The 60,948-nt window shown below is 35.7% G+C and overlaps 4 protein-coding genes across 5 annotated transcripts in view; 2 read left to right on the top strand and 2 right to left on the bottom strand.

Annotated features, from left to right (window-relative positions):
* Window positions 1-738: 738 nt before the first annotated feature.
* MS3_00010948 (uncharacterized protein) lies at window positions 739-11,274 on the top strand. 2 transcript variants are annotated; one of them, XM_051219364.1, is made up of 8 exons: window positions 739-780; window positions 1,817-2,012; window positions 2,057-2,231; window positions 4,034-4,419; window positions 5,776-5,861; window positions 8,526-8,783; window positions 9,851-10,147; window positions 10,803-11,274. In XM_051219364.1, exons 3-7 carry the CDS (start codon window positions 2,216-2,218, stop codon window positions 10,026-10,028), a joined length of 924 nt encoding a protein of 307 aa, XP_051066801.1. In that variant the 5' UTR covers window positions 739-780; window positions 1,817-2,012; window positions 2,057-2,215; the 3' UTR covers window positions 10,029-10,147; window positions 10,803-11,274. The 2 variants fall into 2 exon arrangements, with proteins under 2 accessions (XP_051066801.1, XP_051066802.1); XM_051219363.1 differs by having other exon boundaries at window positions 1,817-2,017.
* A 2,621-nt stretch (window positions 11,275-13,895) lies between these two features.
* On the bottom strand, window positions 13,896-32,147 carry ATG9A (Autophagy- protein 9A). The gene is made up of 2 exons (XM_012937763.3): window positions 31,922-32,147; window positions 13,896-17,958 (listed from the first exon to the last, which is right to left on the bottom strand). Exons 1-2 carry the CDS (start codon window positions 32,102-32,104, stop codon window positions 14,854-14,856), a joined length of 3,288 nt encoding a protein of 1,095 aa, XP_012793217.3. The 5' UTR covers window positions 32,105-32,147; the 3' UTR covers window positions 13,896-14,853.
* A 4,154-nt stretch (window positions 32,148-36,301) lies between these two features.
* Window positions 36,302-51,611, bottom strand: MS3_00007890 (uncharacterized protein). Its single transcript, XM_012936310.3, has 6 exons — window positions 51,343-51,611; window positions 43,323-43,431; window positions 41,939-41,991; window positions 39,145-39,286; window positions 38,211-38,368; window positions 36,302-36,682 (listed from the first exon to the last, which is right to left on the bottom strand). The coding sequence occupies exons 2-6, from the start codon at window positions 43,408-43,410 to the stop codon at window positions 36,398-36,400; spliced, it is 726 nt and encodes a 241-aa protein (XP_012791764.2). The 5' UTR covers window positions 43,411-43,431; window positions 51,343-51,611; the 3' UTR covers window positions 36,302-36,397.
* An 8,604-nt stretch (window positions 51,612-60,215) lies between these two features.
* The window catches only part of GYC88E_3 (Soluble guanylate cyclase 88E), a gene marked incomplete at both ends in the record, with an annotated part of 1,703 nt that continues 970 nt past the window's right edge, over window positions 60,216-60,948 (top strand). Inside the window, one exon of the mRNA XM_012936306.1 lies at window positions 60,216-60,704. Within this exon, the coding sequence (XP_012791760.1) occupies window positions 60,216-60,704 (489 nt within the window). The remainder of the gene's footprint in view (window positions 60,705-60,948) is intronic.

Below are 60,948 nucleotides of genomic sequence, written 5' to 3'. Positions count from 1 at the left end.
ACGTTTTGGTGATGCAAATATGGTCGATTTGGTTTTGCGTGGTGTGATCCGGTGAAGTCCATGTGGTTTTGTGAATGCGTTTATATGGGAATATAGTGCCGCCTATGACCAGTTTATTGAAGGCACATAGGTTTGCAAATCTCACACCATTTTTGTTCCTTTCTCCCAGTCCGTGTCGTCCACCGTTACTTGATTTGCTTACTTCATATCTAATTGATCGACTTTTTAAAGTCATGGTAAATTTCACTTGGGCTAAAAATGTACTAATGGGATCCGTCAGGGTTTAAAACTAGGACCTCTTCTTTTCTTGATTTATATAAATGGCCTTCCACAGGAAGTTTCGTCAGATTTATCACTTTTCACTGAAGATGAGTAATACCATCCTTGACACTCCTGGATATATCCCGCCACCAAACTTAGGGGTAGCACACAGGAATTGGAAGCACAACATATGGGAACACTTTTCACCCTTTACAAGTAGCCAAATGCTGGAATTCGCTTCTGGTTGGGCTCTTTGAAGCGGCTTTTCAGAATCTCTATAAGAGGAAACTTGATATATTTTTATGGACTAGGGATAGCGTCTCACTATGCTTTAATAGTGTTTTCCTCCCACTTTATCGTTAACTATACCTAGGTTCTTACTAGGAGGCATCAAAGATCCACTGCTACGAGATATGGAAGCACGTTGAGCGAGAGCTTCTTCTATTCCGTCGAGAATCATTTGAAGGTCGTTGGGACAGAAGAGAGGTGACTTCAATCTCAAGGTGGAACGCTGGTAGGGTGAGTAGTTGTTTTCTTCGTTTCGGTGGTGCGGGGGTTAATTTCTTAGAACCATTGGCATTATGATAGTAATTTATGTGAGCTATAATTTATGAACGACCCTTAAGCGACTCTAGAGTGACATTGAAAGTGTCTGCATCATCCTTAACACTTCTGGACATCTTATTCACCTACCTCACCTTAGTCTCAACACAAACCTTAGAGGTAACACCCAAAAATGGAGGCACATAACAGCAGAGCGGACCGTAGACACTCTTCTAGCTCTCTTAAAAGTAGTTCAGTGTTGGGGTTCGCTGCCGGCTGAGCTAGTCCAAGCAACTTCCCAGGAGTCTTTTAAGAGGAAACTTGACATATTCTTCAGGACTAAAGACATTATCCCTATGTTTTACCAATTTCTGATCGTTAACATGCCTAGGTTCTTACCTGGAGGCATCCGTGATCTACTGCTACTAGATATGGAGGTCCGTTAAGCGATAGCTGAGGTTAAATTTGAGATAATAACTAAGGTTAAGGTTGAGTTAGCGTTAAAATGTTTCAAAACTGCTAGCGAGCGCCAATTCCTTTCTTCAAACTATAACATTTGGGAACATATAGCCAATATAGACAATTTAATTAATCACGCAAAAATAACGTATTCATGGATTTTATTCCATTTGGTACTGTAATTCATTTTTCTACTCTTTTCTATTCAGTCGAAATTTCTCTGGATTCTCTCATGCTGAGGACTATGATCAAAATCAGCCAATAAGTTTAATTTGGTCTAAACATAGTTTTGTCTCGCTGCCGTTAATGTTTATGCCCATACTCTATTTTTTAGTGAATCAAGTTTTCACTTATCACTAATATTAGGTTTTATTTGAGTATAAAACCAGGTTAGGATAGTTACTAATGTTTGGTAGCATCTCATTTAATGGATCTCTATAGAAGCGGTGATGTGAATGGGGTGAAAATTATTCATCTCTTTCCTTACTTTGCATAAATGTGTAAGGCTTGTGTTTTTCATTAACTAAGACTTACTGTATGTCTTTTTTTGCAGGACGATCCATTATCTTTAAATATGTACCGATCTGGCCTACTCATTTTGTCACCGCATGTGCACTCTCAGAAGTTATTCTCTTTGTTAAAATTTGTTAGCAATGTGGTGAATGAAAAGCTGTTTTTAGCAATTCCACGAAGTCCTTCAGATTTTATGTTTTGGAAAAAGACGGCTACGTTGTGTTATACAACCGCATGTAAGGTTGGTTTTATGTCTAATATGACTTCATTTAACCTACAGGTTTGCCCATCACTAAACGTCTGTCTTCTTCTTCCTACCACCAAGTATACCAAGCCTTCAGTAAAGTTTGATATTGTAATTTCACAGGAATCTGAATTTAGTCCCGTTTGGATTTTAAATGAAGCCCACAATATCAATCCACTTTACGGTGATCGTGTTATGTATGCTACCATAGGCAAGACATTTTAATCTTTTTATTAAATTGAAAGGTGTTTTACAAGTAAACTTTTGGTGGTTTTAGTTATTTTATAGTAGAGAGAGTGTATGATGCTGTATCAAGTACTGTAATTAGTTGAGTTTTGTTACCTTACCAATAAAATACCAAGTAATATGCCATCTCAAATGATGGGCGCCATTTGACTATTGATCAAGTAATCAAATATAATTTGCCAAAGTAGACTTAAATGCAATCTGGTTCAAAGTAAAGTGTCCAGAAAACCGTGTCACAGATCTTTAAAAGTTGCGAATTCTACCACATTTAATGTAATACAAGCTTGGTGATATCTATTTGGAACAACACATATAAGCGAACAATTGTTTTCAATTAGATCGTCATCAGGTTTTACTCTAATATACATGAATATTTATACGAAAATGTTAAACCAATCAAGGCAATATGAGTCAATAATCACAATGAAATAGAATAGGTCACCACACATAATAAGTAAAATTACAAGTTGATAGTAGGAAGAAAGGTGTACTGATAGTAGTAGTAATAATAAAATACGATAACAAAAGTCTTATCAATAGTTAAACGTTGGAAATAGAAAGTCAAACGTGGGTAAATAGACTTGGAATATTCAACACAAAACATTGAAATCATTACGTAATAAGAAGTGTGTAAATAATTAGATAGTGAAGAGTACAAAAGGCAAAAGGCGGAAATTTACAAATAAATACTTGATGTGAAAATAAGGCTAATTATAACAAAAACAGGATAAAATAAATAAAAATGATTTTAAGAGAAATATCGTTAGTTAAGTTATAACTGGCCATGTTTTGTGTTGACTATTCCAAGTCTATTTACCCACGTTTGACTTTCTATTTCCAACGTTTAACTATTGATAAGACTTTTGTTATCGTATTTTATTATTACTACTACTATCAGTACACCTTTCTTCCTACTATCAACTTGTAATTTTACTTATTATGTGTGGTGACCTATTCTATTTCATTGTGATTATTGACCCATATTGCCTTGATTGGTTTAACATTTTCGTATAAATATTCATGTATATTAGAGTAAAACCTGATGACGATCTAATTGAAAACAATTGTTCGCTTATATGTGTTGTTCTAATTTTCACAATGGGAGTCTTTAGTATATATATTTGTCACAGATTTCAATAACAGTTTACATATTACGAGTAAAATGCCGTGTAGTGATTCAAAAATAAACTGTCATTTTGTATTCTGTCATTGATTCTTAGTTCTCATTCTATAAACATGCTTATGTTGTAAGCTTACTGTGAGTTGGCTAGTACGTTTCACTTCTTTGATTCACTTGGAAATTGTGAGAGTCATTGAATTGCGGTTCCACCATCTCAATATAGCTTTCACTCATTTACTTGTCGGTTTTACGACTAGTGTACCATACCAACCAAATCGTCGCATCTAGTGAATACTGCTTCATTTAATAAAACTGATGTCCATAGTAGGCCTTAAGTATTAAAACCCTTCAATATATCTCAGACATATGGTTTTCTCTGAAGTTGTCTTTCAGGATCTAGTTGGTGATTTTCTCAAATTGAGTTGTCTAAATGTGTATGGCAAACTGAAATTCCTGTCACTGTCTTGATACACCAATCTTTAAAGTAAGATCTTTTATAATATACTTGTTAGTAATCAGGTCATGAGTATATACTACCTTGTGTTTCCAGGATATAAGACCCTGTCATACTTCCCTTGTGGTGTTTATGCATGCTTCTTTATTTTTTTATGTATATTTGTGAATAAAACATTTTTCCATCTGTGTAGATAATTCTGAATCAGACCTACCAATTACTGATGATCAGATAACTGTTGCGTCATCAGATGAATCACATGAGGATATCTCCCGTGTATGTCTTGGTGGTACTTTTGATCGGTTACATTATGGACATAAAATTCTACTTACCGTTGGTGCTCTGTTGGCTAAAGAACATTTGCTTGTTGGTGTAACATGCTCTGATTTACTTTCAAGTAAATGTCTTAGCCCATTGATATTTTCATGGGAGAAGCGCAGTAAAATTGTTCAAACTTTTCTCAGTGATATAGGCGTACAGTCCAAAATTATGAAAATTGTTAAATTATCTGATAAATTTGGTCCACCTGGATATTCTTCAGAATTTGACTGTATTGTAGCCAGCTCCGATTCTTTAGATGTGAGTTGTTTTTGATAAAAAAAATTATATAATTACTCTAAAATACCTTTGTAATGTTTGTCGGTTGTTACCATGATTTAATTTTAAAATCATATTTAGCATTTAATGGAATTAATTTTGCAAACCATCCAGCTCAGAGAACAAAACTCCACCAAAATTAATTTTACATTGTTCACGTATATGCTTTTTATCTTTAACAGGCACCACTTAAAACGTATTTGTTAAAATTTGTTACTCCATCCAATAAGTACTTTACAAAATTTAAGGTGCATAAATATAATCCCCTTCAGAATACTCCATCTTTTGTGCTGATAAAGTATTCTAATCTATTTTCTCCTTGTTTAAACCATCTTTGGAAACCCTCAAAAATCAGACTCAGTTACCTCATCGTTCCGCTTTTCTCCAGAGCCATTTACATATATTTTCTCTAATTATGTACATCAGCAATCTTTCAGACAATCAATAGGCGATCAGAAAGCACAGGAGACCTCAAATGTTATATTTTTGTATCAGTGTAGGATGTTAACGTTTGCCTTGGCTTTTCATCATTCGTGCAGTCTTCACAGCTCTTACTAAAACTCCTAGTCTACATGATACAATGTTTTTTCAATGTGTTATCTTTACATATAGCCATCAAATATTTCATGAATTTTCGACTGTTTAACGAGTTTTACTATAAACATCAGAAACTCAGTTCGTATATTTATTAAATGGATCTTATATTTGCTTAAAAATAGCTTGATATTTTCATTACTATGTCAGTGTTTTTTCGTTGACGTTCAGCAAGACAGCTCATTGTATAACGATATATGCTTGCTAGCGAAAACATTAAAACACACTCGATTATATTTTGTTTGACAAGTAACATTAATAGTAATAATAGATGGAATCTATTGTTTTTATTGAATAACGTAATTCGGTGCATATTAAATTACAATTGATCCTTCCAGAACAATTAAACTGTTCCGTTATGGGGAGTAAAATGTTGGAAATTTTTTTGAAAAATAATTTTCTTCAGCAATTAACATTAGATCACTGACCTAACGATAATCTACTCTCCACCTGACTTGAATGTCTTGAGTTTGGTCTTGTTAAGAGAGGGCTGTGGTTGTTCATTGTTAAGGAGTCTCAAATTATATTATGAAAAAACCACTCAGCTCTTAATGTCCAATAACTTTCCAGTTGGTGTGAGACGTCGCAGAAAGAAACCTTAAACTAAACGTTTACAAATCATCTAACTAGACAAAGTTTTGACCTGGTAGTCAAAAATTTACACATATGTAATTAATTATTTATAACAGGATTCTCACTGATATTATGCTGAGGATTTTTCAATCTTCATATCATTACTAATAGAATTGTGAAAAATTGAATGAATTACGACGTGCGAATGGATTTAAGCCGTTAAAAATCGAAGTGATCAATTTTATATGTTCAGCTAAGTAAGTTAAACATAAATTTTAAATGCTTTTTTCCCTCTACAAATTTTTTAACTTACTTATTAAATTCAATGTATTTTTGTTTTTAGCTGTTTAATATACTTGGTTTAGATTTCTGTTTTAACTGTCTTTTTTTCAATGCTTATGAAATTACAGAAAAGCGTCTTATTCGAATATGTACAACTGTAAATCTCAATAATACATTTAAATTGAATTGATTTGACTTGGACTTGTACACGATCAAATCTTTTCTGATTGGCCTGAAGATTAGGCGTTTACGCACGAGATTGAAGGTTTTAGGTCCGATTTCCTGTCGTAAATGAATACTGTTGAGAAGTCCTATCCAGTACTTACAGGTTTTTAGTCGTTGTCTAGCTGAGATCTGTTCGTGGTCTCGATAAGATTTAAACTAGATGAAGACTTTTTTCAATGCTTTTTTGACCCTACACATTAAAATGCTGGGAACAAAAATGGATTTAATATTGTTAGAAAAAAGATCTGTCGGAAATCAATAAAAGTAAATAATAATAATAATAATAATAATAATAATCCAAAAATGAATGGTGTAAAACATTTTTATGGAAAGGCTGTCTCTGATTCAAGTCATTTATGAAATGTGACACATGGTTATAAATTTATATAAGGACATAAATCGTAAAATGACAGAAGCCTGCTCTTATAAAATCTCAGCGTAGATTCAGATATAGTTTTTATTGCTTTCTTATGTAACAAATTCTCATCTGTCGTGTTTATCTCCCATCTTGACTTGTGCAAATCACAGTTTCCCGTTGCGAGTACTGGTTTCTCAGATTCTATCAATCAAAATAGAAAGGGTGGGTTTTGAAATGTAAGTATATTTCACTGAACATTCTCTAGAAACACGGTACTTAGGTCTATGATTTTCTATTGATGGGTTGCAAAAGTTCAGCTGTAACTTAATTTCAATCAGACTAACTTCTTTGTTGGTTCTTTTGTAGTATCAAGGGAGACTATAGGAAAAAGGGTGAAGCCAAATTGTGCTGACAAACCTGGGGAAATTATTATTAGCTAATAAAAAAACTGTAGCTACAAAACAAAAATTAACTAGATTACGGTGGACAAGTATTTTTGATGTAAATTGTAAACCCCATGTTGAGTTATTATAGTAAGCAAAAATGGGTTAGGGTTAGAGCTGTGATTATGATTTGGGTGGGTGTTTAGAGTTGGGAAATATTTTTAATGATTGAATTCATAATTCGATTTAGGCTAGACCACCATGGAAAACCTGGATGGCCGTTTCGTCCTAGTATGGGACTCCTCAGCAGTATGCATCCATGATCCCGCACGCAGGACTCAGACCTAAGGCCTTAGGTCTCGCACGCGAACTCTTAACCTCCAGACCACTGGGCCGGAATCCAACAGTGTTAATGTCTGATGTTAACCAGTCCAGGTTTCCCATGGTGGTCTGACTTGAATCGATACATCAATTCAACCATTAGATTACTGTTATCTCCATAAACCTCTATTCTGAGAAATATTTTTTATCCATAAAAACATCATTGACTCCGCCCTGAATCACAAGTTTGCTCATATACAGCCTACATCAGAAACATGTTTTTATTGTAAGTTTGCTCACTTGTCATGCCGCATTCAACGATGTGGTCACATAAAAGATATTTTTTTTAAAACGTAAACAATTTTTGGACTAGATTTAGACAATTCTTATTTAGTTTCTAATAAAATAAGTACTACCTCCAGGTGTATCGTGAACTTCGCACAAAAACCTAAGAAGTGCTATCGTAAATCTGATCAGTGTACTTAAGGTTGTCAATATGATTTGATTTTACTCAAATAATTATTGATCTGATGCGGAATTTTAATTTAATTTTATTGAAAATATTTCTATGTAGTTAGTGCTCTTAAGAAGTCTTATTTTGCATTATTAAAAACACTTTACATCCGTGCTACATTGTTGTATTGGATGAAGGATTAGGTGAGGGGAGGGAGAGCAATGTCAATGTCAGTTAGTACGTTCTTTCTGGATGCTGTCAGAATATTTTACTCTGGAAATCTAAATCGAGAGTAGTGTTATGGCGTAAAATTCTATAGTTTGATAGATTAAATTCCGATTATTAAAATAAAACAAAATAATTCTGATCAATAGATAATCTACAATGATACGAATTGACCGAATGATGGTTACAGTGACAAAACTGAATTATTAACGTAAGCTACCAATTGAACTGATATCCAAAGACAAGACAGCTATCCAGTTGAATCAATCATTTTTATGTAATACAAGAAAACGACTAGATATCATAGATTTCTGGACAAAGTTCATTTTGTAAGTTTCTCATTAATCAATGATTAAGGGCCTAACTGTTAGACTTCTACATAGCATCAAATCGTTGCAGTGCAAATTTCCCATTTTGTAATGTATCTATCATTCTGGTGAAATTACTCAGCAAATTTGGGATTCAGTAGTCTAAAGATTAAGCTGTAATAAATCAAATAATATTTTTGAGCTTCCTTTGCTTACTCTTGGATTCTAACAGTCAGTTCTTGTGATTTGTGAATCTATAGCTTATGTTATATAGACATATCTTGATTATCAATAAATATGTCTGTGTTACACTGTTGTTATTAAACTGGTATATCTTTATACTATTACTTCCTACTTTTCAACAGGATCTCCAACGAATATAAAGCCTATCCTTTTGACTTGTCGGATTTAAAGTTATGTTCTTCAAAACTTCGTTTCAATGAACTAGGCAGTCTGTTAAAACCTGTTAATAATATAACTGTAAACAATTCATGTAGTCCATATTTGATTGGTTTAACAGGACCGTCTGGTTCTGGTAAATCATCATTGGCTAGACGACTCGAACATTTAAGTGACCAAGTTCATGTAATCGATTGTGATCGTCTCGGTCATGAAGCATATATGTAAGTGCTTGTAAATGACATTAATTTTGAATGATTTAAAGAATTTCTTGTACAATACTGAAAAACTACTCTCTCTATATTTTTTAATTAGGTTGGTTGATAGTGTTTCATAACAGGTAATATTCTCTAGTTTCAGTGTACTAATTTTTCGTGAATTGAAACTGGTGATAGTCAGACTTAAAAGGTTCCTAAATTAAAACATTTTAATGTTTAGGTTTGTGATTTTTAGATCAGTTTTTCCCTTACCGTTAATTTTATCTTAACAGAGTATCTCAACAGAAACTAGGTATAGAGTGTATAATACACTTAAATTTAGTAGTGTACCGTCAGAATAAGTTGAGTTCTTGCATCTAGGTAGCTGTTTTATTGCTCAGGCTAATTTGATGGACAAGATCAAGTCGAATGTAGTGAAAGCAAAACTTTTTCCATTTCGTGTCACCTTTTGTACCGTCACGACGTTTTTCTATCTGAGAAAGATCAGGTATGCAACACGTGCAGCTTCACCTTGTTTGTGAAACATACCCCCTCTGGGCGCTGATGACTTAGTTTTTTATCGTAGTTGATTTGACGGAATTGCTCAGATGGCGAGATTCAACGTTGTAGTTGGTTAATGTTAAGATTGTGATTAAATGTATTCGTCTTAAAACAACAGGTTCGCTGACTGGGTCGTATTTTACGCATGTCATCTAGCAGACTTCCGCTCTGAGCATCATTTGCCGATGTTGTGTATGTAGTCCTGCAGATGATGTTATTCAGTCGTTTGTGAAACATTCACAAAATGGCTGACAGTAGATATCTCTTATTCAGTGAACAGCTATCCATTCTGAATGGTAACCATACCTCGTTTAAAATCAAAATAAGAATGTCAGTCTACCTGGAAGTTCCCAACAGTATTATTTTGTATAGGTTTATTAATCCCCTGAAGAAGTTGACTTTTCTATATGAAGTATCAATGTTTCATTTAGTAGTGACTTTTTTGTTATCGGTACTGTTTATATTATTTCCAAATATTTTGTTTTAAAAAATACCTCAAATAGATATTGCTTTTTTGTCGCTTGAATCTACAGTCCTGGTACTCCTTGCCACCAAGCTCTTTTGTCTCATTTTGGACGAGAAAAAATTGCATCTCCAGTGCCACCCTATGCAATAGACAGAGGCCTACTAGGAAGGCTAGTTTTTTCTGATCCTGCTCAACTGAAAGATCTGAATTCCATAGTTTGGCCTGAAATATTAAAAAAATTCTGACAGTTGTAAAAGAAATAGAATGTAAAGCATTAGAACAAGATCGGGATCCTAAACGTCCGGTTATTATTATAGATGCAGCGGTGCTTTTACAGGCTAGGTGGGATGAAATGTGCCACGAGGTACGTTCTATTCATTATATTGGTTACTTTTTTATTAACATTGCACCTTAAACAACCACTAAAGACTAAGGAGGACTGGACAGCTCTTTCATTCTAGTATGGGACTGACTCCTCAACGGTGCGCAGCAAAGACCCCGTCGGGGATCGAAACCGAAGCCTTGAGTTGTTTAATTGTAGATATATTTTCGTGTCTTGAATAAATTGTATGTTATTATCGTCTTAACAGTGGCAATAAAGTATTCGTATACGGAACCATGAAATATGGTAGTAATCAGATAATAGGGACCCTAAGATCTCTTTTCCGAGGATTTATCATGTGAATCATAGTTTTTTGCAAGAGGCTAACCAAAATGCATGACAGTAGAATTAACCAGTCCTTCTACCCTAGATTTACAGTTTAATTAAACACACATGGGTGTTATATTAGTGGTCTAAATGTGAGTGCTGCTACAGGTACTCAGCACTAAATGTAGTGCAAATGTCAACTTACTCAGTAGTTGATGCTGGAAAACATACGACAGAATCCAAGACACGGTCAGGTCTGCTAGGGGGTCGCCACGTTTATTGACTAATAGACAGATGAACGGCCCATAGTTGACCAAAGACGTTCAGAATGTGTTGAACTATTTCAACCTCCAATTTTTTCAATCTTCAGGTATGGTTAACAGTTTTATCCCAAACAGAAGCTCAGCGCCGGCTGTGTGAGAGGAACAATTTAAGTCCGGAAGCAGCATCAGAACGTCTTGCACGACAAGCTTCTGCTGTTGCTGAAGTGACTGGTGGGTACACTTGGTTTGAAGCAGGTCAGTATTGTTCTCAGAAAAGTCCTATCGACTATGCTCATGTAATTCTAAGTACAGAATGGGACCCAGAATGTTCGCAGTATCAAGTTGAAAAGTCCTGGAAAGCGCTACAACAAAGGTTAGAGTTAACTACAACAACCCAATGAGTGTTTGCTATCACGAATTTGCAATTTCTTATCTGCTAATTTGACGCTATGTATTCAATTGGTTGAGTTTTTATAATGAATTTCACTTATGGAACAAACATGATTTCTTAGCTAGTTGGACTTTTTCTATCAGTCGATATTTCTATGACCGTGCATAATAAACCATTATTATTTTCGATTAGTTTTGATTTAATTGCAAAAGACACTCTACAATCAGGAGGATGTTTTTCACACAATGAGCATTGTTCTAAAAAAGATCGTATTTGTTGAAGGATAATATTGTTTTAGTCGGTTATCGTGAATCTGTTTGAAAAATCAGATACAGTTTTGGTTTCTAGACTAAAATTCCATTCAGCTAAATTTCATTACATGTGGTTATAATTGTCTAACCGAAACTTTATCTTGTCGGTGGGAATAACCGTATTTGTCTCTGTAAATCAGTGAAGTTATATACTGATTATAGGACACTAGTTTAAGGTCTTACTAGACATCTAAGTTCGCTTAAAGAATAGGGAACTTACAGGCAACTGTCGTAGGGTTGAGTTATCACGCTTTGATGGGGTTCAAGAATGAGGTCATACTATGGATTGGATATGAGTATAGTGCTTTCTCCCGGTAAATGGTAGTCCTAATGGTATTTTCTGATTCTGGAAAAGAGGCGACAAAGACCATCTCGTGATGTTCGCTTAGATAATCATTTCTTCTCAGACAGCGTCAACTTTAAGCACAAAGAAATAGTAGCAACCGAAACCAAGTAATGTCTTAACTCATTTAAATCACATTACTATTAGTGATCATCAGCAGAAAGAGCTACCACTTGGTTTCGAAATAAGGTTAAGTAAGCTAGGTTGGTAGTTATGAGAGTATTGAGTTACTTTGGTCCTGTTGGAGGGTTTAGCGCCATTTCTGTGTTAGTTACTGGGCCTTAGCCTCTGCCTGTAGGTTTCGAAATGCTTAGGATTCACACTCGTCATATATATAGTAGGAGTTTATATAAGTCTGAGGAAACTATGCAAATTTCAGATGTTATCAGTCAGATTATTGTGAGCACAGCTTCGTGCCCTCTACATGGACCATATTTTTCCACATCAAGATGGCATTCCACTTTTTCAGCTGGGAGATTACGTATAAGTGTCTGACTCGAGTGTCGATGAAACATGTGATTCCTAAGTATTCACTCGAACATATGATATAAGGGATGGTTTACAATATTCTTTTTTCGTACGTATATTACGACAATACGTTAATAAGACTAATCACGTTATATCAGAACCAGGATTCGCGACCTAAACAGAGAACCAGATTAACACCAGAGAATACTTTATCCCATACAATTACAATCAGTCACATACAGTGAGTCCAGAATAAAAACCAACGATCAGAAGAAAAATCACATTTAATAGTCCGTAGGTTATAGCTGTTTGTCCACGTTCAATGACCAATAATATGTTAACTTCACCATCACACATCAATATAATGCTAAAATCTGAGCTAACGACAATGAGTAGTAGCAATAAATAAGTTCATTGTTATAATTCGTTTAGATAATCCTGTCAGAGGCGGGTATGTTTGCTTTCAGTTTCGAGGATTTAGATCTTTTAGTTAGAATAATTATCTGTTATACAAAAAAGTTAAGACAACATAGGGGTTGGCGCGTCGTGAGAAATAATCCGACATACATCCTATACTTGCGAGACGTGGTTTTATCATTCTAACTTACTGACTGAACATTTATTTTTAGATGACATGAACCAGTTTTTTCGTAATTATTCATTTTTAACATTAAAATCGGATTGTGTTTAAAACATGCTTGTTGAGGATGGATGAAAAACACAAACACTTGAGCACACATGTATTTAAAATGCCTTCGCGTGTAGTGAACCTGTGGTGTGAGCTACTTATATTGATATGAGTAGTATATAACGTTAGTTAAAAGAACGTGATGTCTGGCAGCAGAAAATGGGGAAGATCAAGAAAGGAAGAGCGAGAACACAATGGAATGGGAGACAATGGATTAGTGTTTGCAACGGAAACAGTCCAGTTTGATATGATGCATTGATATTTTGCAAATTGACGATTGACTTTATGGTATTCAGATTTTATTGAGATAGTCTGTAATTTTTGTGCTAAACACATTCGATTGTCCCCACCTGTGTTTTTGTTCACTACAGACCTACTCATTTCGAGACGACATACAGTTCTTGTACAATAAGAGTAGATCGCTTGATGTTCAGAGCTTTCTATAACTCAAGTGGTCGTGAAGTGTGTTACGGTTGCTGAGTCATTGCTTTTTTAATGTTGCGAAGTGTACTAACACATGCATAATAGCTCGAAGTGCTAAGCCTGTATATTGTCTTATTCACTGTACCCTGATGGTTTACGGGAAGAATATTTAAATTTCTTTGAATAGCTTGGCTACATAACTGAACAATAATTCAGAGTGCAGGTATATCTCCTAAAATATAGAGAAATATGGTGATTTTACATCGAAAAACTAAGGCCAGTAGTACTTGTAAAACAGTTTCTCAATAATGAGGCAATCCTTTAGAATATATTTTTAGAAACTTAATGGATATTACTTCTGGTAGCGAATAAAACATGAACAAGCACATGCTAAGAAGAAAATTGTCGACTGAGTTTACCATTTATGTTATTAACATGTTAATTTTAGCTGAGTAAGATGGCTACGTGAAAATAAATGAAAATAACATGCATTTTTCGTATTAATGCAGAGATTCATTGCGACGGAAAAACTAGTTATACTTATAATAAACGAGGCTTTCCAATTGATATATCTGAGTCAAGATAATTCGGTGAAAAGTAGTTTTTATGTAATTTAGTAGGTCATTAAATGAAATGAGATATTTAAAATATGTTACACATAAGCATACCTCTTGCGTAGAAGCCTAGTGCTTGTTTCAACAGTTGTAAACTATGAGAAAATCCAAAAGTTTGACTTAGCCGTTATACAACTCATAACGTGGTTGCATATTTTCTTTAACATTATAAACTGAAATAAGTACTCATAGAGATTCGTACGACAATAGAAGCGGATGATTTGAGACTGACATCATTATAGGGATTCACTATTTATCTAGCTCTAAATCATAAAATTAACAGATCGGTTTCTCATAATTAATTTTGCAGTTTTTTTTCAAAATATGTCGAAATGAACCAATACACTTGTTGTGCTGGGTTGTATTTTATTAATTTAGATTAGGAAAAATGACTGGGACCATTAAATAATCAAAAATATACGAAAACAAAACACTATGGGAGTTTCCGTTTTTGGTAAAATATAAACCTATTTACAAGAGTTTAACAAATTGCATAGGGATTACAAATAAAAACAATTAACAACATTTAAACTATTATTGCGTTACCGAAAGTCACCTCATATATATAGCTGCATCAAAAAAGGAAGTGAAGTGATGTTAACATAATTAATAAAGCAAGTTTAAGGAATTTAGCAAAAATATGTTCAATCTAATGTGGATGTAATTTTAATTTGGTAGTTTGGATAGGTTGAAATACACCTTAGCTAGGGTAATCAAGCAAATAGAAAGTAAAGAAATATGAATGGATGCATGTGCTACTGAGTGCTTAAAAACTTATTTGAAATAAATTAATGGTGATTCACTTCATTGTTATTCTTACTATTAGTGATTGGGTAGGTGAGATAAAGTTAAAACTATATCCATTTACCACTTTACACAGTTGAACACCCAAACACCGACTTGTGTGTATAATAATAAGATTAACAATTAGTTGGAGGCAAATCAGGCCATACTGGATCACTATCAATATTAGGAACTGAACCCAAACTTGGATCACTTGTTTGTTGTATATTTTGGTATGACAGACCATGCTGAGGTCGTACCGATGGACTACCTGACAGAGTAATGATACCACCCCCTGTAGTTATTTGACCACTTGGATAACGAATTATATGTGACTCATTTCCTGTTATATAGGCAGAAACGTTTGTATCTCTACACGATCTAGGCGTCCCAACATTTTCATCATCTTCTTCTGTGACATCTGTAAAATGTGCTGAAGGTATTCTGCGTCCATCTGAAGGCGTTCTAATTATGCCAGGCTCACAAGATGGTGAGGTGGGATAAAGAGAACCACGTTCAACTGTATTTCTTGATTCTGGTAGAGTGGCTGAGTTACTAGTAAATGTAGTCGGAGCAAATGAAACATGTGGCAACTGATAACTAGGTAAGTATCCAGATGTAGAGTAAACACCTACACCTAGTGGGTTTGATGACTGTGTAGAGGGAAAAGTTTTATTGTTTCCGGGATCGGCACCAGGAGTACTACCTGTCATACCACGCTGTGAACTATAGCCCCGACTCGAATCGTGGTTCTGTCGTTGTTGTCGTCTTCTATGGAAAAGCTCGTGAATATAAAGAGCACTTACTGACATGTCTGCTGTTAGTACGTCAGTTACTGTGCAGCGGCGGCCTCCTACACTTCCAATGAGGCTGTTATTAAAACCGGTATGCTGGCTTAAACCATCCTCGATCTGCGAATTATAAGGTTGGTAAAAAGGAAGACCCATGTTATCAGCAGAATGCAGTGCTGATGCTGCCATCAAGCTCATGGTTATAGGTGTAGGTCCATCAAGCATAGAATAATTAAATACGGCTGGACCAAGCTGAGATCTAATCATTTCTGAATTAGGTTTCTGTGGCACAATATTAGTTTCTGGAGAAATCTTTGCAACGTTGTAATTGGTACATGATGGTAATGTATTAGTACCACTATCACTATGAGAAACCCTTCTTACATTAGGTTCTGGTACTTGAGGTTCACGGAGATTGGAACCGGAACGATACATTGACTGAGATCCTGAACTTCTCATAGATTCAGCCATAGCTCCTACAATACCATAGGTATTTTCAGATAGTAGTCCAGAACCTGGTAAATGAGAAACATTTTTCAGGACACCTGAACTTTCAGTACATGGTGCATTGGGAAGGTGAGGGTGTGTACTTCGATATATACTAGTCATTGCACTTTCTTGTGTTCCATACAGAGTTGAGAACATTCCCGAGGTTGGTTGTGAAGTAATTTTCGAAGTTTGAGTATTATTTTTGCAACTATCTTGGAATTGCTCTAAATGCTGCTGTTGTTGTTGTAGGTCCAATAATGCTTGATTTCTGATTGATTTCAGATAAGCCAAACCATCAGGTGGAAGTCGCCAAGATGGGTTAGTAAGATGGAAATGCATAAGACTAAGTTCAATTTTACCACCAGCAGCACTGTGTTGAATTGAATCACCATGATTAGTTTGTGCAGTATTTTCATTCTGTTCATTAGAGTTATATGCTGGAGTTATCTCTTCTGCCCGTTTACTAGACCTGATAGTTTTCCTCGAACAAGAGTGAATTGCATTTGTATGATCATCATTATCTGTTTCACTTTGATCGTCACCGCTACTTTCTGTATTTGGTTGCCACATAGGATCACCATGACGACGTATATCCAGCTGTGCAAAGCTGCATACATCTCCAACACCAGGAACTTCAACAGTATAATTTCGAAGAAAATCAACAACTTCGAGAGTATGATTAGGAAGAATAAAAATAAGAATTAAAGGTGTAATAATTGGTGAAAATAACTCTTCCAATAGGCCTACCATACGATACTGAAACAATTGTGAAAATTCCGACCTCACTTGATGTGTGCCAGCTTGTTCTTTCCAATGATCTGGCATGTAATGGATACGCATCAGGGTTGAAACTAATAAATTACGCGGACAATAAACCATATTCTCATCTGGAATTAACGAAAGACATGATCTAGCCAATAAACCACCACCAACTAGTATAGCTAAATATCCAGGCAAATGGATCATTTGTTCACGTATAAGACCAGCAATAAAAAAGGCTACTGAAGCACCACCGAAAATAAAAGCTCCTGACTCAGCTAAAACTGTAAGTGGTCGTGATACAAAACTGTCAAGATATCGAGAAGCTGGAATATATGCTTGTTTCAAACGTGTTTCAAATTCATGTTGAAGTTCATTGAAATGTCGTAAATACAAGCGGGCATAATTAGACCAACGCCGTCCAAAAAATGTAGATGGTTGATATCGAAAACGTTCTGCATGAGCGCATATAAACGTTACTAATTGAGCAATGAAGATTACAGGAGCCATAAGAAGATTGATCAATCCAAGAATACGTATACGAGTAGCTAGTTCAACAGCTAATTCATGACGTTTAGTAACCCATTTATAATCAGCTCTCAACTGCCAATAATTATGAAAAGGTGACCATGGTGTCCAAAACAAGATAAGTTTCAAATTGAGTAGATAACCATCAGGTAAATAAACCATTTGAGGATTTAAACTAGAAGGTATACGAAATCTGATAGGAATAATATCTTGATTAATCATTGCAATTAAATAATTTTTATGCCGAAGTATACGATTATATATATCTAATTCATCTAAATTAACTTTGTACGCACAAAATTGAAAATCACACTGTGATTGAAGTAAACGTTGTTGTACTTCGGACCATGTTAAATCAGCTAATCCAACATCACTAGATGGCATATTTAATATATAGGTACAAAATCGTCGAATTTCCCAAAATCTACTTAATCGAATACTAACAAATATGATTTGAACTATAATTGTTATCACAGAACCAACAACTAGAAGTGACGCAAAAAATGGTAGTGAGGCCCAACATTGATTCGGTGGTTGAAAGACATCAGTCCAGCTTTGAACCAATATACTGCTATTTGTTAAATAACTCCATCTTGTGCATACAGATAATTCAATTGTGATAAAAATGACAAATATGAATTTAACGAGCCATAATATTTGAGCCAAAAGAATCACCTGAACAAAATAAAGTGATTAATACATATATAATTGACAAATTGCATAGTGTTTTAAGAACGTATCGACTATTTACATTATCATATGACTTTAAAAAGACTCTAAAGCTTAGTAAAATTAATGGTAAACAATAGGACAAGAAAAAAAAGCATTTAGGAATTATTTTCTACTAAACTTCCACTAAATGAATAAAACACATAACAATACATATATACATAGAATTCATTATTGACAAATTGGATTTTAACAATGATAAAGTTTTTACTTAGGCTTATATCAACTAGGTGAATATTTTTGAGGTTATTTATCATACACAGATATTAGCTGGGGGACCAGTGAAAACTAGGAAGTACTAGATTACAATTTTTATCTCAGTTTATAAGTATCGTACTACAGTGCGCACCTAAGATGCTATTAGGGAAAAAATCTTAAGTATGCCTGCTTTTCACCATTTAACGAAAAGTAAATATGTACTCGAAGCAATTATGTTTCTAACTGAAATCATTCTGGTTTTTTCAAAACTCAATAAATCTCATTTCTAAACAACCATCCATTTCTATTTATCACTATCGCCTATAACAGGTGAACTAGATCTCTTTATGAGTATATTCAGGCCGAAAATATGGCAAATTACAAATAAGAAACTTTTACAGATTGAAATCATGAGTCAGTTGAAGCTAGACCACCATTGAAAACCTGGAAGCACTGGACGGCCGTTTCGTCCTAGTATGGGACTCCTCAGCAGTGCGCATCCACGATCCCGCACCCCGCGGGATTCGAACCCAGGACCTACTTTTAGTATCTTAGGGATCACATACCTTTGGAATGGATCAACATCTTTTTCTTATAACGGTGACTTGTTTGAGGCAACACAAGTAGAATAAGAGAATGCTCGACGGATGCCCACCCCGATGGGGGGTAGGCTAGAAGAAAACTAGGGGATGGGGGTCAAATAAAAAATGACACCAGTTCATGAAGTGTACATCACCTGGTTGGGATCTGTGTGGTTCTCGTAACCAGTAGTTAGAGAATTTCAAAGACATGGTTCGAGATCATTTGCAATAGCATAGGTGCATCCGTTCTTTATCTTCCCAGGATTCTGAGTTTCTGAATTTCGCATGATTTTTTTATTTCAATAATTTCTATTTTATTGAATCGTATCTTTGATACCTAATCTTTTCTATCACCACTGATACTATTATCACCTCAACTACTGAGATTTGCCTTAACAATTTGACCTCGCTGTACTAATGGACTATGGCAACTTGAACCGATGTACATACGTGCAAGGTTCTACATTGAGTTTTACTGACTGAGAACTAGGGTATGAGAAAACGTTCGTAAATTTCATGTCAAGTCCCCCCCCAAAAGTATTCATATAAACAGAATAGCGGATAAAACCTACACATAAAAATTAAGCTCAATATACACTATTAAATGGCGGATCTTTCGATTAATGAACATGACACAGGTACATAAATCGTTAAACAACAAAAATAATCGACGTTAATATAAACATTTTAGTTTGAAAATTGAAATGAGAGAAGTTTATTAGAAGTTATCTGTATGAGTATTGAGTCAGTTTGATATTATTCTAATTCGGAATGGGGAATTCAGTTAGTTAGGGTACAACAAAGGTATAATAAGTACAATGATAAAGCAAAGTTACGTAATATGACGATAACTACAAATTATCGCTATAAGTATCACTGCAGTTTATGGTTTACACAAAGCCTTTATACCAAAATATCCCATTCATAATTAGTCTATCAGAATATACAGGTCATATCACTTTAAATGAAACAAATGAATATAAATAACAGGTGCTATTGGAGGTAGCCAGAAAACATTGGAATTAGCAAATATCAGAAAATTTAAAGCACTTATCATAGGGTAAAGAAAATGCCAAACTCAGTGCGATGTTTAACTAAGGGTGCAGTAAGATGGTTTTGTGTGTGGAGGTCAAAGTCGAGTATTCTTAAATTTATACTACAAGCTCTACACCGGGGATTTAAAACAGTGCATAATGCTTGGCAATAAAAGGTTTTGTATTGATTATAATAATGTTAGGGAAAATGAATTACATAAAGGTGACGTAAACTAAATGATGGACGGTGTGATGAGCTCCAAGCCAGTGAAATTATTAACATAATATTTTTAGAGATTCCTATAATTTGACGACCTAGATAATCTCATGGACTTGGCGGCTGGTATTTGTGGGTTTCCTGGAATATCTAACAACTACGTTTCAGGTGGAAGTGATCAATACAGATTTAGAAAAAAAACACGATAAAGAAGAACAGTGAGATCGCCATTAAATTTAATTCTAAGTTATGTCTGATAACATCTAAAATCACTGAGTGGGATGATCTTTAGGACCGCACTTAGGAAGTCATGATATGCCAACAAATGAGAATCCAATACAACTATCGTTTAACCCTCGATGCTACTGTTACCCAACCATTGTTTAGCTTTTCTCACTGTCCTATTATCAGGAAATAATGAACAGTAATGAAGTTGATGAAGCTCTGTGTTCAAAATGTATTCAGGACAGTGCGACTAATTTTAATATTACGTTAATCACTGAATAAGCTGCCACTCAGTCAGTCAGCAACAACGTAGAACTTCGTACTTACATCAGGTCGAGTTGCCATACTACATTAGCACAGAGATGGAGTTGTCGATTCAAATCGCATACTAGTAGAGGTAGTAAAAGTATAAGCAGTAATCGAAAACATAAGGGTTTGAAGATGTTACTCAAGAAGTATAATTCAGTGAAATAAAGTGGGAAAGAGAAAAAAAGCGACATGAAGAATTCAGAAAATTAGAATTTGGGAGAACGTGGAGAAGATTTGGAGCTCAGGTGGATGATTTTGGTGGAGTCTTGTTCTCTGAGCTGGATGGTTTGGTCACGGAGCTTACATCGTTCTTCTGAACGACATCATCAGCACAAACTTCAGATAGAAGTGAAGTGTTTGAATTTCTCCATATGTGTCTCAAAGCTTGTTCTGTGCACCTCGACGTTGATTGGTTCTTATTGACCTTAAATTTGTCGTTGTTTACTTCTTTGTTTTGGTTGTGTCTCCCATTGTTTTGATTTTTGTTCTTATGTTTGTGCATGATTTTTCTGACTGGTTGATAAATTGGATTGATTTCAATATGCTTGTTGATTGCTGATTGACCTGAGTGCCAGGCTTCTAAAAATTCTCTGGTGTTTTTGGAGTTTCCTCTGTCTAAGATTTCCACATTTTTCCAATCGAATGAGTATCCGCAGTTGTCCACGTGTATTGATATAAGTGAAGAGATATCATGCCGTTTGACTGCTAATTGATGTTCATGTAGGCGAAGGTGAAGGGGGCGTCCACTTTGTCCGATGTAGTGTTTTTCGCAGTTGGCACAATTTATCTTGTAGATGATGTTTGGTTTGTTTTCCTTTGTTATTTCATCTTTTGGTTTGCATAAGATTGATTGTAGTGATTTTGTCGGTTTGTGTGCCACACCTATTCCGAAGGTTTTCAGCAGTCTCGTCGCGGTTTCTGATATTCCTTGTATATATGGTAGGGTGATCCTTTTGTTGATTTTTGTGCTTGACTTGAGTTCTAATGCTGCGTGCGGTTGGTATTTTTGATGAAGTTGACGGGGTAGCCGTTCTTCTGAAATACATCCTTTAGGTATTTCTCTTCATTTCTTCGTGCTGCCAGTGTGTCCTCACCCTCTTGAACAAATTGTGTACGCAGTTGATTTTGTGAGCTCTGGGGTTGTTGCTATTGTAGTCGAGAATTTGATCCGTATGGGTCGGTTTCCTATATACTTGAGTTTCCAGTTTTCCTGTGTCCGTTCTAGTGATCAATATATCCAAGAATGCTAGTTGGTTGTTTGACTCCTGTTCCGTGGTGAACTTGATGTCATCGAGGACGTTGTTGATCAGGTTGTAAGTGTTTTCTAGTTCATTCTTTTTGACGATGACGAAGGTGCCGTCTACGTAGCGAATCCAAATTTTTGGTTTGATCACTGGTAATATAGCGGCTTCTAGTCTTTGCATCACTGCCTCTGCGATCAATCCTGATATTGGTGATCCGATTGGTGTCCCTTTCGTTTGTTCGTAGATTTTGTTGTTGAATTGAAAGTATGTTGTTAGGCATAAATTGATGAGTTCCTGTAGACTTTGAATTTGAAGCTTCGTGTATTTAGTGAGGTTTGTGTCGTTGTTGAGCAGCAGGGATATAGTTTCTTTTGCTAATTTTGGTTCAATTGAGGTGAATAGTGTTGTCACGTCGAAGGATATCATCAGTTCGTCGTTGTTGATTTGGATGTCCTTAATTTGGTCCAGGAATTGTGTAGGGGATTTGATTGAGTGGTTGGCTGAATCTACTAAATGTCTCAGTATTCTTGAAATTTCTTTTGACAAATTGTACGTTGGTGTTCCGGGAGTGCTACAATTGGACGTAGTGGGATGTTTGGTTTGTGTATTTTGGGTCTACCGTAGAATCGAGGAAGTACTGGTCCGTTGGGTTTCATTCTCCATTGTTCTTGTTTTGTTATTTCTCCTGCTTTGACTAGCTTGTTTAAGGTCTTTGAGATTTGGTTGTCTAATTTTTGACAGGATTTGTATCCATCAGTTTGTATGTGCTCTTATCTTCTAGTAGTTCTTCGACTTTCTTGACGTATTCTTCTTTGTCCATGATTACTGTGGTGCGTCCCTTGTCCGCTGGTATTATGACAATATCCTTTCTATTTTGAGTTCTTTTAAGGCCTTTTGTTCTTGTGGAGTCAGTTGGCTGTTTTCCTTCGCACGTTGAGTTAGCGGTACTATAGTTTGCCTTATTTCCTGTTGTGTTTCTTCACTGATTCCCGAAGTTTTGAGTGATGACTCCAGTGCTGCGAAAAATTCCAGCTTTGAGGCGTCGCTTGTATTGTAGTTTAATCCTTTTGGAGTAGGTGCTCTTCCGTATTTGTTAATGGTTGTTTTGACAAATTTATCACGCAGTTGTTTGTGTTTTCTTCCATGGGTGGTTTTGAGATCTTGATCAGTTTTCTTTAAGGCGTTCCTTCTTTGTTCTCTGTGTCGTTTGCATGATATCTCGATGGCTGTTGTCAAAATTTCCAAGCGTTCTGACGTAAGTGTCCTGTGTAGCTTCATCTTTTGGTCCTCTATGACGTGTTGGTATTTGCGGATTCTGTAGTGTGCATCCGTTATCATTAGGTGTAAGATATAGACCTCCAATCAACTGCCCATTAGGATGGAAAATAGCTGAGCAAAGTGGAAGAAAAATGGTACACCTAATGATAACGGATGCACACTACAGAATCCGCAAATACCAACACGTCATAGAGGACCAAAAGATGAAGCTACACAGGACACTTACGTCAGAACGCTTGGAAATTTTGACAACAGCCATCGAGATATCATGCAAACGACACAGAGAACAAAGAAGGAACGCCTTAAAGAAAAAACTGATCAAGATCTCAAAACCACCCATGGAAGAAAACACAAACAACTGCGTGATAAATTTGTCAAAACAACCATTAACAAATACGGAAGAGCACCTACTCCAAAAAGGATTAAACTACAATACAAGCGACGCCTCAAAGCTGGAATTTTTCGCAGCACTGGAGTCATCACTCAAAACTTCGGGAATCAGTGAAGAAACACAACAGGAAATAAGGCAAACTATAGTACCGCTAACTCAACGTGCGAAGGAAAACAGCCAACTGACTCCACAAGAACAAAAGGCCTTAAAAGAACTCAAAAATAGAAAGGATATTGTCATAATACCAGCGGACAAGGGACGCACCACAGTAATCATGGACAAAGAAGAATACGTCAAGAAAGTCGAAGAACTACTAGAAGATAAGAGCACATACAAACTGATGGATACAAATCCTGTCAAAAATTAGACAACCAAATCTCAAAGACCTTAAACAAGCTAGTCAAAGCAGGAGAAATAACAAAACAAGAACAATGGAGAATGAAACCCAACGGACCAGTACTTCCTCGATTCTACGGTAGACCCAAAATACACAAACCAAACATCCCACTACGTCCAATTGTAGCACTCCCCGGAACACCAACGTACAATTTGTCAAAAGAAATTTCAAGAATACTGAGACATTTAGTAGATTCAGCCAACCACTCAATCAAATCCCCTACACAATTCCTGGACCAAATTAAGGACATCCAAATCAACAACGACGAACTGATGATATCCTTCGACGTGACAACACTATTCACCTCAATTGAACCAAAATTAGCAAAAGAAACTATATCCCTGCTGCTCAACAACGACACAAACCTCACTAAATACACGAAGCTTCAAATTCAAAGTCTACAGGAACTCATCAATTTATGCCTAACAACATACTTTCAATTCAACAACAAAATCTACGAACAAACGAAAGGGACACCAATCGGATCACCAATATCAGGATTGATCGCAGAGGCAGTGATGCAAAGACTAGAAGCCGCTATATTACCAGTGATCAAACCAAAAATTTGGATTCGCTACGTAGACGGCACCTTCGTCATCGTCAAAAAGAATGAACTAGAAAACACTTACAACCTGATCAACAACGTCCTCGATGACATCAAGTTCACCACGGAACAGGAGTCAAACAACCAACTAGCATTCTTGGATATATTGATCACTAGAACGGACACAGGAAAACTGGAAACTCAAGTATATAGGAAACCGACCCATACGGATCAAATTCTCGACTACAATAGCAACAACCCCAGAGCTCACAAAATCAACTGCGTACACAATTTGTTCAAGAGGGTGAGGACACACTGGCAGCACGAAGAAATGAAGAGAAATACCTAAAGGATGTATTTCAGAAGAACGGCTACCCCGTCAACTTCATCAAAAAATACCAACCGCACGCAGCATTAGAACTCAAGTCAAGCACAAAAATCAACAAAAGGATCACCCTACCATATATACAAGGAATATCAGAAACCGCGACGAGACTGCTGAAAACCTTCGGAATAGGTGTGGCACACAAACCGACAAAATCACTACAATCAATCTTATGCAAACCAAAAGATGAAATAACAAAGGAAAACAAACCAAACATCATCTACAAGATAAATTGTGCCAACTGCGAAAAACACTACATCGGACAAAGTGGACGCCCCTTCACCTTCGCCTACATGAACATCAATTAGCAGTCAAACGGCATGATATCTCTTCACTTATATCAATACACGTGGACAACTGCGGATACTCATTCGATTGGAAAAATGTGGAAATCTTAGACAGAGGAAACTCCAAAAACACCAGAGAATTTTTAGAAGCCTGGCACTCAGGTCAATCAGCAATCAACAAGCATATTGAAATCAATCCAATTTATCAACCAGTCAGAAAAATCATGCACAAACATAAGAACAAAAATCAAAACAATGGGAGACACAACCAAAACAAAGAAGTAAACAACGACAAATTTAAGGTCAATAAGAACCAATCAACGTCGAGGTGCACAGAACAAGCTTTGAGACACATATGGAGAAATTCAAACACTTCACTTCTATCTGAAGTTTGTGCTGATGATGTCGTTCAGAAGAACGATGAAAGCTCCATGACCAAACCATCCAGCTCAGAGAACAAAACTCCACCAAAATTTGGGAGAACACAAAGAGTGGATGCACCTGCGCCATTGCAAACGATTTTGAGCCATGTCATTCAACGTCTCTAACCACCGGTGGCTATCATCTCGCGGATCCCAACCAGGTAGTCTACACCTATCAACATGACTCAATCCACTTGTCTGTGACTTCATGAATTTGTGCCATGTTTGGTCTGGCCGCCCCTAGCTTTCTTCCAACCTACACTTACACCATAATACATCGCTCATCGGGGCATTCGGTGGTTGGGCATACGTAACACATGTTCCAGCCATCTCAACTGATCAAGTTTACCTACTTCATCAATTGATTTGCCATCCTTACCTAGTACCTGTTTACTAACAACTGAATTACTTACTCGATGGTCCCACGGTGTATGAGCAATGCTTCGAAGACACCTATGATCGAATAATAGTAACCTACGAATATACTCTACTCGTACCGGTCATGTTTCACTGCCATAAAGTAGGACGGAACGAACTGCTACACAGAAAACCCGTCCTTTGGTTGGTGTCGACGCCTCCAAATGCCCTGGTACGGCCGAGAGTGTGGAGGTCTCGCCCTCCCTCTCGAAATTATCTCGCACGGCCACGCGTATGCAGCCTCTGCCAAGGAAGTCCTACTCACTGCCTTCTCGCTAAGGGGGTGTTTTTTACGAAATTGCGAGGATGAAAAGCGAATGTCTGGCGCTTTAACCGGGTTGGTGGATATGGAGGATCCATCAAGAGGAGTTGAATAACTTTGATCCCAAACCAATAGTGCACATAAACTCCAAGATCGCAGGGAAACAAATGGCGTAACTTCTGGTCACTGGCTACCGTAGGATTGCATCTCCTTACGTTGCTTCATTGCTTTGTGGGTCAGACCTTTAGGTCAAAGGACCGGGGTGTGGCCCCTTGAAAAACCACCTGCTTCGGTCTGGGCACCCGGGCAGTATCATACTCCTCACACAATTGAAATGAAATGACAATGATTGTTGGATGTACTGCTTTCATTTTTATTACAATTCAAACAACCCATACCCATTTGATAACACTCACTTTTATTTTTATTTTTTTGTACTATGTCACTTATCTACCCTCTTCCATTCTCACCTTGCGTATCCTTACCTTTAAAATTATACAGCAGCTCGCCTACGGTGGAAATTCTGTTCAATCTAAACGATCTCGAGTCACTGACGGGTGGGAAATTGAATGCTACCACTGAATACGAATACTGAAACAGCTTTTGTGAAATCACGTGCACCATTCAAACTTGCTTCCTTCAACGTTCGCACAATAATGCAGATCGAACAGATTGGGCTGGCTATGTCTTTAGAAAGTCTTAATGTCAAAGTCTGCTGTCTATCCGAAACCCGTATACAAGACTATGGTGAAGTACTACAAATTCGCTCTCCATTTGTTGCTTCAAAAGGCTTGTTTTACGTGCGTTTATCCGGGACCCTGTGGCATCTTCGTCCGGTCTTGCTGGCGTTGGTGTTGCACTAAGCGCTAGAGCTGAGGCAGCACTAATCTATTGGATCCCCATTATTGCCTAACTCAAGCTCGTGAAAAGCAGATTAGAAAACCAGGCTGGTTTTCGACATGGACGTGACTGTATAGACCAGATATTCGCACTACGTCAGGTCCTAGATCATAGACACACATTCAGATGCCTCACAATAGTAGTATTTCTCGACCTTAGGGCGGTGTTTGACTCTGTTCATCGTGAGGTTCAATGGAAGTGTTTGTCACTGGAAGGAGTACCAAACAAGGACACCAACCCTATACAGGCTCTCTACTCAAATACAACTGGTCGAGTGAGAGCTTATGGCGAACTGTCATCAGAATTGATTACTTCAAGTAATGTTCATCAGGGCTGTCCACTCTCTCCATTCTTGTTTAACTTTGTCGCTGACGTGCTTTTAGAGATAACACTTTCCTAATCTAAATTTCCAGGAGTTGGACTTCTACCAGGAGGTCCACTTGTTGACTTAGAATATACTGATGACATAGTTCTATTTGGTGAAGACGCTGACAGAATGCAGTCTTCTGACCACTCTAAACGACAATGCAAACATGTTCGGGATGCGATTCTCCCCCTCGAAATGCAGAATGTTGCTTCAGGATCGGGTTGCGTCGTTTATTTATTTGAACACAAATATTGGTATAAGGGGGCACCAGGTATATACGCGCCACACAATAACAATGAGAATGGGAAGAGAAAAAGAATGTAAGGTGCGTATAAGAGAGAAGGAAAAAAGTGAACAATAACGACCACAGATTAGTGTATGGTAGTGTAATATTAATGATAATAATAGTGGGGGAAACGGAAAGGTACAACCAGAAGAAATCTTCCAGTTAAGGAAGTTACAATCATTTTTTTATGAAAGTAAAAGAAGGTTACAGCAGGATCGCCACTGGCTTCTATTCTGAACCATATCTGATAACGTCTCTAGCCACTGTGTTGCACCATCTCTAGAACCCCAGCCAGGGAGTCGTGAAGGACCAACACAAGCCAGTCCTTTGCAGCTTTCTTTCATCCCACGACATCATGTCATATACTGACCACCTCTCCGCTTTTTCCAACCAGTCTCAGCGTCGGCAAATAATACACGATGTGGAATTCCCTGGACGACATTCGTAGAACATGTCCAAGCCACCGAAGTCGGTGTTTCAAGATGGTGACATCGATTGCATTACCATCTCTGTGCCCGAACACACGATGCCGAACCTCTGCATTACTGACATGGTGTTGCTACTGGACCTCAGCAATCCTTCGGAGACAACGATGATCAAACAGAGAGTCGTTTAACGTCCTCAACTCGGAGAGGCCAGGTTTCACAAGCATAGAGCAAAACTGATCTCACCGACGTGCTGTAGATCCGATCTTTTAGTCAGCTGACATCACGAAGGCGCCAAAGGTGGCCCAGATTGGCATGAGCCGCTCTGGTTTTCACTATACGTGAATCGATCTCATCACTCACGCCACCACCAGCACTGATGCAGCTACCTAAATACACGAACTTATTGACTACATCTGCTCACCATTCAGAGTGAGTACAGGATTAGAATCCTGCCAGTCTTGTAGAAGTACTTTGCACATCGAAGGTGCAAAGCACATACCATACCTACGGACATTGATTGCAAACTGATTGAGTGTGGATTGCATGGCTTTGGCATTATCGCACAGTAAGACAATATCATCCGCATACTCAAGGTCGATGAGTCTTCCTCCAGGCAATAGATCTAGATCGCCATTACTTACATCCATCAGAGCCGTTTCCAGAATGTCATCGATGGCAAAGTTGAAGAGGAATGGTGAGATTGGGGAACCCTGTCTAACCCCACTGTTTGAATGGGACAGTGGAGAAAGGTGGTTGTATACCCTCACTCTGCTTGTGGTGTTTGTATATAGGGCTTTTAGGATGTCCTTTCTTATAAACTGGCACAATCATTGATTGAAACTAGTCAGATGGGATTACGTCCAGTTCCAAGATTCTGCATAAGACATAAGTCAGTCTCACAGCTAATACTGGACCACCATCCTTAAAAATCTCAGAGGTAAACCTGTCAGAGCCTGCTACTCTCCCACGCTTCAGATTTCCTATGGCTTTTTCAACTTCGTAAAGAGCTGGAGGAATTACATCAACTTGACATTCAGGCCGACTGAAGATCGTGGGAAACAGAAGTGTGACTGGAGGCCAGTTGAACTGATCCCTAGAAAGTTCTGTTCGTCGATCCGAACTCCTGGATTCAGAATGTGCAATATGTCCATCTTTTCCCGAGATACTCTCGCTAACAGTTGGATCCCTAATACCAATTACTTTCACAAGTCTGAAGAGTTGTTTGCTGTTACCTATTGCCGCCGCCTTTTCCATCTCTCTTGCTTTCGCTACACACCACTGTTCACGACCATTGCGTAGGCTTCTTGTCAGATTGCGCATAAGCTGACTCCGCCCTTCGTCATGTTCACAGCCAGATGGGATGAGTTTTCGAGCACCTATCAGTACGGTAGATGATGCCGAGATCCAGTGTTTCTCCCTGACCTTGTGGTTTACCGTACTAGTAGATATCACTGCTGTTTCCACAGCTTTTCGAATATCATTTCACGTTGCCTCGGGGTGGGCATCACCTACATGGCTGCCTAACTGTTTTCTAGTTGTTCCTCAAATACACTCTTAGCTTGACTATCATTAAGTAGGACCCTAAGAGGTTTCCTTGCAGTGTCTTTCCTACGTCCAGTAAGAAGTAGAAAAATACGCGCTCGCACTAGAGCATGATCTGAATCTAAGCATGTGCTCCAGAACAAGCGACAGTCTCCTATCGAGCCCCTTCATCAGTGGCTGATAACGATGTGATCTATTTGGGTTCAACGTTGTGACGAATTCGAGGGTCGCCATGTCAAAAGATTTTTTTCCTTATGCCTAAAGTTAGTATTTGCAAGAAACAGGCGGTTATCTGAGCATAGCTGTAACAGACGGTCGCCATTATCTGTTTTTTGAGCCACGACACCATAAGATCCACCCAAGTGTCTTTCCTTTTTGCTTAGTTTACCTACTTGAGCATTAAAGTCACCAGCCACTATTACTACATCAGAGCGCCTAACATTTTGGAAGAGGTCAGAAAGCTTTCTTTAAGACTCATCATCAGCTGCCACTACGTGAAAATATACGCTGTATAACCTCAGTATCAAGTACATGATATCGACATAGAGTGGATGTACTTTCTTCGATTCACTGACAAAATACAGAGTTGTAAAACATTCTTTTATTAGAGTTCTCATAAGAACTAAGAAGTACTGTTTGGACTGTAACGATATAATTCAGAATGATATCGCGACAGGGATAGCCACAGTTGGTCTAACTCACTTTGACCTTGTTAAGTGTATTTATTTTGTGTGTCATAATCACTAACAGTCGCAAAAATTATCCAGGTGCACGATCTACTTGAATATTCTTAAATGCTAACCAATAAATATCAGAGCAAGAAGTCTTCTTTTCATTCTGTAGAAGTGCTTTACACTCGGACAGTTCTAAGTGTATGTCATATTAACTGATGCTTTTAACGGACTAAGTGCAAAGAGGATAGCCTGTGTGATTATACAGCAAAATAAAATAACCCATATACAAAGCACTTCCTATTAGGACTTGGATCCAAATTATTACTACCAAATAGTTCCATTAAGGTTGTTTCCAGAACATTGTCCATGAGAAAATTAAGGGGGAATAACGCAAGCGAACAACCCTATCTAGCCTTATAAAGACAGATCATTTAGTCCGATAGCACTTTAATACATGGAGTTACTATAAGACATTTGGTTAGAAAGATAAGTTGATATTACCCATTTAGGATGGGTTGGTTTTAATGATTGGAGCAATGGATACGCCTTTCTACGTAATAAAGTGCTCCATTTAGTTCTTCAGACGTTTTTAAAGATTATTAATATGGGTAACAATAATCGAAGGATTTGTCCGACACGTTTCCTGATGTCAGTGGGTTGAATATACGATAACGGCCTACGTCAATTACGGCGGGTAACCTTTCCTACTACTTTAATAGTGTTTAGGCCACCAAATTTCGTAGGTTCCGTAGTGTTTTGTTAGGCGGAACCACGTACATTGTTGCACTTACGATCGACCGAATCAGACAGGCGGGCGCCAGTACGTTCTAGAAAGCCCACATAAACCAGATTTATGATGAAACTGCAGCTGATGGCCATCTTAAATATAGATAGGCAAATATGTGAATGACTAGTTAGTCACAATTTTAGCATCAATACAATGAATTATAACGAATAGTGAGTTGGCGAAATTAGCATCAACGGTAAATGTGTACTTAAACAAGGTAAAACCAAACTTTCTTCAGTATTTATAGGGCATCAGGATGTCAATATAGGTTAACAGGCAACAGGGATCGGATGTATAAATTCAATAAAAATAATATTTGTATAATGGTTTTGATACAATTAGCTGTGAATATAGTGTCAGTTGGTGAAGAGTCGGCTGAGAATAGTAACTTTTTATTCTAGCAAACTGATATTTTGCAAAGTCAATGTGAAAAACTGTGTCGTAGAGTATATGAAAATAAGTCAGTTTAAGGTGATGTGACAAGAATAAGTCCCGGAGACTTCACTTTGTTGGCAAAGTTAATGAAAATCAAGAAGTTCTGAGAGAATTGATGGTGTTAATATAATCGTTTCAGTTATACCAAGACCAAAACGATAGATCCTTGTATTGAAGATAGGGTCAAGGTGAAGGGACGCATTCTCTTTCCTACTGTTGTAGGATACACCGGATACGAGCAAAAACTTTGATACTTATCGGTTTGTACTTAGAAATACAGTAGGACTAGTTAAACTTACAGTGAAACCCCCACTCTGATGATATTTGTAAATGTCCGAGAAAAACTGATCCAAATTTTGGATATGATCCCATGCTCCTTTTCTGTTCTGGAAACTCTGAGTTCCTCTTAGATTTGGATCTGGGTGTGAATGGTCATACTCATTAACCAAACATTCATATTTCCCTTGGCCAACGGGAAACATCTTGGCTCAAACTAACATCGTAACAGCGCCAATGGAATTGACAAGGTCGTTTGGGGACAAAATAGTGAGCCTTCGATCTTCAATTTTCAGAGATATGTAGAGCACGTCAGTATATTATTTGTCCAGTCAAATGCCTAACTGATGGAAATTTCGGCACAGGTCTGCTGCACAGAAAACCTAATATACTTCCGACGGATGAGTACTCATTTACTTACGTCTGTTACCCTTCATGGAGGTGCATAGGACACTTAGTAGGATTTCCCATTGAACTATGTTTTGGCAATTTCTCCCAGTTTTAACTAGTTGCCATTCGTTCTTTGAATGCTTACCTCCAATTCCCAACTAAGTGTGTTCTTTGGTCTTCCTCTTTTCTTTTCACCTTTAGGATCCCATGTCAGAGCTTGCCTCTCGATGTGGTTTAATGATTTTTAAAACGTATTTTCTATCCACCTCAAGCGGCCTCTTCTAATTTCCCCTTTACTTTGAAGTTGGTTTGTCCTCCCCCACGTTAGACTGTTGCTGATGGTATCCGACTAACGAACAGTGAGCGCACGCTGTGAAGGAAAGCTTTCTCATCGATGTCACTAGGTCTTTGGTAACAATAAAATTACATTGAATCATCAAAAGACATCATCTTTGAAACTAAACATACACTAGCACTGAAAATTCTCACTGGTCGTTGAATACTTGGCGAAACAGAGTGAAGGTCAATAAGTATCAACAGGAGAAGAATGATCAGTGCTCCGTGGCTCAGTCATACAAGCATGGCTCCTGTATATCCTTCCTTATTACAATAAATATATTATTCAACCACCAGCACGAATGTATCATTCAAAGGTTCACACAAATAATAGCAATGACTGCCACAATAGATCCTTCCTTTCAGTTGGGAGTAAACAACTTTCACTGGTTCTACACACTTCATAGTACAGTGAAAGATGACGATATGTAAAGCATAACAGTCAAGCCTACCCCGGGGGACAGTATAATGACGTTTATGTAAACAAATAAAACTACCAACTGAATCACTGAACTTGAATTTGTCTTTGTGTGTAGTCGAACTTATAGTCAGACCCAATTCAACCCAGTTATAGTCAATTAAAGCTTCATCAGGCCCGCCCTAAGGATCGGTACACACATGTTTCAGTGCTGTGATTCATAAGTCCTGTTGGGGTCTTAATAACTTCAAAGAGTCAAATTCATCAGTTATTTATCCATTTCTTATCACACTAATTCATTGCGTCGCACCACACTAAGCAGTACTCAATGTTTTTTTCTAACCTTATTTATCGTAGACTTTGTTTTTGGCACATTTGCAAACCTAAGTGCCTTCAATAAACTTTTCATAAGCGGCACTATATTCCCACATAAACGCATTCACAAAACCACATGGACTTCACTGGATCACACTACGCGAAATCAAATCGACCGTGTGTGCATCAACAAAAAGTTCAGGAGGACGATGGAGGATGTGAGAACCAAGAGAGGAGCTGATGTAGCATCAGATCATCACTTGCTAGTCGCCAAGATGAAATTGAAACTCAAGATGCACTGGACATTGGGGCGGACAACACCACAAAAGTTCAATACAGCTTTTCTTCGTGATACTGAAAAGCCCAACAAACTCAAGATAGCCCTCAGCAATAAGTCCCAGGCTCTTCACGATCTACTGAATGGTGAGGTGACTACTATAGAGAGCAACTTGAAAGCGATCAAGGAGGCAATCACTTCAACATGTCATGATGTTCTGAGCCACAAGAAGCACCATCACAAGGAATGGATCACTGTTAATACACTGGGCGAGGTTCAAGAAAGGAGGAACAAGAAGGCCGAACAAGTGCAGAGAAAGTCAAGGCACAAGCTGAATACACAGAAGTAAACAGGCAGTTGAAGAGGAGCATCAAAACCGAGAGACGTAAATACGTGGAGGATTAAGCAATGACGGCGGAAAAGGTTACGAGAGAAGGAAACATGAGACAATTGTATGACACGACAAAGAAACTCTGGAAATCGCCGCAAATCAGAACAACCAGTGAAAAGCAAGGAAGGCAAAGTAGTAACCAACATTGAAGAACAACGACACAGATGGGCAGAACACTTCAAAGAACTCTTGAATCAACCAGCCACATTGAACCCATCCAACATTGAAGCAGCACCCACGGACCTCCCAATCAATGTTGTCCCACCAACAATTGCAGAAATCAGCATGGCCATCAGACAAATCAAGGGTGGCAAAGCAGCAGGACCGGACAACATTCCAGCAGAGGCACTGAATGCAGACCTAGCGGTAACTGCAAGGATACTCTTCATTCTCTTCAATAAGATTTGGGATGAGGAACAAGTACCAGCAGATTGGAAAGAAGGACTTCTGACCAAAATACCAAAGAAAGGCGATCTTAGCAAGTGTGATAACTACCGGGGCATCACTCTTCTCTCAATACCGGGAAAAGTCTTCAGCAGGGCATTGTTGAACAAGATGAAGTACTGCGTAGACGCTTAACTTCGAGACCAACAGGTAGGATTCCGTAAGGATAGATCGTGTACAGACCAAATCGCAACACTACCTATCATTGTGGAATAATCGATTGAGTGGAATTCATCACTCTACATCAACTTCATTGACTATGAAAAGGCATTTGATAGCGTGGACAGAGCAACACTATGGAAACTTCTTCGACACTACGGCGTGCCTCAGAAGATAGTCAATATCATACAGAATTCATATGATGGATTACACTACAAAATCGTGCATGGACAATTGGACAATTGGCAGACTCGTTCGAAGTGAAGACCGGTGTTAGGCAAGGTTGCTTACTCTCACCTTTTCTCTTTCTCCTGGTGATCGACTGGAAAATGAAGACGTCAACATCTGAAGGGAAGCACGGGATACAATGGACAGCTAGAATGCAGCTGGACGATCTAGACTTCGCAGATGATCAGGCTGTTCTATCGCACTCGCAACAACAAATGCAGGAGAAGACGACCAGTATAGCAGCAGCCTCAGCAGCACTAGGTCTCAATATGCACAAGGAGGAAAGCAAGAGTCTTCGATAAAGCACAGCATGCACCAATCGAATCACACTTGACGGCGAAGGTTTGGAAGATGTAAAAACCTTCACATATCTGGGCAGCATCATTGATGAACATGGTGGATCTGATGCAGATGTGAAGGCGCGGATCGGCAAAGCAAGAGCAGCATATTTGCAACTGAGGAACATCTGGAACTCAAAACAACTGTCAACCAACATCAAGGTCAGAATTTTCAATACAAATGTCGAAACAGTTCTACTGTATGGGGTGGAAACCTGGGGAACTACGAAAGCCATCATCCAGAAGATACAGGTGTTTATTAACAATTGTCTACGCAAAATACTTCAGATCCGTTGGCCAGACACTATCTGCAATAACCTACTGTGGGAGAAAACAAATCAGATCTCAGCGGAGGGAGAAACCAGGAAGAAGCGCTGGAAGTGGATAGGACACACATTGAGGAAAGCACCCAACTGCGTCACAAGACAAGCCCACACCTGGAATCCTCAAGGCCAAATGAGAAAACCAAACAACACACTACGCCGAGAAATGGAAACAGACGTGAGAAAAACGAACTAAAATCGGATAGAACTGGGAAGGAAGGCCCAGGACAAAAAGGGTTGAAGAATGCTAGTTGGTGGCCTATGCTTCATTGGGAGTAACAGGCGTAAGTAAGTTATTTTTAGTAGGGGAGGGAACACGTTCCACTACTCGTTGCAGTGTACATGTTAATAAACGACAACAAACATTTAAGGGTGCTTAGTATTGCAATAACTAGATTCATGTATCTTAAGAAGTCACTTCGTATGCTAAAACGGTTAAATAAACGAGTCAAGTATTTAGATGAAAATGTAGGTAATTGTGGACACAATTTACCTCTGTATTGGCCGAATAAGCATTCTACAGTGAACAAAACTTGTCCGATTACTAGTTGGAGACATTTTTCTGTTTGCATAAAAGGAGTAAAATCTATCAAACAAGGATTTTTTTTTAGTTATTTACTTGTCGATAATCAGTAATATTTGGTGAATACCTTGTTATAGTACTTTGGTTATTATAATGTTGACTACGACAATAAGTTTTTTTACCCCATCAATCTGAGTTCTCTTATTAACATTGGGATATACCAAATTCTTTGCAGTATTTGGAATAATTAAATCCGAGAAATCTTTATAAACAATTTATTTTAAAGAAAATATTACTGTCTTCTTGTTCTCTTCCTAATAAATAATACAATCTATACATAGTTCACAAAAACAAAAATCAAGAGTTAGGTGATATCAAATAGTCTGCTGTAGATTTTAACAAATTTCTAAATATATATTTTATTCTTTGATTCATTCTGTCTACTTCATTCAATAATATTCGTGAATTATTTACATTGGTTTGATATGTTCGTATCTTGTCAATTTGATCATTGATTATTGAGTCATCTTTTAGAGAATCATCTATTTGTAAGTCTATTGGTTGTACGAATCTAAATTGAGCTGCGCTTAAAAAATCTGACTTGTATTCCGAAAGATTTTTTGTATAGGACAGGATATGATTCTGTAAAAAAAAGGTAGAACTTATAAAAATTTTTCGAAATGTATATATTATCAATTAACGTAAAGAAAAATATATTATTTGAACGGTTTAAAGCATACCACATTTGTTCGGTACATATAAATTAACAGTTTAATTGGACACATTTATCTCTATCAGTCTGGTATCATTGTTGTATCGATTCACATAATTATTTGACCGTATTTAATTTCGGTTAGTAAACATGTTAGCGTACAGGTTCACTCATCGGTAATACAGCTCTTGTTAACAGTTGAAGTAAGTTCTCGTCATAGACTTGTATCATTCTGAAGAATCGCTCAAAACTCAAGAGCGCTGGACAGATGTTGTTTTATTTTGGATTTGTTTGACGTACAAAGGACTACACACATATCACTTCTCTAGGGGTTTAATCACGGACCTCCGTGTTATATAGTTGTTCGGCAAAAAGGTAGACTTTAATCATATTATCTGTCATACTGAATGTATATCTATGTCGAAAGACTTATCAATAAGCGTCGAATTGTCTATCGCAATCCTTGAAGGTGAACGAATTGGTTTGGTGTGGTCAGCAAAAGATGGGAATCAGTCTCACTGTGTCTGTCATTCATTTTCTTTTATTCCCACTTGAATATCACTCAATCGTCCAAGATTTTGAATGAATCTTACAAAAGTACGTAGTACTTTAAACTGGTGTAGCTATTAGGTTCCAAACTCCCGAGTATTATCAAGTTCCAATTTTACGTTGATAACATCAAAATATGGCCGGTATTATCAGAAGATACTGATATAAGGGGACTCTAGGCCGACCTCGATGTCCTGGCAAGCCGATATGAGTTATGGTTTGTGTTTGCTGATGTGTCTGAGTGTATCTATATACACATTAGTCACGCAGATGGCAATAACAATAATATTGGGAAAACGTCAGTGCATTTAGTTCTAATTTACTATAATTTACAAATCATAGTTAGTCGTGGCCTTAAGACCACAGATCACTGTCTTTTGGTTGGAGCAAAGGGGTTTGGAGCCGTTTATGATTAAGATTTACTTTGACCGTGCTGCATACATATATAATTAACACCATTCATATAACCCTAGGGAGTTTTAAATTGGGAAGTGACTCGGATATCATGAAAAAAGTACAGAAGACATCTACCAGATCAGTTCCTGAGTTGTGTGTCTTATCACGCACATTGCTGCTTGATAATTTAGAACATGGATTAAGAGATGATTTGATTATGATATTTAGGTTACTGAGAAATGATTTTGGGTGGGATATATTCCATCTTTTCCTTCCAGCTAAGTCAATACAATACAGAGGAGACAGCAGCCGATTTCAAAAGCCAAGAACAAACAAAGTCTTTACCACGAGCACTTTTTCCATACCATTATCTTGTCATAGTACTTTATCAGATTCCATATTGAGTAATCACGTAGACTGGACTTTTTTCCCAGTATACAAATTTACTTTTACATTATCTACAACTCTGTAATATATCAATGGTTGAAACAATTTTTCTTGAACTAAACATACCTGTAGATTATCCGACGTTTTGATTAAAACACTACATAATTCATTAATTCGATTGAATAACTCCACATTACAATGTGTAAGATTTTCTGGGAAATTTGGCAATAAACTAATTTTCATTTTATAACGATAGGATCTTTCTAATTTCCAGTTGAAGTTTTCTAAGTAAAATATTATCAAAAGGATATAATATAAATAAATCTAAATAACATTCATTCTCATTTTTTCTTAACAGCTCATTTTTGGTAGCAATACTGCAATGATCAGTGTTTACAAAGAACTGGAACATTGAGAATAAAGTTACGTAACAGGTTCAAGTAGTATGATCACAAATACGAAAATATGTTTTTAGGCTGAAATCTATTAATTTAAGTCACTTTTCATTACTGGTAAATTGATCTGTTCTTTTCCAACATTTAGAACCTGTTACTAAGATCCTGTTACTAAGATCTTGTTACATCCTTTAAAAAATTTACTCCAAATGGCCGAATTATTCTACTAAATAAGTTTCTGGATTTGTTTAACAAAGGAGGCTTGATTTTGACCTCATAACTATAGTTGTTTGTTCTAATAAAACTGAATACCATAGGAAATGTTTCTTGGTTCAATATTTATGATGAATAGATAGTCATTTAGATCAGTAGCCATATTGCAAATTGATCGATCCCGCGGGGTGCGGGATCGTGGATGCGCACTGCTGAGGAGTCCCATACTAGGACGAAACGGCCGTCCAGTGCTTCCAGGTTTCCAACGGTGGTCTAACATCAATTAATTCATGATCTCAACAAAAAACTTAACAATCTCCACAACCCCCATACTGATAAGAAACTGATCAGTTATGGTCCTTAACCTATACAATGATGTCATATAAACCCATACAAATGTTTATGATATTATTACCAATTAAAATTTAATTGAACGCTTAATATTAACTTACCTAAATCACTTTTCAATTGATAAATTGCCTGATTTAATTTTTCTTCATCATTTTCATATAATGTACACTGGGCAAATTGTTGGTAGATTAAACACATTTCATGTCGAACTCTTCTTAAATTTATTATATTAACGTTAATTTTCTATAAATTGTAATGAGTGGAGACTTAAGAAGGGTCAATCAATTTGTTGTATTACACAGAATCACACACTGCATTTATGAAATATGAGAACAACACGTTAACTACACTATTTGTTCATTTTCTTTGAGTTCTCCCTTATAAACTTTAACATTCTTTCATTCCTGTCGTTATTTTATTGCTTTCTTTTTTCCTTTTTCTTCTATTCTGTTCGTAAGAATTCTACTTTTAATTCCTGATACATACTACTTATATCTGTCCATACAAGTAGCACATATTACAATATGACATATAAATGTTAGTTATCATTAGAAAGTTTCATTTGTGTAGAAGACTGTTAAACTTTATTTTAGAGTTGTAGTTAATTATTTAATTGAATTTCATGTTATCAGAAACTGTTAAATATTTATAAGGTATTACAATATCGAGGCAATCCTCACAGGATGCATATATACCAATAAGAGACTGATCAATTGCAGTCCTAAACATCAATGGGAAGATTCAAACAATCAACACAAAAATGAATTTATAGAGTAATCCTAATAATCAATTATTCCTGTTCTAAGTATACGTTAGTGATTTTATCTAGAAATATAGTAATTAAATCATTCAGTTCAGAAAACATATCATATAAACGACTACTTATTGAGTTTTAATGACTTGTTTTAAGGTCAGTATTCTACAAAGTGATCAAGACTAAAAGTATTTGATTATTAACAAATATAAATGGAGAGTTGATGATATCAAATAAAAACTTTAAGCATGAATTCACTTGGTATTGTTTTTACTTGAATCTTCCCATTGATGTTTTTAGGACTGAAATTGATCAGTCTCTTATTGGCATATGTGCATACTGTGCGTATGCCTCGATATTGCCTTAATTTACAAGCATTATAAGCAAAAATGGATAGTGGCTAGCAGTGGAATCCAGGACGCGTGTTTCGTCCCGTCTGGGACTCGTCAGCTGGATGTACCCGCATCTCAGAGTTGATGTTCACTCTAAGACTCGAACTCAGTACCGTTCGCTTCAAACTCCGTCGCGTTATCCACTTAGCTACTGAGTCCTGATAGTCAATTGCTTGTGCAATGGGGTGAAGTTTAATTCACTTGGTATTGTTTTTACATCCAGCTGACGAGTCCCAAACAGGAAGAAACGCGCGTCCTGGATTCCACTGCTAGCCACTATCCATCTTTGTTTAAGCATGAATATCCGAAATTCTCAACCTATTAAAAAATGAATTAATATAACTGGTTTTCATTGTACTTTAATAAATCATCCTAGATGTTATCACACTATTTAAGATGCCTTGATGAACGGCCTATGTACCTGGCTCCAAAGTAGCCTTGGATTTCATTTACAATATTCAGCTAAACATTTCAAGAAGTCTAAACATAAAACTATTTCAGAAATTGTATACGAATTGCGCACTCTATGTTAATATATCTTACACTTGTCTATGTAAACTACAAGTTTTATTCTGTGACATACCATTTAATTTCAGCATGTTTCTTTATTTTGGTACGAAACGTGATTGATTATTTAGCTTGATACAATAGTAATTGACATTGATTTTAAGTAACCCCCTTTAAAAATAAATCACATCATTTGCATATATCACTTATCCAATGCGACTCCACTGAAAGTGATTTAGACTCTGGGAAAACCTATTTATATTACTCAATATTTCCTCATTTATTGTCTACAGTTTTGAATTTATCTTTTCACTGTAACGATCTTTCATAGTTCACTTAGTCGAAGACACTTTTCTCTGGATCGACTTGTAGCTCTTTTTAAATACTACTTTTTGTAATACAATATCATTGTACTGATGTGTTCTAGCAACTTGTGCTAACGTACACTTATGGCAAATTTTACGTTGATTATAACTGACTGACCTACACTCAATAATACTGTTGACGTATTTATGTAAGATAGCTATTAGCCTAACCTAATGTTCTTTCTTTTGATCAATAAATCTATCAATGGTTCGATATTTCGATTACCTGAAAAATGTATGAAATTATCTACTCTTATTGTTCACAGGTTATTTGATTGTATTTATCAAGATATATCAGATAGATGTTTACTCAACCGAATTAGTAGTACTGTGTTTTGGTCTGTCAAGTGGTATACAGTATGATCATTTAATATTGTATATCTTTTTTAATCATAAAATTAACAAACTCAGGATATTCATCCTACTATTGAACTGTATCCTTTAATACTATTTTGAGTACTCTGTATATGTATATATATCCAGTAAAAACAAACACTATCAGCTTGTAAACTAATACACATGGTTTTGTGTGTTTATCTTTTCAATTGCGTAATCAATAATTTTTTTTTAAAAAGTACCATAAATATATAAAACAAACAAAAATTAACATCGTGGATTGATTGGAACTAGATGTGTGCACCATCGGATCCCGGCTCAGTGATCATAAGAGAAACCAAAGGTCCTGAATTCGATTCCTGGCTGTAGGATCTTGGATATGTACTAACGAAGAGTCCAATACTAGGAGAGAATGAGCTTCTAGTGTTTCCAGGTTTTCAATGTTATTTTTTTATATTATACTTGAGAACGTTTCTTGATCTCAATGAAATTCAAGCATCCATACAACCCCATACTGACAAAAATCAATCAACTTACTAACCTCACATTCTTCATCAAGTTTTGGTATATTGACTTTTTCTAAGAGTACATTGTCTAAAATGATTATTTACAGAAATAAACAGTTTGAATTAATGATCTTAATTTTATGTAAAATAATGTTGTATGTCTATTGTCAAAACATTACGAACTTCAAAATCAAATACTGTCCATTTTGTTACTAAATAATTCAATGTTAAAACTTTAGTATCTGTGATTTCATTATTAAATCAGAGTACCTTTATAAAGTCTAGAGATTTTAATTAAAATAGCGAGTCATCTTCGTTGATCAGTACTTACTAGTAAATAACCTAGGTGTTTATTTTTCTATTCATTGATTGTTTCCGTCCATTAAGATTATTCTGAAATCAAACAGAAAGATTGTTGGGTATTCTTCTATCTTGAAAATGTTCTTGTATTTCAGGTCAAATGGTAACTGATGAAAGACTTACTATGAAATTTTATTCTAGTTTCAGTTTACCTGGTTTTTCTAAAAATCAAACCAGTTTTAAATAATTTACAAACATTTCTAAACTAATATATGAGCGAAAGTGGATAATTGCTAGCAGTGGAATTCAGGACGCGCGTTTTGTTTTATTTGGGACTCAATCAATTGTAGTCCTAAATAACAATGGGAAGATAGAAGTAAACGATATCAAGTGAATTTAGATTTTCACCCCATTAGATAAGCAGGTGGCTATCAGGAATCAGTAGCTAAGTAGATAACGCGATGGCGTTTGAAGCGAACGGTACTGAGTTCGAGTCTTAGAGTGAACATTAACTCTGAGATGCAGGTACATCCAGCTGATGAGTCCCAAACAGGACGAAACACGCGTCCTGGATTCCACTTCTAGCCACTATCCATCTTTGCTTATAAAGCTTGTGATCTAAGGCAATGTCGAGACGGTCCGCACAATATACACATATGCCAATAGGAGACTCATCAACAACAGTCCTAAATAACAATAGGAAGATAAAAATAAACAAAATCAAGTGAATTTAATATATAAGGTTTGCGGAGATAGTTCAATTTGTAGTCTCCCTTATGAACTGACTGACTTTAGTTAAAACGACCACTGATGATTAGAATGCACTGAACAATTGTTTTGTTCATTCATTAGCATAGAATTATAATTTCATTGCAGTACATAAAGAATTTAACCTAGATCCTGTCTGGAATCATTAAAAGATAATGATACTAATTCTCAAGCTAAAACCAAACAGCTTTCTAGTGATTTCCGGTTTTAAAGTTTCTTTACTTGACATCAGATTATGATGTAAAACCTCTTCAAAATAAATAAAAACCTAAAATATAAATTAATAATGAATTTATTAAACTTGGTATACGATTTGTGGTTCAATTTTCAAAAATATTTTATTTTACTTACTTTTGTCATGTTCACATAGGCTGTTGGAATAGGTTCTATAACGTAGACTAACAAGTGGTTTATTGTATTGTGTAGTTTGATAAGTCATTTTCGGTTATAGTTCGTATTTCTAAAAAGGTGAATTCATCCGCTATTACATTTAAAGTGGAATGATTGTTGAATAACAATGTTAAGTTTGTTTGATGTCTAAGCATGTATATATATATATATATATATATATATATATATATATATATTAATCGTGAAGAGATAATTAAGATTGTTAGATGCTGGATCAGGGGTCTAGATGTTAAGCGAAACCGAAGGTCCTGGGTTCGAATCCCGCAAATAGGGCCGTGGATGCGCGCCGCTGAGGAGTCCCATACTAGGACGAAACAGCCATTCAGTGTTTCCAGGTTTTCAATGGTGGTCTAACATCAATCGATTCATGATTGCAATTATGAAACAAAAACATTTACTTTTGGTGTTTCAAATAGACCACCGATTTTCGCATATACAAAACCGTATTTTCTGCACGATATATTTCACCTCCGCTTGTAATTTGTTTAAATTGACAATGATCTAATATTGACAGTCACGTGAAGTCAGTTAAAATGAGTGAATGGATCAACGGACTTATACGAAGAATAAACGTAAAATAAACTTTGTCTATTAGTTCATTTTCTATTTCAAAGGTAAAAAAAGACTGACTCGTAAACTAAAATAACTCACATTTATTAACGGTACCGATTTCGTTTATTATTATTGACTAATATGATCAACAATTGGTATATTTGTACTCAGAATTTATTATTCAGTCTTTAAGCTAGAATAGAGTGGCTTTTTTAGAAATAAAACACATGAGTATCAGTCAATCACTATCATCAGTTCCAGTTTCCTCAATTAAACACTTTCGTTGTAGGTTGGGTTCGTCATCCTCACTTGAAATGAAATATTTGAGACATTGAGATTATAACATGAAATGACATTAGATGAAAATATTGAAATGACTGAGATATTGAGACTGATAATTTTCCCAACGGAATCAAACTCTAATTACTTAATCAAATAGATCTTAGAAGATTGTATTACTTTCCAAATGGCTAACTACATTAGTACGTATTTAGCAAATGAAACTGGAATATGTACACAAAATTTTCGATCGTCATGGTGTGATTGTATCAGTTATCGGATAAAATAAGTGAGTAATGGAGGTCACAAAGTAACTTATAGACCTTGAGATATATATAATTTTAACTGTTACAACATTCCATTTTACGTTAACTGATCTTAATATTAATTGTGATTGGAATAAGACAAATTTACTTTATTCCTTAGACATTGTATCTGTTGTCTCGCTCCAAATTATCTCAACAACTGGGCATGCACAATTTGAGATCGTGTTTTTTACCTATCGATATGATATCGTATATAAATGGTGATTATAATCACCGTTACTCACAAGTACGTTCACCTAAATACACTTACTGTATCACTTTTGCTCTATCCAAACGGAACAAACACTAATGTACTATCAGTAGCTAAAATTTAAATCATCTACCGAACTTAACTTATAAAAAAGGCCAATAAATACGAAAAAGTAAATGACTAATGAACAGGATGCTGGTTTGTACAACAAACTTTGAAGATGTATGTGTTATGGATTAAAATATACCACATTTTCATCTATGATTAGTCAGACAAAGAGTTATAACTTTTTGATGTTCTTGATGTTAGATTTCTTTAAACGGGCGTAGGTATAGCATTGCGTCCTAGAGCAGAACTAGCTCTCTTAGACTGCATCCCAGTAGACAGTCGTTTGTGCGCTCCCCGACTTAACGGAACAGTAGGGACTCGGAAAGATAGGGTCACTCGTCGTTGCCTCTTCGTCGTATCTGCCTACTCTCCCACTGACTGCAGCTCAGACGGTGCAAAAGATGTGTTTTACAGAAAGCTTTCCGATCTTCTCCAAAAAGCTAGGCACTCTGACGTAGCAATAGTGGCTGGGGACTTTAATGCTCAAGTAGGTAAACTAAGCGAAAGGGAAAGACACTTGGGTGGGTCATATGGTGTCGTGGCTCAAAGAACAAATAATGGCGACCGTCTGTTACAGCTATGCTCAGATAACCGCCTGTTTCTTGCAAACATTAACTTCAAGCATAAGCAAAAACTGTCATGAGTTTATGTAAGGCTTTTTATCACGTGATTTATCCACTAATCAAAATACGACTTATACAATCTCAGCTCTATGCCAAACCAATGACGTTCAACCGGTATGAGCAGCCTAGAGTCCTTATTGGTCCTATGTCCGCCTAGCCCGTACACTTCAGTCCAGAACACCAATACTAACTTCCACTATGCGAATCATATATTTCAAACACACTGTGTTTATATATTAAACAAACAGACCGCAACGCACCATCAAATCGGAAATAACATTTGTACACAATAAAGCCCAAAAGTGACTGTGAACGTGGGAGGCAGTAGTCAATAAACTCAACATAGCTTAAGAACAGTAAATCGTACAATAATAAATTATACGTTAAAATAAAGCTTATAATAAGAGGAATATAAATTTCCATGATGTAATTATTGAATAGTTATACCATAAGAATGTATAGATAATATTAGTCAATTAATAGGTCTCAGAAGTCACTCGTGATTTAATCTTCACTCGGAAATAACAAAACATCTTTTGACATAACGACCATGGAATACGTCCCAACGTTGGACCCAAATAGATCACATCGTTATCAGCCACTGATGAAGGGGCTCGATAGGAGACTGTCGCTCGTTCTGGAGCACATGCTTAGATTCAGATCATGCTCTAGTGCGAGCGCGTGTTTTTCTACTTCTTACTGGACGTAGGAAAGACACTGCAAGGAAACTTCTTAGGGTCCTACTTAATGATAGTCAAGCTAAGAGTGTATTTGAGGAACAACTAGAAAACAGTTAGGCAGCCATGTAGGTGATGCCCACCCCGAGGCAACGTGAAATGATATTCGAAAATCTGTGGAAACAGCAGTGATATCTACTAGTACGGTAAACCACAAGGTCAGGGAGAAACACTGGATCTCGGCATCATCTACCGTACTGATAGGTGCTCGAAAACTCATCCCATCTGGCTGTGAACATGACGAAGGGCGGAGTCAGCTTATGCGCAATCTGACAAGAAGCCTACGCAATGGTCGTGAACAGTGGTGCGTAGCGAAAGCAAGAGAGATGGAAAAGGCGGCGGCAATAGGTAACAGCAAACAACTCTTCAGACTTGTGAAAGTAATTGGTATTAGGGATCCAACTGTTAGCGAGAGTATCTCGGGAAAAGATGGACATATTGTACATTCTGAATCCAGGAGTTCGGATCGACGAACAGAACTTTCTAGGGATCAGTTCAACTGGCCTCCAGTCACACTTCTGTTTCCCACGATCTTCAGTCGACCTGAATGTCAAGTTGATGTAATTCCTCCAACTCTTAATAAAGTTGAAAAAGCCATAGGAAATCTGAAGCGTGGGAGAGTAACAGGCCCTGAAAGGTTTAGCTCTGAGATTTTTAAGAATGGTGGTCCAGTATCAGCAGTGAGATTTGATAAGTCTTATCGATTGAACGCTATATTTATTTCCTAAGCTATTCCGATGACCCGCACGCTAGAACTACACAGCGACTTGAACACCAATGAGAAGACGCAAGTATGAGGGAAAATACTTTACTCCGAGGTTCATTTTACTACAGAAAATATAGGATTTTTATAATATATCTACATGTCCTTGGGTCGCTGGAATATTCTGGAATACTACTAAACATAGTAGCACTGTAGTGGCCAACCACTCAGAGCTTCCGCATGTGATGTTTCGCTACCTTGATATTTCTGGCCAAGACTCCAAATGAACGCTGATTGGACGAAACACTTCTTAGTGTTTCTCGATGCTTGCTTGTCTTTTGCAAGCGATTTCCGGACCACCCCAACAAGATTGACTGAGGTCTTATGTAGAATCTGGGAACTGAACGTAATCCCATCTGACTGGTCGCAATCACTAATTGTGCTAGTCTATAAGAAAAGACAAAAGTCCTCTTGTGACAATCCCAGAGGAGTCAGTTTGACTAATATAGTGTCTAAAATATTAGCTTCAATAATTCTTCGACGCCTACCAAAAGCTCATGAAGAGCAGACGAGAGAAAATCAGGCTGTTTTCCTACATGGACGTGGCTGTATAGACCAGATATTCGCACTACATCAGGTCCTAGATCATAGACACACATTCAGATGCCTCACAATAGTAGTATTTCTCGACCTTAAGGCGGTGCTTGACTCTGTTCATCGTGAGGTTCAATGGAAGTGTTTGTCACTGGAAGGAGTACCAAACAAGGACACCAACCCTATACAGGCTCTCTACTCAAATACAACTGGTCGAGTGAGAGCTTATGGCGAACTGTCATCAGAATTGATTACTTCAAGTAATGTTCATCAGGGCTGTCCACTCTCTCCATTCTTGTTTAACTTTGTCGCTGTCGTGCTTTTAGAGATAACACTTTCCTAATCTAAATTTCCAGGAGTTGGACTTCTACCAGGAGGTCCACTTGTTGACTTAGAATATACTGATGACATAGTTCTATTTGGTGAAGACGCTGACAGAGTGCAGTCTTCTGACCACTCTAAGCGGCAATGCAAACATGTTCGGGATGCGATTCTCCCCCTTGAAATGCAGAATGTTGCTTCAGGATTGGGTTGCATCGACACCCGAACTAATGATAGGGAGTGAAGTAGTTGAGCTTGTCGAAGTTTCATCAGCCCTTGTGGTCTGGTGTTTAACGAAATCTCAGCACAGATACAGAAGGCTCGACTAGCTTTTGCCAACTTGCGTCATTTATGGCGTAGGTAAGATATACGTCTATCAACCAGAGGACGGGCTTACTGCGTAGCAGTTCGGTCCGTCCTACTTTATGGCAGTGAAACATGACCGATACGAGTAGAGTATAATCGTAGGTTACTAGTATTTGATCATAGGTGTCGTCGAATCATTGCTCATATATATATATATGGTGATATCAATCTATTTGTTGTTTTTTTTCACTGAAGTTAACGATTGATCATGGACAATTATATTAATTAGCTCATTAAAAGAACAATATAACTAAATAAGGGGAAAAAGTACAAAATTACAAAGATCAACTTAAGGGACAATGAGTTTGCTTTTTTTCTCTATTTTGAAGTGATTTACTTTTTTTTTCTTCAACTTATTAAGGAGAAAAAGTACTGCTTTGTTTCACTTCAAAAATTTAAGTTAAACTTATTTTTCGAATTTCCCTCACTCCCTTATTCACTTTGTTTTAACACAAACATTTATCATAGAATTAGATTTATTTTAAAGATCTGTGAATTTTTTAAAATTATAGAATCAATAATCCAGTACTCGAATAGAACAATTATTTACAGGGAGTCTTCTTTTAAGAAATTTAAAGCAATTAGTCCTTTTGATAGATTTCGATAGTGTAATAAGAAGACGAAGATTATCAGAACCATGTAATATATTGGCGCAATACATTTTGAACATTTATATGTAAAATTAAAAGGTTAACCAGACTGGAAAAATTCAAATCCCCTTTGTGCATTCAAAAATTGTTTGTTCTCACCTTAAACCTACCCTGGTAATATTGGCTTATTATCCAGAGTGATTAGGTTTCGCTTTGTGTTCACATTATTATTATTATTATTACTCTTATCATTATTCTTGTCTCCTCATACCCCCCATATGTGTGTGTGGTCAGATTGTTCAAAACGTATTGCGCTAATATATCAAATAGTTCTGATAATCTTCGTCTTATTACATTATCAAAAGAACAATAATAATAATAATTATTATTACTATTATTATTAAGAAGCATTTTATGAATAGTTTAAAATTCATTTAACCTGGTGTTACAAGCCCAATGGTTATTACAGTATAATCAGCTTTCACACATGTATTTTAGATAAATAATTATCTTCTAAAGTACCGTTGCAAATCAGAGAACATTGGACGACTATTTCGTACTTGTTTATTACTCAGAAGTATTGCCTATCCATAACTCTGTTCATAAGTCACCTGAGAAATTTCGCGTTTTAAAGTAAACTCCACATCTTTAAATCACTGAGTTGAAATTTAAACTTAAGTCAATTCATGTTAGTTACCATTACACACTTCCTACATGGTTGATTGTATTGGGCACAACTTTCTGTTAAAAGTTCAGCAGCTCTGTTTCAAAGCTATTTATGTATTTTATAGAAAGATTTGAGTAACTCGTCACAAAACCACTTGCAACTGAATAGTAATCTTTACACTTATATAGATCATTCCACAAATCACCTTAGATGGTAGACTTTCTTTGATTCTTTAACTTCCAAACTTTTTGTTGTTATTAAAACTCATATGTTTATCCTAAAAAATGTGAACAATTTAGTAGGAATTGGTTCAGTTGAATAGTTTATCAAAATTCTCATTCCATTACTAATATATGAATGACAATTTCATCTCTTGTAAAAGTTAGTACTGACTGGCCAGAAATTCACAGGATAATTCAATGAATAACAATGAGGTATTTAGTTCTCATATTAAGAGAAACATGGAGATAGAATAACCTTTTTAATTGTTCTGCTTTTGTGAAGAGTAGATAGGAGGGACAAGAATAGGGAAAGAACTTGGATGGGACAGTTCACGTATTTTCCCAGTTTTAAACTACTCCAGTACATAAATTTTCGATAAAAACACCTAGATCTAGAATAATGGCCATATGCTTTATAGATACAATTCAATATGAATTAAATGCGTTGTATAATACTCAACAAAAAATATCCCAATAAACCCAGAAACAAATATGTAGCTATGGATAAGAAATCTCTGTTTAGGATTCTATGACTTAGAGGTAACATATCCAGAGAACTGTTAATTCTGATATTATGCAAAGACATAAGATTTTCAATACTGGAAAACTACAGTTAGTGTTTTCTTTACATCTTTTGATGACGCTAACACTGAAAGATGAATGATTTGACCTGGTCAATTCTTTTTGTATTTATCAGTTAAATCATTTCCATGTATCCAGTTACCTTAACCGATATTCTAGGAATTTACTTTTCCTTAGCTTAGCAAATGTGTCTTTAAAACTGTGGACATTAGATGTTAGATTACTTAGTTCAAACTTACCTTAAGGGAATTATTAGCTACTTATTTTCAGCAATCTATAACAAGCTCCAGATTCTTCAGATGATAAAGGCTAAAAGTGTTTGAATAACAGAGCTAAGACTCTCAATCCAAGTCGTATGAGAAGTAGCGATTCAAGGATTCAGTTCACTTAATGAAATTACGATGTTGTATAACACATGAAAGATCCCAGCTTCTCATTTGACCTTGGGTTTGTAAACTTAAGCTTCGTTGTCAGTGTGTGTGTGTTGGAACTTAATTTTAGATTGATGGGTCGCTAATTAAATTTCCTCGTGAAAAATGAATGATAACTCCACATGGCTTGAATCGAGAGTGCGCAATTATCTTATTCTCTACATGACTGAAATCCGTCAGACACAACCTTTCACTAGTACATCAGCAATCTCATCCAGGTAAGCTAATTCCTCACGCTTACATGATCGTTATTGGCTGGAGGTGTATGATATTTCATTTCGTTAACTGCTTTTAATATTAGAGACCCTAAACAGAATGTCAGAGTGATTCTGATATATATATATTTAGAGTGTATAACGTAGCTTTATTTTATCTAAAACTTTTCACCCTGTCAAGTCTTAGTGTCAATAAGCTTTCAGTCATCCAAGTAATATCTCTGATAATCCATTCGCTTGAATGTTCTAGTTAACTGATCTATGTCAAAATCATAACAAAATTTATCCAAGTTTTTGTTGTCTAAAAAACCAAAAAGTTGTCTATTCACTAAAAATGTTGGCACAAAATAGTGTAAAGTTTCTCTCAGTCTGAGTGAACTGTTCCAGGAACTCAAAATTATGTCATCATATCACAAAAAAATATCGAAAAAAGGATGCGATGTTAAATAACTTACAGCTATCAAGGTCTTTGCAAAACTATTCAAATACAAAACGTTTTTTATGTATGTACTTTACTTATTATTTCCGTATAGTTAGATGTTATTGTGATTGGTTTATTTGTTATTCACAATTGTCAACACTATTATTTTCTTGGTAAATAGTAACTAGTCTAGAACAGACCATATATATATCGGTTATTTCATGTCTGTTCATATATGTCTATTCTATGTCTCAATGTGCTCAAAATCGGGTTAAATTTTTCAATGTTAGTATTAATGACTATGTTTTATATTGTAAATTTCATGTACATGTAGTGTAATCCAGTATATTTAAGTTTTTTTAATCATGTACACATGCATACATGTGGTGTAAAGCACGTTGAAATCAATAATGCAAAGTTAAACTCACCTTTGTACAAAACACATTTTACTCCTTTTAAAAAGTGATTAATACAAATGAATCTTGAGAAAGGTTGTTTACATACATATTCATTTTAATAGTACAGGCTTTAGTATGTTAAAACAATATAAAGTGGCATTGAAGAGAGAAGGATCATAATTTATATTATGATGATTTTAATTGTAGTGTCGAAGATTATTAGCTTGGGACTCTTAAAATAAAAGAAATATACATGAATCTACTTGTTAAGAAGAATGACATATATGAAACCTTAGATAAATGTTTTAGTTTGTTTCCATTTACCCATTCATCACAACATGAGTTATCAGGTTTGGATATACTATTTAACAATGTCTGCAAACTATAGTTATAATTCAAACATGGAAATGACGAATTATTCAATAATCATACAATAAAAGTAGATATGATGATTCCTCGTTGAATACTTGTGAAAATATCACTTTTCTCAAATATCCACTTTGATCTAATAGACTACTAGTTAGTGAATTATTTGTGCACATTACGCATGTATGCAAATAAATTTACAATTTAAATAAAGCAAGAACAAATATTGGTGCAGAATAGTATGAATTCATATTATTTCGAGGTTTCTCGTCAGCTGCGTACAAACCAAAACTGTGATGGGATTTAGATGGTGGTTGGAGGTAGTCAACAGGAAACCCTGGACCTGGGTTTCGTGTTACTTGGCACTCGTCAGCAAGGTGTACCTGTAATCTTGTGGGGACTGGTGCTCCCTGGCGGATTCGATCTCGTGTCACCCAGCTTCACAGTCAGATACGTTACCACTGAGCTATACGAGCCGTGACTAACCTCCTGTAGGACTGAGATGTAATCACAATTGATTGATCACTGGGTGTTGACTTCCTCCAACCACCATCTAAATCTCAATACATAGTGCCCTCAGTGTCGAGTCACCTAGACTGTTGGCCACATTGTAACATGATCGATAGCATTCGATCTGCACTAATAAGGACTAGACAAGCATGACATTGATCACCACCCAGTGGTCAATCAATTGCAAAAATGTGATAGAATTTTTACATTGAGATAGAGTGAAAACAATTGACATAGATGAGTGTAAATAACTGGGTTACAATAATAATTATAAATATATATATATGCTAGAACAGGTCAGAGGTCAAAAGGAATTAATTCAGGTTGGGTGGTGTAATAATGGAATTGAATAATCATAAGATAGGTTACGTAATAATAATTAAATAGAATTTGAAAAGATAATTTAAGAGGATCAGGTGGTGGAAATGTGTGAATAATAATGTGGTTTAAGAATTATGTAATAGGGAGGAGTATAAATATTTTAAAATAAATAAATAAATAATAAAATTTTAAAAAAGGGTTACCAGGGTAGTGATAAGTTAATTAAAGTCTCTTTTTGGATGCATAAGTCAGGTTTAAGTTTTTTGATCATGATGGCTTCAGCAAAACGGAGGGTGGTCGTACTTCTTTGTCTATTGATAATTTTGAAAGCATGCGGAATGTCGATGGTGTGCCCGGTGTCAGGTAGATGTCGAGCTATTGTGCTGTTGAAGGCCTTATTCTCTCGCAGCCTCAAGTTTTTGGAACATGCTCAGAAATGCGGACATGCACTCTTCTCTCAGTTCTTCCAATGTGTGTGCTTTGGCACGTACATGTGAATTGGTAGATGCAGTTGGAGCTACTAAGAAAAGAGGGCTTGTCGATTTTGGTTTGTTGAAGTGAGCAGTTCGTTTGCCAAACTGTCATAAGTTTGCTGCTGGATAGGTGACTTTCAACGCAGAGTTTATTCTGTGATTAATTATTCCAGCAATTTCATCACCTTTGAAACGTAAGTGTGAGAAGCAGGTTTTCCTTTCTACTCCATCATATTTTGTACGAAAATTGCTTTTTGCACACTTCTGGATAAATTTCAATGGGTATTCATTATCACGTAGAACATTAGTAATCAGATTAATTTCTGACCTGTTCTAGCATATATATATATATATATATATATATATAATTATTGTAACCCAGTTATTTACACTCATCTATGTCAATTGTTTTCACTCTATCTCAATGTAAAAATTCTATCACATTTTTGGTTTGTAAGCAGCTGACGAGAAACCTCGAAATAATATGAATTCATACTATTCTGCACCAATATTTGTTCTTGCATAAATTAAATTCATAAAAGGAACCAATTGCATTACTACTACTGTTACTACTACTACTATTATTATTATTATTATTATTATTATTATTATTATTATTACTTAGGGTAACTCAACATCACGTGCACTAAGTTGAGATATATGGTGATAGTTAAAGGTAGTCATCAGTATACCTCAGACCTAAGTTTCAGTCTGTTTGACACTCGTCAATAAGACGTACCTGTCGATGATGTTTTTAGGGTAGGTCGGTTTTGGTCTCAATAGCTCAGAGGTGTATCTATGAACCGAACAAAATAGGTAAAAAGTACAAATTGGTGGTAAGAAGAGTTGAGTTCTTCACCTTGCATGTGAGTTCAACAAATAATAATTATTTTTTGTAGCATCATTTATTATTTATATATTTTTGCAAACAAATATTTCGAGAAGCCATGATAATCTTTTAATCTATTCAACCTTCGGTGAGTTGTTCCAATAAGTCTAACACTAGGAAGGGGTTAGGATATCAGTATAAGACAAATCGGGACCGTAGCTTTAACTTTAATGGAAAGGTCAGAGACTGAAAGTAATTTTCAGCTTTCTAACAGCTGTTAAACAATATAGTGAATAAAATACTAATATAAATGCGAAATATAGACAGTCAATTCGGTACCGTACTGGAAGATTGACATACAGTTAGCCTAGTCAACTATAAACATTGGTAACACTATTAATGGAACATAAATAAATTTCAACCAACTGAAGTTCTCTCAAACCTGTGAATATCTTTTGAAATTTGATAGTTTTAAATACAGTAACAAGATTAATTAGAACTAGTGATAGAATGAACATTAGATTTATGAGATAGACATTGTTAAACTTACTTTTTTTCGCAATTAATAATAAATACTGAGCAATGTACTTAATTTGAGCGTCATTAGTTTTAGATTTCGACTATTTCTGTATTTGAGATATTCTAAACATAAAAAATCCGTACGTATTACTATCATTGTTGATAACAGCATCGTTATCGACAATAATGTAATAACATTTGCATAAATCTCAAAGCTTGTAACTATTACTATTGTCCTGGCGACTTTAAGATTGATATCATACACATAACAGAAAGCAATAGGTATCAAAAAATGTTTGCCCTGTAGCATTTGTGATGGTAGTTCTACATGATTTCACTTACAATTCACTCATTTTTATTAGTCTCATTAATGCTACAATTCGATCATGTTAAAGTGTAACCAGATTAAAATGAGGTTGTATGATTTATTGACAGTGTATTCCAAGCATTCAACAGGAACATGATTACACATACACTGATAAACTTGTTTTGATAATAATAATTTGTCATTTATTAAAGTAACTTTTAAACTTGTGGATTGTTACCGTGTGCGATAATTGTCAAAAAAGGTCCTGGGTTCCATTCTCGAGTACGAGGTTGTGGATGAACACTGTTGAGGAGTCCCTTTACTAAGACGAAATGGCCAGCCCGTGCTCCAGTTTTTCAATGATGATCTAACTAAAATCCGTTAGTAATATAAACTATGAAAATTCTACAAACTTCACTAACACCCTGTATTAAAAATGTAGGTAAATTACTAAGTTGCACATTTGTTTCTTCCTAACATAAATAATTCTTTAAACAAAGGTGCAAACCGATTAACTGAAGAACAGCTAATTAAGCTAGTTAAGATTTTTCCTTTCATATATTTGGAACAATAAAATATACAAAATGAAAACTTTACGTTAGCAGGAATTTATTTATTATATTATAAAATATATTTATATGTAGGTTGATAAAATAGTAGAATTCAACTGTAATAAATCCCCAAACCATAAACTAAAAAGATTATCTGATATAATAGTGTACAAAACCTATGTACTGCAGTGTGAGTGAGATGTTACTATAGTTTTTAACAGCAAACAACATGTTCCAACGAACTCAAGGTTTAATATATACCATCCACTTTAAAAAAATCATTATTGTCTTGTTTACAATTTTTACTCAGTAAATGGGCAGAAAAAATGCGAACAAATGCCAAATATGACATGTCTAACTTATTGTGAAATATTCTTTTTCTTTGGTATGAAAATTCTATTTGTTCCAGATCAAAAAATGACTCACTCTTGAAATTTTGAATGGCTCTTAATATCCTCAGGACAATCATATTAGTTAACAACAGCTATTGATCATGTATTCAAATATTCAGAATGCTCAAAAGGATGGCACTGATGAGGACTTCTATGTTAAGGGCGAAACAAGTGTCTAATGGTCATTCTTATTCAACAGTACTCTGGTTTATGTCAGTTTAAAATGAGAACTAGTAATAAACCACTTACTACTCATATGACTGGAGTTATACGATCTCTAGATACTTTTATACCAGGTACATGAAAATAGACCATACCACATATGGTAACAATTTGAGAAATATCAAGGAAGGTGATATTGAATAGCTACTATCTTCTCTCAGTGTCATGTCTACAAAGCCTATCAAAATAGTGGTTGTTAGGCAGTTTTGTACATAATTCTTGTGTCTATTATCAAAATTTTTATTTATAATCTGGCAGTTAATCTTACTTTTAACATTCGGATTAACATAGTGTAGTAGTGACATATTGTATGCCTTAGATATGTACATAGTCGGTCATATCTCAGTTCTGACGTTGACTAATAGCAAGTACTTATCACGACCAACCCGTATTTTTATTGGATAAAATGAACAAGTTTGTTTGTTGATAGGTCCAATAAATATTAGATTAATTTATATTCAGAGCATTTTTTTCATTTTCAACTACTCAATAATCGTTTTTTTTAAATCTACGTAGATGCCTTTATTCAGAGATGAGGGTTGATGTACAAAGAGGAATCTTGGTATCTTCAAGACTTGGACCTCTTGGTAAAATGCAAGAAGTTCACCTATCTTAGCTACTGAACTGAACTGAGAGTCATGCCCATTATTCAAAAGATCTAAGTACCTATTCGATGATCTTGAGATTACCAGTTTTAGATCCAACATATTTTTATCTTGTAGTTCGTCATAGTTTTGTCAAGCGAGTCTGTTTAAATATAATTGTAAAGTGATATGAAATGACTTACGTATTGTATTAAGGGGTTTGTCAAGGAAGTTAGCTTCTTGGCCCAGTGGAACCTGGATATTTGACGTCCTTAACGTCACTGTGTTTGGACAAGATTATGTGAGTGTTGGAGTAATGAAAGTTAGAAGTGTCATGATTATCTATTATCAATGTATTGTCATGAGCTTCTAACCAGCTTAGACTGTTAGTGGCTGCGTTTATTATTCTGTTAGTGATCAGTCATTTGTCGGCAACTGTATTCATGTTGTTGTTGGATAAGAAATTGTCGTAACCAGCCTAGTGTACTTTACTAACTAGGATTGGGTGTTACTGAGTATTATGACTATCCGGTTAGTTCCAATACATCAGTCATTGGGTTTTCTTGACAGGGTTTGTAAAGTCAATCTAAGGTGAATTCATTTTTCACCAATGACTGCAATCAATTAGAAAACCCTTAAACTTTAGAAAGTCTTGAATATATGTTACAGCTTAAATTAAGACTTCTAAGTAGTGCTGAATTTTCCAACTGAACCGCGTGTACTTACTAGTGACCAACTGTAGGACAGATTTCTATACTTATGGTAAAACCCATTACCACTAATATTAAACCATTTTGAAGTGGTTAATAATGTTCTAGAAGCTTATTCTACTAGGTTAAAGTAACTGCAAACAGGTTTTTGTCATTATGATGATTATTCATGCTATGATGAAAAGAAAAGTCAAGATTCGATTGATTTACTCATCATGAATTTTGTTCAACATTATTTCCGTTCTGATTCAATGTGCTGATTACTCAATGTAGTAGTTGTTTGGTTTTCTCGTATGATATTTTATTCTGTATAATGTGCGGTATTCTTGTATTCGATTGACATGAACTATGCTCAAGTATATGGTGTGTTATCACTCTAAGTATTTTCCATATATATGATTTCATCCTAATTATTAATCACAATGGGTGTACAATCAATATATAAATGAGTGTATTTTCGACTAGGGTCGTCGTCATTATGTTTGTGTTTTGGGGTTAATAAATCTTCACTTATACCAGTCTTGTGTTCTTTCGCGTGGTGGGAATCACAGAGGTTCGAGTATAAGTGATAAGCGTCTCTGACACAACCAGATTTAAAACCAGATAAAAAAGTAGCATTCAACTGAAAAGTTATAACAATTTATTTGTCTACTCAATTATTTATGCAGACAAAATTTAAGTCAGTCAAAAGTTTACTATTAGACCTGAAATCTCTTTGTTTAATAATTAAACATAACAAGAATATATATATATATATATATATTACTGAGAACCTAGAAACAAAATATGCATCATACCTAACTCATATTTCCAGCGTCCCGTTTTAAAAATATTCACAATCAATCACTAAACAGTGACTATTATTAGGTCTATCAAGTTCATTAATTTTAAATTCATCTCAGGCTTACATGAGGCGAGTTAAGGCTCTAATAGCTCAATGGTAACGTCTCTGACTGTAAACCTGAATGACACAGGATCAAATCCACCAGAGAGTATCAGATTCCTCAAAATTACAGACACACTTTGTTGATGAGTTCCAACTACCATGAAACCTAAATCTATGGAATCCTACCGACGGACTCTGACCACCAAAAATCTCAGCAAGCACCAAATGACAGTCATACAAAATTGTTGTAGATCACCAACGTAGATGATCTATGTCGAAAATGATTGAAGGCCTACTCGAATGGTGTGACAAACTAGCTAACGTCGAAGTCACACCTCGTGGTCAGCGCTTTACGTGGACTACATCATTGACGTATCAAGGTACCATAGATGCTTTGAAGACTGTACAACACAGAGGACGTTATTACAGAAATATATTAGTTAAAGTAGATACAAGCGAAAGTAAGACCACTGCCGCATGGGCCACCCCATGGCATACGATTAACTGATGTGCGTTGGTCGTCCTTGACCTTGACGAAGATCGATGATTTGCTCGATATTCAATGACCCAACTGCCGGATGATTTGACTAGGGCTTAGTGACATTTCGCTGGCCCTACATTGTGAACAGACTAAATTCGATAATGTAAACTATTGTATTTTTAATGATTGATTTGAATTTATCATTCTTAGAGAGAAATTTCAAAGCCATAGATTTCTTCTGGTTTAAACTCATCAATAATTATTGTTAAAGAATTTCAAATTAGTCTCTTATACTTTGGTATCTAACACTTATTCAATTGTTGTCATTTTGTCATTAAAGAAATAAAGTTATCTATTTTTATCTTACAATATCTTCTCCTTTTTAAATGATTTAGGATAAGCATATAAGGTCAAAAATTGAAAAAACATGCTCAACGATACACAATAAGTGGAATATGTGAAACATGATCAAAGGTGTATGTACATGCATATATTGTTTATACACTTATAGAATACATTTAATTCACTTCATTGTTATTTGTTAATTATTATAATCGAAACAACAACAACAACAACAAAGAAGGAACACATTGAAATAAAGAAAACTCAATTTAATTAGCTATTTACATTTCTATCCCCCTATTTCTTGTTGTTTTTTTTTGTTTTTTTAATAATTTCTATATCCTACTTTAACCTTCATTTAGTATTTATGACTGGATAAAATTATTCGTATCTCGGCGATAAAAAAAAACAACAAAAAAGAATGATAACAAATCATTCATTTATTTTTGTAGAAGAATAGTATACTACTCCCAAATTCATTTATATATATATATATATATATATATATATATATATATATATATATATATATATATATATATATATTTCGTTAATTTCACCATTGTGTTATTGTATTATTTCAAATCTGGTTGAAACTTATCATCCATATTGAGTTAGTTGTATTCTAGGAAATATTATTGAATAGTTTGGACATTGGATTTAGATCATATTTAAACAAATTCTATGCCATTACACTACATTAACCCTAAATCCATTAAACACTTCATTTATTTTGATATCTTATGTATAGTTTAGATTTTCCATAACAGTGAATGTATTATTATTATTATTATTATTATTATTATTATTATTATTGATGAATATAGTATCGTACTTTATAAAATCCTACGTATATATTCATCCATATGAATATTCCATCATGAATATAATTGAATTAAACTAAACTGTACAAACAGTACTGAATGTTGATTATATATATCTTAATCAAGAATTGAAGAATCCATATTGTTAACAATATTGGAAAAAAGAATTATACTTTTCTTTCATAAAGTACAATGTATGGTTTATTGTTAGAAGGATTACGTAATTTTATTATTACTAAATGGTCTACAGAATTATGGATTGAAATATGTAATCAAGCTAATTCGCCTGAGATTCAATTTGAAACACGTAAAGTTTATGATGAAGCATTATTACCGAATTTATTTCAAACTAGTTCAAAATTATTAGATATACCTGAAGATGAAATTAAATTTGGTATGGGTATATCATTTGTTGAATATGTTGGTGGTAAAGGTTATCAAGGTATATTACGTGTACTTGGTAGAGAATTACGTGATTTTTTAAATGGTTTAGATAATCTTCATGAATTTCTAAGATCAAGTTATCCAAAAATTCGTCCACCATCATTTTTTTGTGTAAATGAAAGTAGAACAGGTATTACATTACAATATCGTTCACATCGTATTGGATTTGTACCATTTTTTTGTGGATGGATGACTGAATTATCAAGAGTTTTATATTCAAAAGAAATGAAAGTTGAAGTAAGTCATTTTATGAACGATAAAAACAATAACAGCTGAATAATTTATTTAAACTTAAATAACTTCTATTAATATACTGGTTTGTGTATATAAGTAACTGGAGGTTGTTAGTTTAAATCCAAGATTAACACTTTCAATTTCGATAATTTTCTTCACCTGGATTTAAAGTTAGTTTTTTTGTCATGAGCTGACATCATTCCTGAAGTACCAGCTGTTTCTTTGTAATTTGGAACTTCTCAATCAT

This window comes from Schistosoma haematobium, chromosome 4 (genome assembly GCF_000699445.3).
Source record: "Schistosoma haematobium chromosome 4, whole genome shotgun sequence".
Taxonomy (NCBI): domain Eukaryota; kingdom Metazoa; phylum Platyhelminthes; class Trematoda; order Strigeidida; family Schistosomatidae; genus Schistosoma; species Schistosoma haematobium.
Note: the sequence above shows the minus strand (reverse complement) of the source record. Positions and strands in the feature narration are given on the sequence as shown.

What these genes read in the sequence shown, in the direction of transcription:
- MS3_00010948 (XM_051219363.1), top strand. Translation starts at nt 1,838, where the DNA reads ATGTACCGATCTGGCCTACTCATTTTGTCACCGCATGTGCACTCTCAG. An exon ending in GTTATACAACCGCATGTAAG is followed by an intron (nt 2,018 to 2,056) that starts GTTGGTTTTATG and finishes TTTAACCTACAG; the next exon opens with GTTTGCCCATCACTAAACGT. An exon ending in CTCGGTCATGAAGCATATAT is followed by an intron (nt 8,784 to 9,850) that starts GTAAGTGCTTGT and finishes TTGAATCTACAG; the next exon opens with TCCTGGTACTCCTTGCCACC.
- ATG9A (XM_012937763.3), bottom strand. Translation starts at nt 32,104, where the DNA reads ATGTTTCCCGTTGGCCAAGGGAAATATGAATGTTTGGTTAATGAGTAT. An exon ending in ATCAGAGTGGGGGTTTCACT is followed by an intron (nt 17,959 to 31,921) that starts GTAAGTTTAACT and finishes TATTTTGTTCAG; the next exon opens with GTGATTCTTTTGGCTCAAAT.
- MS3_00007890 (XM_012936310.3), bottom strand. Translation starts at nt 43,410, where the DNA reads ATGACTTATCAAACTACACAATACAATAAACCACTTGTTAGTCTACGT. An exon ending in CCTATGTGAACATGACAAAA is followed by an intron (nt 41,992 to 43,322) that starts GTAAGTAAAATA and finishes TAATCATTTTAG; the next exon opens with ACAATGTACTCTTAGAAAAA. An exon ending in AAACGTCGGATAATCTACAG is followed by an intron (nt 36,683 to 38,210) that starts GTATGTTTAGTT and finishes TTTTTTTTACAG; the next exon opens with AATCATATCCTGTCCTATAC.